The sequence below is a fragment of the Equus asinus genome, chromosome 10 (assembly GCF_041296235.1).
Source record: "Equus asinus isolate D_3611 breed Donkey chromosome 10, EquAss-T2T_v2, whole genome shotgun sequence".
Lineage (NCBI taxonomy): Eukaryota > Metazoa > Chordata > Mammalia > Perissodactyla > Equidae > Equus > Equus asinus.
The window spans coordinates 77,299,732-77,371,820 of NC_091799.1; the positions used below are offsets into that span (position 1 = coordinate 77,299,732).

A 72,089-nucleotide genomic window follows, 5' to 3' on the forward strand; every position below is an offset into this window, starting at 1 on the left:
TGCTATTGCAGTGAGTAATAAGCTGTCCTTTGTCTCTGACCCAGGATTCTCATGCCTTCTGCCAGCATCCTTGAAACATGTTAGTTTGCAAGTAGGATAAAATCTAAGAGCCTTCAATGTTCTTGATTGACACAAGATACAATATGCAAGCATCAGTTGTTTCAGTATATGGCGACAGTTACAAAATAAATAATACATTTAAAATAACATGATACATAACATATATTTAACATAAAACATATGTTTAAAATAACATAATACAGTGATAAATTTAACAAAATGTGTGTAAGACCTGGGAACAGCCTGGTGGTGCAGCAGTTAAGTTCACATGCTCTGCTTCACCAGTTTGGATCCCAGGCACCCTTATCACGCCATGCTGTGGCAGGCATCCCACATATAAAGTAGAGGAAGATGGGCACAGATATTAGCTCTGGGCCAATCTTCCTCAGCAAAAAGAGAAGGATTGGCAGCAGATGTTAGCTCAGGGCTAATCTTCCTCAAAAAAAAAAAAAATGTGTAAGACCTTTACACTGAAAACTATAACAACTATGGAAACTATAAAAACTTTTTTTTATGAAAAAGCATAAAAACTATAGAAGAGAAAATAAAGACCTAAATCAATGGAGGGAGATTCCATCCTTAAAGCTAGGAAAATATTAATTCTCTCCACTCTACCATTCGAACCTTGAGTATAACAGAAGACAGAAGCAGCCTATCACTTCCATGGAAGGCACCATCCCTTCCATCCCAGGGATGGTGCCCTGATCAGACTGTCTACTAGCTCCCATTACAGAGATGCCAAGAGCATCTCTGGTCCCAGGAGCTCCCTCATCCTTTCAGTGAATTCCCTTTCTGTTTCTATTAGCGATAGTTGACTTCTAAAAAACCTTGTCGGGTATCAAAAACCTCGAAGAATCAGAATTTGTCGGTATGCTACTTTTTTTTAATCTTTTTTAAAGGGAAAATTATCATTGAAGAACAAGAATCCCCACACCTAGACCTAAGAGAGGGAGGATGGTCACAAACTCAACTGACTGACCAAACCCACTAGCTGGTGCTGAAAGCCCGTTCATCATCTACAAAATAGTGGTAGTCTCTGCTCTTCCCATTTCACAGCATCAGCGCTCAGACTAAAGCTCAGAAATGCAAGAGCTTTCCAGAAAAACTCAGAGGTGGTGTGATTTGAACAACTAAAAACACCTGAGACGAAAATGGAAGACTTCAGGTTTGTCATTAGAGATTCATTTTAAAAGCCTTTGAAAAGGTGCGCATGGAAAGAACTCATATTTGGAAGCAGCACTATCATAAATTATACCCACCCTGCCACTCAGCCCCTGCTGGGGAAGGTGGGTGTGATCTTGTCAGGATCCTATGAGACATTGCATCCAATGCCTAGAAAGTGCCCATCAGTTAAGAATCACCTGTTTCATGCCTTTCTGGCCTGCCCCAGACAATGCTCTTCACATGCAACCTGCCCTCGAATTTTAAAAAGGGACAAAAAATCACCTAGCTACCAAAAGTGATTACGAAAAATGTGAACTAGAAATAGAACAGGCCTGGAATTTAAGAGAATATGGAATTTACTGGATATCAAATACAAAAATAAACTCAACTAAATAGTGACCCAGAGAGCTCCCTTATTCCTTTAGGCTTCCCCACACCAAGCCCCATAAAAACATTCACACGTACACAATGGCTAGCAAAGACTAAAAAGATGCACAGCTTCCAAAAATGACAGATGCTCAGCTTACGGAGGTGGATGACTGGGTCAGATGAGCCCATTCCTAGAGGAGTCCACTGTTTGTTCAGTCATAGCACCAGTTCACTACCTCAGCCTTCTGGGCCAGAGGCCGATATCAGGCCCTCCCTGAGCAGGTGATGGGCTGGAGTCACTGTTGAGAGGCAGACAGTATACTCCCTCTGCATATCCTCCAGTTTCTTCACCATCAAATCCTGCTTCTCCTCCACTAGCACCTGATAGACCTGGGCATGGTGTGTTTTAGCCGGAGGGGCTTATCTACAAAGATGGGTGGTGGAACCAGCCAGGCTCCTTACATTTATAGGTCTTACCATGAGACAGCACCAGCTTGTTGTCCAGGAATCAGCAATGGGAAAGCAGCTCCTTCTCAAATGTGCATGAGTCCAGGTACTTTTTCAAGTTAATCCAGACACTGAGGCCAGAGACACGATTGAGAAAGGGGATCTCCAAAGCTTCGACTTGTTAATGATGTACCTGTGAGCTGCCTGCAGCTGGGAGCGATTAGTGGTCAGATGCACTTCGTCAATCCATTCTCTGTCCAGGAACAGCAACACAGTTCAAGCTGGGTGATGCCAGACATTCTGCGGAGGTGGCCAAAGGAGCTCACGGCAGAGACCATCGCCTTATTGTGGGTATACAGAGTGCCAAAGCAGAAGCTAGAGATGCAAAATCCTTACTGGTACACCAGATCACGTGGGTCCTGTTGGGGTCAGTAAACTTTCAGCTCAGAACTCTGTGGAATACGACAGATTCATCCAACATAGATAACACATACCTCTCATCTATAATCACATGTAGGTTATACCTCTTGGCAAATTCCAGGTATTCCTTCAATGAGTCTTGGAAGTAGATGTCACCCGGAGGATTCTGAGAGTGAATTAGCCTGAGGTCCCCTACCTTTTTCCCCTTAAGCCCAGCCTTCGGCAGGGCTTGCTTCAACTTGCCCACAGCAAGCTGGAAAGCACAGATGTTCGGATCAGTGATCTCACTGTCCAGGTAGACAAGAATCAGCTCAACTTTCGCATGCAGGAGGGATCTAACGACAAAGCCACCATGAAAGGGGATGGGAATCAGGAAGGCCTCACCTGGATCACACAGAACCATGGCCAGCACAGAGAAGACAGAGCAGCGGCCATTTAGAACAACCGAGTTTTCTGGATCGAGATAAGCAGGAGCCTTGCAGCAAGAGGTCAGGAACTGAGACGCTTCTTCCTGCAGGAACAGTTGCCCTCTCTAATCGGGATCTTACAGTGGGATCTCCTCAATGCGGTTCATGTCACTCTGACTCAACCGGAAGTCACCAGATCAATGCAGAGCGTATTCTCACTGGAACCAAGGTTAATGAAGCCAAGGTGTTCTTGTCCTCGTGGTATTTGCCTCCTTGGTAGGTAATGTAGTCCTGAAAGCTGGAGTGGTGTAAGGGAGAGATATCAATCCCATGATTGGACAGGTCACAGCTGACAAATGCAGCTTCAAAATCACTCAGTTGGTGAACAAGCTGCCTAGGCTGCCTGCATGACTGAGCCCACTGCCCACCACTGACATCACCCTTAGAGTCTAGGGAAGGACAAGATAGTTGGATCCCCAGGCCACCTGTGGTCCCAGACTGTAGCAGATTGACCATCTGGCACATTAGGTGGTCCAAGAGGGCTTCCTGCTCTTGAGTGGCCTGGTTCTGACTCTCCTCTTCCAGCACCAGGTCATGCATCCATAGAGGATGCACTCCTCTATGATCTGCTGCAAGTGCAGCATCATCTCCATCAGCTGGATATGAATGCTCTGGTTTCTGAGGCCCTGGTGCCTCATCCAGACTTAGGGCATGCAGACAGTATCTGATCAGTGAATCATACTCTGGGTATTTGTATTGGCATCAGCAGGCTGGCTGGAAATTTTGACTCTGTTTCCGTTCGTCTCTCTCGGATCTGAAATCCTATGTCCAATGAAATCATACTTGACCATCAGGACTCGGAGACCTTCCACCACCCTGCTCCTCTCACTAAGCTTGCTTACTCATTTTTTTATTATAGTTATCCTAGTGAGTGTGAAGTGGTATCTCATTGTAGTTTGTTTGTTTGTTTTCAGGTTCTTTTGAGGAAGATTATCCCTGAGCTAACATCCGACCCATCTTCCTCTACTTTATATGTGGGACCCCTGCCACAGCATGGCTTGACAAGTGGTGCATAGGTCCTCACCAGGGGTCTGAACTGGCGAACCCTGGGCCACCAAAGAGGAACATGAAAATTTAACTGCTGCACCACTGGGCCAGCCCCTCATTGTAGTTTTGATTGGTATTTCCCTACTGACTAATGACGTTGAGCATCTTTTCATGCATCCAGCAGCCATTTGCATGTCTTCTTAGGATAAAGGTCTATTCAAATTCTTTGCCTACTTTTTAGTTGGGCTTTTTGTCCTTATGTTACTGAATTGTCAGAGTTCTTTATACATTCTAGATACAAATCTCTTATTAGACATATGATTTGCAAATATCTTCTTGCATTCTTCTTTCATTTTCTTGATGATATCACTTGAGGTACAAAAATTTTTAATTTTGATGAAGTCCAATTTATCTATTTTTTTCTTTTATCTCTTGTGCTTTCGGTGTGATATCAAAGAAACTATTGTCTAACTCAAGATCACTAAGGTTTACTCCTATGTTATCTTCTAAGAATGTTCTAGATGTAGCTCTTACATTTAAGTCTGTGATTCATTTTGAGTTCATTTTTGTGTATAGTATGAGGTGGAGGTCCAATTTCATTCTTTTGCATGTGGATATTCCGTTATCCTAGTGCCATTTGTTTAAAAAGACTATCCTTTCTCCCATTGAATTGTCTTAGCAACTTTGTTGAAAATAAATTTGCCATTAATGTAAGAGTTTGTTTCTGGACTTTGAATTCTATTACATTGATCTGTATGTCTGTCCTTATACCAGTACCACACTGTCTTGATTACTGTAGCTTTGTAATAAGTTTTAAAACCAGAAGTATGAGTCCTTCAACTTTGTTCTTGTTTTTCAAGATTGTTTTTGCCGTTCTCAGTCCATATCCATGGAGAACACATCCTCCCAGCTTGCATGGTTCCAGACTGGAATGTCTTTTTTTAGCACTTCCTCAAATACCAGATCATTCATCCCCATTGTTTGGAAACATGTTGCATGCCTACTCAAATTATCACTGACGGTAATCAGCAGCGAGCACACACAGCAGCTGGAAACCGAGGACAGGATGGAAAACAGGGGCTATTAAGAAAAAATGACAGATTTAAGTCACCAGAAAGTCTTTGAATAGGATGTTATGGGAACAAAGTCACAGTGGAAAATTAGATGATAAATCTTATTTCCTAAAACAGTTCCCTTGCGTTTTTCTTTTCCTCGCATGGACTGGGTAGATTGTGTTGACTAAATTAGTTCATTTTCTCAGATTCCTTCAAAATGAAAGAAAGCTGTGCTGTTTCTCATGTTCTTATTGCAGACCCTGTCTTGTGGACTTTTGTGGCTAGTGTTCACGAGATTTTTCATACCCATTAGAGATTAAGAACTTCATGCTTTAATTATGCTCAAAGGAAAAAAAATTTATCATTGGGTGTTGCACCTATATTCAGAGAGTTACAGTAAAGTTACCCATATATGAGGATTTTTGAGATCATATGCCCATGTGTCGACTCTTTATGTAGTGACACCAGACCCTGTCAGCTGGCCAGAGAAAGGTATTGCTCTCATTTTACAGAAGCAGAAACTGAAGTTCCAAGAGACACATTGACTTGCTTAGATAGTTGAGCGTGGCAGAGATAGAGCCAGTATCAAAGTGCAGTTCATCAGCCTCTGTGAGGCTGTTATGGGTCGAATTTTATCCTCCAAAAGGATGTGTTAAAATCCTAACCCCTGGTACCTGTGATTGTGACCTTACTTAGAAATAGGGTCTTTGTAGATGTGATCAACTTAAGTTGAGACTGTTAGAGTGAGCCCGGATCAAATATGACTGAGGTCATTATGCAAAGAGGAATGCCATGTGGCAACAGAGGCAAAGATTGGAGTGAGGCAGCTGCAAGCCAAAGAATGCCAGGAGTTGATGGCAATCTCCAGAACCTCGGAAGAGACAAGGAAAGATTCTCCCCAGTAAGTTTCAGAGGGAGCATGGCCCAGCCAACAGCTTGATTTTAGACATCTAGCCTCTAGAACTGTGAGGCATAAATTTCCGTTGTTTGATACTGGTCAGTTTGTGGTGCTTTGTTACGGCATACCTAGGAAATTAATACAGACACTATGCATCCCTTAGCACAACACTTTATAACAAGAACTTAGCCTTCTCAGAGCACCAAATGGTGCTTCACAATTTAAAAACCATTCCCAGCTATTCGCACTCAGTTCCACTGCATTAGGACAAATTCAGTCTGGGATAGTGACCGACATATAAATATTCTTCCCCTGCTTGAATACTGTCCATGAAGAAAGGCTTCTTACGTCATGATTCAGAGAACTCCCTCTCTGGCACAACTGTGGCTGTTCAAAGGTTCTTCCTCATAAAGCAACTTGCCTTCCTCTCACATCCATCCATTAATACTAGGTTTGTCTTTTTGAGGGCACTCAGGATGAGTCTAATTCCTCTCTCACGTGACAGGCTTTTAAACATTTAAAATCAGACAGATAACCCCCACACCCTCTTTATCCTAAAAATTTCAACTGTTCCTCATAGATTATGCTTCAAAAACCTTTCACCATCTCTACTGGACAGACATCAGTGAATCAGTGTCCCTGCAAGTGTAGCATCAAGAACTGAGGCCAAACTCCCCATGCCAACTCCTCAGAATAGATGAAAGCAGGGCCAGCTCTTCTGCAGTCATGGATACTTCTGCAACAGAAGAATACTACTATTATAGCCCAAATTGCCGTTCAATGAGGTAAATCTTGACAAATGGAAGAACCCTTTATTCTGATTAGAATCTTGATAGATTTGGGGCAGAACAAATTTTGGAGCCCACCAATTTTTCCGCGGGAAGATAGAGAGCTCCCAAAAAGTTTAGAGGTATGTGATGGCAAAACAAGTATGTAAGTATCTACTCCACAGAATAAGAGCCCAAAGTATTGCAGGAAGTTACAAACATGGGCCAAATAAAACAACATTCAATTGAATGCAAATAAATAAGAAACCCAGCACCTCGGATTTTAAAATATATACTTGCTATGGACTGAATTGTGCCCCCTCAAATTTGTATGTTGAAGCCCTATCGCCTCACCGCTCCCCCCCCCCCCACTATGGTTATATTTGGAGACAGGGCTTTTAGAAGATAACTAAGGTTAAATGAAGTCTTAAGGACAGAATCCTAATAGGATAAGATTGATGGCCTTATAAAAAGAGGAAAAGAGTGCCCCCTCTCTCTATTTCTGTCTCTCTAGCTGTCTCTCTCCTCCCATGTGCACACACTTAGGAAAGGCCATGTGATAATACAGCAAGAAGGTGGCCATCTGTAAAGCAGGAAGAGAGATCTCACCAGGAACCAAATCAGCCAGCACCTTGGTCTTGGAATTGCCAGCCTCTAGAACTGTGAGAAGTAAATTTCTGTTGTTTAAGCCACCTAGACTATGATGTTTTGTTATGGCAGCGTGATCTGACTAACACAATACCAATACAGGATGAAGAAACAAGATAAACAGCAAAGGGTGACAAAGACTCAAGAGCTTCTCCTCAAAAACTCTATATGAATGTCAAATTTTTTCAAGCTATTCCAAAAGGTAGTGTGGCCAAAGGCGGCCTTACACAGGTGTAACCCAAATGTCAGCTGGGCCCCATCTCTTCGTTAGATTTAGATGAGCTTGCATTGAACTGCCAATTTTTAAGCTGCTTACATCTAAATGCTTCCCTGGATTTTTCTGCATTCCTAAAACTCATGAGCTCATATTCTCATAACCCCTCAGCCTCCCAGCTCCTACATCCACACTTCGGTCTCTGCTTTGCCTTGAGACAACCAACCATCTCTAGCCTGTTAATGCCACATCTCAAAGGTCATAGGCACAGCAAACTTCATGGATGTGCAACCAGTACAGTCCTACAGGGTCCCGCACTCAGAAGGACCTGAGTTTTGTGCCCTGTAGTAGCCATCTTGAAATTCTTAATTGTTCTATCCTTGAATCTGTATTTCTTAAGTGAAGTCTGATGGGACAATGGAGCATGCACCTTCTAAACAGCTCAGCAGAAGCTCCCAGAGGAATTGAGCTCCTGTAGCTACAATGCTAACCAATTTGACTTCTTTTTTTAAAATAATTTTTATTTAATTAACTTTTGAGGTAACATTGGTTTATAACATTATATGAATTTCAGATGTGCATCATTATATTTCAGCTTCTGTGTAGACTACATCATGTTCACTAACCAAAGTCTAATTGCCATCCATCATTATGCCCATGTGCCCTTTTACCCCTTTCGTCCTCCCCCGACCTTCTCCTCTGGTATTCACCAATCTATTCTCTGTGGTTATGTGTTTGTCTGTTGTTTTGTCTTCCACATATGAGTGAAATCGTATGGTATTTGGTTTTATCTGTCTGACATTTCGCTTAGCATAATGCTCTCAAGGTCCATCCATGTTGTCACAATGACAAGATTTCATGTTTTTTATGGCTGAATAGTATCCCACTTGTATATTTACCACATCCTCTTTATCTGTTCATCCTCTTGATGGGCACGTAGGTTGTTTCCAAGTCTAGGCTGTTGTGAATAATGCTGCAATGAACATAGAGGTGCATAGATCTTTTCAAATTAGTGGTTCATGTCCTTTGGATAAACACCCAGAAGTGGAATAGCTGCATCATATGGTAATTCTATTTTTAAGTTTTTTGAGAAATCTAGAAGAAAACAGAGGCTACACTCATTGACATCAGTCTCAGCAGTATCTTTTTAAACATCATGTCCCCTCAGGCAAGGGAAACAAAAGAAAAAATAAACAAGTGGGACTACATCAAACTAAAAGGCTTCTGCACAGCAAAGGAAACCATCAACAAAGCAAAAAGACAAACCTAACAATTGGGAGAACATATCTGCAAATCATATATCTGATGAGGGATTAATATCCAAAATTTATAAAGAACTCATACAACTCAACAACAAAAAAACACATAACTCAATTATAAAATAGGCAGAGGATCTGAACAGACATTTTTCCAAAGAAGATATACAGATGGTCAGCAGGCACATGATAACCAATTCGGTAAATTACACCTATCTTTCCTTTCCCTCATGTTACAATCCCTCAGTCCCCATTTCTGTTACCTAGTCACTTCCTAAATAAGTTGCCTACACACAAGCTCCTGTTTCAAGCTTTGTTTTCCAAGGAAGGGGAAACCAAGGCTAAGGCAGCTGTGACACTAAACGCTAGGACTTAGTGTCCCTAGAATACGGACCCTCAGGAAGTAATAATAAAGTGAGGCCACTTGTGCGACTTTCCTGAGTTCCTGTCCACCTACCCTTTCAAACAGTTAATATGAATCATATATTTATTGATATATATTCAACAACATTACAGAACGTGTTCTATTTATGCCGTGTTAAAATGTGTAGATGGCAACATAATTGATGATCTTACAAGCTTGTCAAATGTACGTCTAATGCTCGCATAACTATAAACTGTGACCCTAACGTTTAAGACCAATTATCATGATAAGACTAAGAAAAAGGGAAAGAAAGAAAAATAGTATTTTTATGAAAAGTCGGGGGCCAGCCCCATGGCCCAGTGTTTAAGTTCACATGCTCTGCTTCAGTGGTCCTGGGTTTTGCCAGTTCCAATCCTGGGCGCGGACATGGCACCGCTCATCAGGCCATGCTGAGGCGGCATCCCACATGCCACAACTAGAAGGACCCACAACTAAAAATACACAACTATGTACTGGGGGAACTTTGGGGAGAAAAAGGAAAAATAAAATCTTTAAAAAAAGTCAAATTTAAGAAATTTGTGAATAAGACAAAAAGCGGACTAAAAGGAGATGTGCTCTGAGTGAAAAAGCAGGTTTGTTAGAAGGAAAGAATCAGTAAGTTAAATAAAACATTTATTTGATTATAGAATTAATAGAAGTTAGATAACTTATAGCAATGAAACGGTTTGAGGTTCAAATAGATTCCTTTTAAAATGTTAACTAGTACCAAGGTGACTTCCCCTATGCATCCCACTGCAGCAAGTCCAGAGCAAATAAACTAATTTCCTTCTTCCTGGCTCTTTCTGGTCAAAACAGACAAACAGGGCTTTATAGAGAGCAGTACAAACTACAAAACAGAAATGAGTTCCGATTCGCGCAGGCCTTCCTCGAGTTGGACAACTTTGCTTACGTCATTTTTATCAGATTAGATCTGAATTCATCTAACGAATAGGAAACGTTCAGAAATACAGTGCAATGAAAATGATTTTTCAAAATAAGTTTTCTGTGAATGCAAAGCAATATTTGACACTTGTTTTAGTTATTTATTGTTGTTATTCATTATTATGAATCCCCTCAAAGATTAGTGACTTAAAACAACAGAAACAGTTTATTGAGCTTTCATATCTTCAATTTTGACAGGCATCTGTGCAGAAGGTCCACCTCTGCTCCACGTGGCATCAGCTCAACCGGGGACTACAGCATCACTTCCAAGATGACTCACTCACATGACTGCCAATTCAGTGCTGTGTAGACTGGGAGTTCAGCCTTGCATGCTGATGTCTGGAGCAAGAGTCCCAAGACGAAGATGCCAAAAAATCACATTTTCTGATTTAGCATTCGAGGACACAAAGTGTCACTACCACTGACAAGCAGATTCAAGCGGAGGGAACAAGGATCCCATTCCTCGACCGGAGCAGCGTCAAAGCTGAGTCGCAAGAAGAGCATATGGACTAGAATGTATTGTTGCAGTCACCACTATCACAAGAGTGAATAAGGGAGAGACTTTCTGAAGGGCTGGTTTCATGTGAAAATCCTTTTGACAATAATATTTGGCACATTATTCTTCTAAAAAAAGTGCAGGCCTAAATATACCAAGAAAATAAAACAAATTACAGTCTCTGAATTCATGGGATTTGCAAAAATCAGAAGAAATCAACTTGAGCAGAAGCTGAAAGGAGCACTAGCACTTACTAATGTGACCTTGGCCGAGTTTCTGAACGTCTATAAACCCTAACTGCCTCATCTCTAGATTGAAATTAATTCCATTTTGACAGTTGGGAGAATAGAATAAAATATTTTATGTAAAGCACAAAACCAGCAAATGCATTTGAATAACATTATTTACCTTCTTCCTTGAGCATTGCGTTTCATTGGCTATTACCACCAACACTTGAGATCCACAATGTGATAAATTAATTAACAAATATGAAAGGTGATCATTTTTAGAATTACATTTCATTGAGAAAATTCTACATACTGGGCTGTGGACTGATGTACGATAAATTATCTTCATTACCTATTAAGCAAATATTTCACCTTAAAAAAACTCATTGAACAAGTCAAATGCTGTGTGGGTACACTTTAGTCATGGCTTAAATATTCAGAGACAAGATGTTGCCTACCCAAGAAAAACACAATTAAGAAAGCCTTGGGGAAAAGTAAAATTAAAAACAAAAATAGAAAACAGCCTGCTTTGCTTCCAGCAAAAGCAGGAAATGGGTTGTGTAAAGGAAATCACCAAAATGTGACATGGAAGACACTTAAAGTACCTCTGTCAAATTAGAACCCACTAAATTATTGTGATGTGTATCATAATATATTCATTGAACCTTACAAGCAGTAAAAATAGTCAAAATATTTGTGTATTTTTTACTATTTAATCACAATTAAAGAAATATAAATAATGTTAAACAGAAAAAGATTAAGGAAAGAGCAAGAGGAATGATTAAAGTTTTGAAAAATGGTAGCTAAGAAGGAAAGTTTGACATAAAATTTATGCAATTTGGTTAAAAGGAAAAGATAGCCAAGGACTTATTAATAATTGCTTACAAATATACGAAGAATATCTAAAGAAATTCCTGCCTTTCTTTTACTTACCCCCAAAGTGTTAATAAAGGGGCTTAATTAGTGACAAAGGTTTAAGTGCAATGGTTTTTAAGCACCGGAGACAAGCTACAGAATCAGGTTTACAACCAGTTTCGAGGTTTTCTAGCTATGAATCATGAACTTGACTGATAGTGCCTACCAATACACTTTATTCCAGAAACTAGAATCCTATGGGAAAAAATTTATTACTCTAGGAAAAAATTACTAATGACCTGATTGTTTAAGTAACAAAATAGATAAAGGGCCATTCTCTTGGCAGTCCCTGTGAGAATTCTTTTTGTAGAGGGACAGGCATTTGTTAAAAGTCGTTGGTAGTCATGGCTGTGGAGGAGAGAGGGGGATGGTAAGGGACATGGGGGTGTACGAGGTGACAAGGGGCAGGAGGGATTTGTTTGCTGCTTCTGGGAGGAAGGAGAAGATGGGTGGGGTGGGGAGTGTCAGTCATGACACCAACAAGAGACCAAACTATGTGAGCCTGCCCTTAACACACCACATCATCAGTACATTTTTTAAAACTTGATAATGGAATATTATTCAGCCTTCAAAGAGAAGGAAATCTGGGGCCAGCCTGGTCATATAGTGGTTAAGTTCACGTACTCTGCTTTATCGGCATGGGGTTTGCTGGTTCAGATCCTAGGTGTGGACCTGCTCACTGCTCCTCAGGCCATGCTGTGGTGGCATTCCCACTTGCAAAGTAGAGGAGGATTGGCATGGTTGTTAGCTCAGGGCCACTCTTTCTCAAGCAAAAAGAGGAGGTTTGGCTACATATGTTAGCTCAGGGCCAATCTTCCTCACACACACAAAAATATATAAAACAAATGAAAAATAGGGGCCAGTTCAGTGCCATAGTGGTTGAGTTCACTCACTCTGCCTTGGCAGCCTAGAGGTTCATAGGTTCAGATCCTGGGCTCAGACCTACACACCACTTATTGGGCCATGTTGTGGTGGCATCTCACATAGAAGAACTAGAAGGACTTACAACTAGGATATACAACTATGTACTGGGGCTTTGGGGAGAAAAAATAAACAAATGAAAAATAAAAAGAAGGAAATCCTGTCATTTGTGATGATATGGATAAACCTAAAGGGTCTTATGCTAAGTAAAATAAGCCAGACAGGGAAGGCAAATACCCTATGGTATCACCTATGTGTGGAATCTAAGAAGAAAGTCAAGCTCATAGAAACAGGAAGTAGAAAAGTGATTACCAAGGGCTGGGGGTTAGGGAAATAGGGAGAGGCTGGTAACAACGTACAACCTTTCAGCTGCATAAGGTCGGAGTGTCTCATGTAAAACTTGGTGACTAAGGTTGATAACATTGTTACTGTGTGTAATTGAAATCTGCAAAAAGAGAAGAACTTAGATGTTCACCCTCCCCCCAAAACAGGTAAATACGGGAGGTGATGGATGTGTTAATTAACTTGATGGGGAGAATGCTTTCATAATGTATATGTATATTAAATCATCACATTGTACAATTTAAATCTTACAATTTTGTCAATTATACTTCAATAAAGTTGGGGGGAAAAGAAACAACTTTACAAAATGCTTGCTTGGATTGGAGTAAACAGATTTCTTATGAAAACGGTTGATGAAAGCTGAGATTTGCATCCAAGGTGTGGTGGGGGCTGATGTACCCAGTGACTCACTGAGGGCTGCGTGGCCAGTGGAGGGAGTGGCTGCCGGGGGTGCAGTCAATAAGGGGAGGAGGGGTTGTCTGTAGAAGATTTAAAGAAGTTAGTAAAACCAACTGAGTGTCTGCTTTGGCTAGGGATTCTAGACAACATGAGTGATACAATACTCCTGGAAAAAACTTTTTTTGTTGTTGGTCTAAGTTCTAAATCTAAACAACTGCTGTTATTACTGTTGAAATTTAATAACGTATAAGCTACAAATTGGCACGTTTTTATTACTTATCTTTTAATAAGCATTGTGTTCTACATGGAAATGAATTTGGAGAAATCCCAGTTAAACCATCAACCCCAACACACGTAGATTTGGTGTCATGCATTCGTTTCAAGACTAAGAACTCAGTTTCTATTTCTTCAATTTTACAATCACTGTGGTATTTCAAATTTACTTTTCAAAAGAAGGAACAAGTAATATCAGAAGTGATCTCAAACTTTTCCAAACTATATATAGAAATTACGATTTTTTTTGGTGACTATATCATGTGAAAACCACTAGAATTGATTCAAACAAACATGACAGTTTTGCAATTTCCAGAATGTATTGTGAAATAGGAATTTTATCGGATACCTTCCTAACATTCTTATGTTTATAATTTTTCTTAACTAATAGAAAAAGCACATGAGATAAAAAGCTAAGGAAACTTGAATAAAGTATGCGCTTTAGTTAATAATAATGTATGAATATCAGTTTATTAATTGTAGTGAATGTGCCATTCTAATGTAAAGTATTAATAGGGAAAATTAGGTGTGGGTATATGGAAACTTTCTATACTATAGTAATAATTTTTCTGTAAAGCTAAAATTGTTCTAAAAAATAAAATTTAAAAACTCTTTAAAAAAATTCCTAACAATTTATATAACTGTTTCTGCATGTGAAAGAAATTTTTTGAAATTAAAAATAATTTTTATTAATTCATTAATTATTTGAGCAAAAAAATTATGAGCAAAGATCAATGAACAATTTTCTTTCTCCTTGAGGAAGATTCACCCTAAGCTAATATTTGCCAATCCACCTCTTTTTGCTGAAGAAGACTGGCCCTGAGCTGACATCTGTGCCCATCTTCCTCTCCTTTATATGTGGGATGCCTTCCACAGCATGGCTTGCCACGCAGTGCCATATCTGCACCCGGGATCCGAACCAGCGAACCGCGGGCCACCAAAGCAGAACGTGCGCACTTCACCACTGCGCCACCGGGCCGGCCCAATGAACAAATTTGACTATGCTGTCTATGGAACATGAATATACAAAGAAAAATAATTTCTATAAAATCATTTTAGTTTTTTTTCAGAAGTTAGGGATTGAAAACAGACACTGTAATGTCATTACTCCTTATTGTGACACACTAATACGTGGTTATAAGTTTTTATTTCTTTTGCTCAAAAAAGGCATCAATGTAATTAAAAATATTAGCCCATTATTTCCCCTTTTTGTACTGTGATATTTATTTTACTTTTTGTGTTTTTTCCTGGCATAATTATATATTTAACATATATATAATGTGCAATAACCAAAAATTTTCATTATCATTTCTTTCCTGGCCGCTAATATTGTTTGCTTAGTTTCGTGATTAGTATTACCAACATTTTGTTGTGTAGAAGGAGAGTTTTCCTAAACAATTATTCCACATTGTACTAGTGGACAGATCCAAAGAGCATTACGGGAGAATAAACTCAGAATTAGTAAAAATCTTGTCAAGGGTCATATTATGCTCCTGGGGCCAGGAGAATCCAACTGTTACCTGAGTCACATACTCAAACAAAAGAAATAAGGATATAGGTATATGTTTAGAAAGTAGGCATTTAACAGAGACACTAGAATGACCAAAGTTTTATATCCAAAAAGGAAATTTTTCCTACTGGTTTGCTTCCAGTGCTTTTCTCCTCAAGTACATTCTCTCTTCATAAAGGACACTGGTTGACAGGATTTCTTTTATCCTCCCCAAACACACAGGCTTATTATTGCCTTGATTGGGGGTCAGGGGAGACAGAGGACAGGAAATTCAAAACACAACCCTAGGTGTGTATTAGAACTTCTGAAGTGTAGTACGTAGTGTAAAAATGCTCCCCCACATGATTCATGATTCTGATGAACTCTACCCCAGGGGATCATGGCCCCACCCTCCTGCAAACCCAGTTAAGAATCTTTGATATAAAGGATCTTTCATTCACTGGACAAGCATTTAATGGGTATTGACCACATATGTATCAGGGCTGGGCTTCTTAATTGCACTCTTACCACAAGTTCATCACCTTGCTGCTCCCACAGTCCAACTCTGGGGTTGGCTAGTCTTCTGGCCACGCTGGGTGCTCTCGCCATCTCAGTTCAAAAGCTTTACTAACAGCACACACGATTCCTAAGTTCCAGAACATCACTGTTTCATACAACATACTAGAGGGCTTCACTTTTAGGATCCAGTCTCATCTCCTCACCCCTTGATGATTTATAACATTTGAGAAGGAGGAAGAGGAGGACTTTTTTCCCCAAAAGCTTAAAAGAAAACTCTACAGCTATTCATCATTTAAAGCTCCTGTTTTTCATAACCAGGATTTTGTGTCACTCTGAGCTTTACTTCATTGATCTCACATTCTCATTTTCCAAGCTTAGGACCTTAGTGCAAAGGTAGCCCATAAATTTGACACTCGTATAGTTCTCAGATTTCAAGGATAGTAAAAATTATTTTCTGTTTTGCCCTTTAAGAATATTCATATTTAGCTGATTGTGTGTCCTCATTTTTTGTACAAAAAGTAACATTGTTTTATCTATAGATCTATCTGTACAACATCCTTTTGAATTCAATAAGAATATTTTGAAGTTCCTTCATAGCATCACATACTTAATAGAAAAATTATTTACATCTTTCCTCATGAAGCCAGTCTTCCAAAGTTTCTATTATTTTCATAACTCTCCTTGTGAGCGAATATTACTATTGCAACAATAAAACAGCTAACTTAGAGAAAAAAAAATCATCAACAAATTCAGTCAAAGCATGTGGGAGCTCTCTCACACCCAACAAATGGGTCCCATGTTTATTTCAGCATTTGGAGTAGCACAGCCATTCTGGGCTCTGCCAAGTATGGACACAATATGTTCTCTTTCAAAGCCTGTATGTTTCATTCCCACTTAGTCTGTTGCCAACTTCAATGAATTGTGTTCTAGAAGTCCATTCATTGAGACTGTTTGAATTCGTAATATGTTTTCCCAGAGAAATGCGATGGGTGTGTTCCCAGGCCTGCTCACAAACAGTCATAGACTGTTAGAGCTGGGAAGACTTAAAAAAGTCATCTAATCCAACCATTTTAAAACCATGGTGTGGCTGAAATTGTAATAACAGTTGCCCCAGAGAGCCTTTCAAGAACTTCATGAGTCTGTCCAGGCTCCTCTGTGTCCTGACAGGGCCAGTTTGTTGGAGGTTGTAGAATATGATGTCCAGGGAGCTGTACCAGGAACTGGCTTAGCCTGGGAAAGTCTTTGCAACACAAAGAGCATTCTCCAGGTTTGGAGATCCAGCAGGGAAGAGGCACCAGCAGCGAAGCAACAGCGAAATCATTCCCAGGGTAGAAGTGTTTCACTAGGAAGCAGGAGCTCTCACTCTAAAATTTCTCTACATAAACCAGATTTATCTCTTTTAGCAATAGTTTCCCATGACTGACTTGACTTTACACTGTGGTTCTCTTGAACAAGTGATGAGAGGAAACATTGCCTCAGCAGGTACCAAGAAGTCATGCTCAGCTCAGGGAGCTTGGAGTGGCAGGGATGTCACAGCAGAGGGTTTGGACACTCTCACATTTATTTCCCGAATGCCAGGGCTCAGCACTATTTACCCTCTATAGACCCCCTACAACAGCAGGGAGAAGTCCACCTTCACTCCTAAGAAACAGAATCCCAGTGGGGCAAAGCAACACTTGTAAATAGCTTCTTCCTAGCAAGAAAGATTCCAGAACAAGATTGTTCCACCTTTTTTATTTTTTTAAAGCCATGTCCCTTTTGGTTAATCATCTCCAGAAAATTTCGTCTCCTTTACCCCCATTAAAGTCACTTACTTCTCCCTAGGATGACATGGACCATCATAAAGAATGACTGTCCTGGGACCAACTATGATTTCTTCTGTAGAGAAATGTTGAAATAAACATGGGGCCCAAAATAAAGATAAAAACCCATGGTGTCCTATTTGCTGGTCTACGGAGTCTTATGATATTATGATCACATAACTAGAGGCTTCTTAGTACTGAAAAAGGTGCCCTGGCTGAATATTCAGGTATTTAACACACACTCTGGAGGCAGACTCCAACTTTTGTTCCAGTGACTTAATTTCTTGTAAACCTGGGGTGGTTCCCAGGTCTCCAAGCTTTAGTTTTCACTACTGGTGACCTGGTGATAATAACAGCACCTAACTCACAGGGCAGTTTTAAGCATTAAAAGGATAATGTATAAATGGCTAGCACAGTGACTGGCCCTAGAACAAATATTCAGTGAATGTGTAGCTTTTGTTAATATTGTTATTTCTGTCATTAGTTTTATTTTAAATCTGACCTAATTCTTAAGATCATTTGGCTTTCTATCCGATTTGCCATAATCATGTAAATTTCAGTCATATTTACATAAAACAATCTCTCCTAATTTACTCCAAATACCATTTATTTTTAGATAAACTTGCTTCTGTTCAAATGTTATTTCGGCCGTGTTCACTCATGCCCCAATTTATTCAAATAATTCTGAAATTTAATCCTCTCCGAAGGGCAAGCTGCCTCCTCTTCCTTTCCTTATTTGCCACTCAGTGTGATATTGTTGTGAACACAGTGATGATCAACATCACACACACAAATGTTTAACATCAATTCCTGGAATTTTTCAGGACCCAGCAAACTCATGGAGGTCAAGGAACATACTTTTTAAATTGTATTTCTTTTCCTTTCCATTCCCCCATCCACAAAATGCAAGTAAACTTTCCACCTAATAGATGATCATTTAATGCACTGAACAAAGCTATTTAGGATCTTTCACCATTAACTACTGTCAACACAAAATAACCAGTAACCATTCTACAGATAGGAGAGATAAAGTGAGTTTTCCTTGAGCCAGAGTGAAGGTTATAACCCAGGAAGGCAGTTTCCGGAGAAGCGTGGTTTTCAGTACAGTCCTATATTTTTTAAATTTTCTTTTCCTTTTTTTCTTTTATTTGGGAGGATAGGCCCTGAGCTAATATCAGTTGCTAATCTTCCTCTTTTTTTTTTTTTACTCCCCAAAGCCCCCCCCAGTATGTAGTTGTATATTCTAGTTGTAGGTCCTTCTGGTTGGGCTCTGTGGGATGCTGCCACAGCCTGGCCTGCCAAGCACTGCCATGTCTTCACCCAGGATCCAAACTGGTGAACTCCTGGCTGCCCAAGCAGAGCTAACAAACTTAACCACTCAGCCATGGGGCAGCCCCAGTCTTATATCTTTGTAAAGCAAGGAACATGCATCAAACACAGCCAGGATGCATATTCATCAAAGTTTCAAAGAGGTATTCAGCTGCAAATTAGCAGGTCAATGTGACCCTGATGTTGGGAAAGAGGCTAATACAGACATTACCAATAGGGCGTAGGTGGGGAAGTATGCATTCTTATCTTAAGAGAGTGCATTTTTTAATAGTTAAAGCAGATGTACAATGTAGGTTTAATAGGCCATAAGTCAGGCTTCTTTAGTTGAAGCCGAATCAGTTCTGAATCAGAAGTTAGCCCATATACCTCAAAATGTGAAAGTCTTGTGTCAATATCATCAATGTCATCATCAATATAATTGTTCAATTATTATTAGGCTCAATTGCACTCCCCCTCCCCCTAAATGGTGAGCGTGTGAATTTCAATTTGAAGTGAAGATGTATTGATATATCACCTCCGTCACTTCAAATTTGTGACTGCATTCTAGAGTTATTTTCCCTTCAAGTCAAATATCACAGAACATAAGGGAACACACACTAGCCTGGAATTTAATTTTCTGAGACTGTTTGCTGACACTGGGCTGTGAATATCATCCAAATAGTACATTTTGTACTGTCTGCTGGAGCACAGCAAGCCTAAAATTTAAAAGGCTGAACAATTTCACTAAACACACTACTGTCTTAAATGATTGGTGCTATCTTTCCCAGCATAACCTCAAAAAATCACTGGAAAAGATCTGACAAGGCACATCAAATGGCAATCACACAGTGTTTCTTGATTTTGTGAAGTCAACTGAAAACAAAATCTGGTGGAGAGATTTTAACAAAATTTACAGGAAGTAGGGATCTTAGATGCTTTTTAGACTTCTGAATTGCCTGCAATTTTTATGACTTTTTCTATTTTTCACTATCAAATACACATTTTTAATAATAACAAGGCAGTACCACTAATCAGCTTCCGTTTAAAGAACATTAGAACATTACTCATCAGTTAAGAATGAAAACGAATAACATATTTCTGATATTAATGTTTATACACTTTTTAAATTTATGGGTTTAGCTCCCTTGAGGAAATTTTGTGTTGGTGAATTAAGAGAGCAACATTGCGGTAACTTTTTCTATTTATATTTGCTGTGTCAAAAACTCTGTTTTTAGCATTTCTTTTATGAAAATCTGACAGGAAGACCGCTTCCCGGAATCTCTAGTGCTCATTTTTATTAAAAAGTTCTGTGTGTTATCATTGGTTTATCTGTTTGTTTGTTCTCTGCCCTTGTCATGTTTCCTGGCCTCCATTGACTTTGGGCTTCATCATTTGATGTGTTTTGGGATGTGAGCAGATGTTATATTTGCCACTGTTGAAGATAAACAAAGCCAGACACTGGTTAAAGCAGTGAAGGCAGATTTTATTCAGTAATAAACTCCTGCAATTGGGAAAAGGGTCCAGCGTGAACTCAACTCACCTCAACTTCGCTTTGCGCAGACGTGACTGGGGTTTTAAAGGGAGAGAGAGGGCACAGGGAGCGGGGATAGCAGATACTTGAGCAGTCAGGGAAGAGGAAATATGCAAAGTTGGATGCGGGGTCAGTTAAAGTGACTGGGCCATCTGGGTCAGTTAATTGGTGCTCATCTGGAAGAGACAAACTTTCTGTGTCTTTCTGAGAGCAGGTAGTGACGCAAGGTTTGGCTCTTATTCTCTCACAAGGACCAGGAGCTAGTTATCTCCCTGAACATTTGCATTTCAAAGAGATGACTCTTGGGGTCCTAGAGGAGATAGTTCTGGTTGGTGGGAGATTTACATCTCAAAACGGCAGAGAAAGGATTTAGAATTGCAAGATTTCTCACCTAAATGCTCTAATTGGGGGTTCAGGAGCCTAACTGTCTACCACCAGGTTTTGGCTGGAACAAACAGTTCAATGTTCCTGGCAGTGCTGGGCTTTCTCAGGTAGGCATTTTAAGAGGGGCTGAGGTCATCCTGAGAGTGAGGCCTTGAGAAGTTAAGAACTAGCTAAGTATTTGTTCAAGTCTCTTAGTGTGTGTAGATTGGGGAGGTGGAGAAAATCATTTATACAGAGAGGCTGATGGTTTATAGGCCAAAGTTGACGCTTAGTCAAGAAAAGTGCTCATGGGGCTGGCCCAGTGGCCGAACGGTTAAGTTCGCGCACTCCGCTGCAGGAAGCCCAGTGTTTCGTTGGTTTGAATCCTGGGCGTGGACATGGCACTGCTCATCAAACCACGCTGAGGCAGTGTCCCACATGCAACAACTAGAAAGGCCCACAACGAAGAATATACAACTATGTACCGGGGGGCTTTGGGGAGAAAAAGGAAAAAATAAAACAAAATCTTTAAAAAAAAAAAAAAAGAATATTGAATCTTCCAGTTTAAAAAAAAAAAAAGAAAAGCGCTCAGATGAGGCTGACTAGAGTTTGGTCAAGGAGAGTCTTTGTCACCACACTGACCAGAAGAAGATTTAAAGACCACTGTACAACTTGGTTGTTGCGCTCTTGCTCTGGCCTACCATCATAATAACAATATATCCCCAAAAGTAGCTACCAAAAGATACATGGAGCTGAATCTAGCCCAGCAGAACCTAATAGAGCTCAGAGAAGCCTACTAGTATAGCTAAGTAGAGTCCAACAGAGCTTAAAAAGATCTAAAGAAACCCAACAGAGCCCAGTGGAGACCCAGGAGAGCTGCAGATAAGCACAACAAAAAATAAACATTGTTTCCCATAAGCCACTGATATCACAGCCGTTTACTGCTGTAGCAAAGCTGACTGATATACCATGGAATCATGGACCTGGAAGATGCTTATTCGTCTTGTAGGGGAGGAAGACATTTTCTCTATCCAAAGTGGGTTCGTCTGGCTGGAGAATGAATTAAATTCACATGAGACAGAATAGCAAGAGAAAATTAAACAAAGCTTTATGAGGACCATGGCCCGGGGCCTTTCTTCTTGAAGGAGGAAAGGGCACCGAAGAAGTGGGGTGCACAGAGTGGTTATATACCCCCAAACAGGGTGTTTCACATAGGATTGAAATGTCCCTCCCACAATAGTCACAAGATTGCCCTGTCGGCACAGCGCTTGATGGACACAGCAGAAGGCAAGTCTATTGTCTTGAGCTGGGTGGTCACAGGTGAGCGCAGCAATCAGTTCCTAGCCTAAGGAAAGATGCTTAATCCTTAAAGAAATGCCAACGCTGGGAGGGGGAGTAGATCATGGGAGATTACCACACAAGTACAGTAAACAAAATACAGATTTAAGTCCTTGCCTTTGGTATTGATTAAGAGTTTCTAGAGAGAAGGTCATCTCCCCTTCCTGGTACAGAGAGGGAGATATCTTTACAGATGGAGAGTTCCTTTATAATGTAAATGTCTCTTACAAAGGGTAAGCAAGTTCTACTTTTCAGTTGCTTTCCTGTCTGCAAAGGAACCAGCCTCAAATAATCATCATGCCAAAGAGACATATCTTGGGGTGGCCATTTCCAGGTCCCCACAATCTCATTCTCCTCCCTTCTTCATGCAGACATGAGAGATGAACTATATCCACTCATTCCCAAATGGATTCAGTAAAACAAAGAAAATACAACTATAACTAGGTCAGATTTATGTGCCTCCTATCTGCCACTAAGTAATGTGTAAGGTCCAAAAAGAAAGGAGGGTAGGCAGGAGATCTGTCTCATGGGTTTTGTGGAGAAAGATTTCCTTTCTCAAAAAAATAAATAAAAGCTTTTGAATCCCTAGATAGGCTTAGAAAACTATTATCAGCAACAGCTATTAATCAGAATATATCCAAACTTCTTGTACAAAATGTAAGATCCTTCATAAGCTGGCTCAAACCTATATTTTCTCTCCCAGCTCTAGTAGCATAGAACTCCTCACATTCCCTGAATATTTTTTCTTGTCTATGAACTTTGCACATACTGTTCCCTCTGCCAAGCATATCTGTTGTCACATCTCTCTATATAGAGAATTGCCATTCCTCTGAGATCCAGGACAAATGTACCCTCCTCTGTGAACCTTTCTCAAGTTAGTTGTTCCCCAATGTCCTAATCATGCCCCCAGATTTGTCAGATTCTACCTCGACCTCCAGATCTATCATGATTGCAAGTGTCTTCAATGTCCACGTGGTTGATTCATCTGACAGCCTAGTTTCACACTTCTTTAACTTCCTCAACTCCAGTGGTCTTCACATCTATCCCACTTCATGCACTCACATTGGAGGCATCATCAGGAAGTGCTTCATCTCTGAAATCTTAAATTTAATATCCTTTTTCTGACTAAAACTTCCTCCTCTAATTCTTTCTTCCAATGTGAAAATCTTTTGGTCTCACGAAATATTGACCTTCTGTTTTTGGTCATTCCCTCAACGGCATCCTGGCTGTTGTCATGGCCCTATCCAGCCTGAACCTCCTGGTGTAGCTCTGTAGGGAAATACTTGCTAATCCTTCAATTGCTTTTATTGAGACCACTTACCCCATAAAAATTCAACAAGTAGCTCTGTAATTTGCCTCGTTTTATCTTAATCTAATGTTCTGAGGCTTTTAAGACAAAAACCACAAAACCGATTTCACTTACTTAGGATACTCTTAGCTGCAAGTAATGGAAAAACTAAATGAAAATGCTTTAAACAATAAGGATGTTTATTATCTCATATAACAAGAAATCCAAAGGAGTGGTGTTTTTAACGTTGATTCATCAGATTGTTACCTGGGCTTGGTCCTTGAGCTTATGCCTTCAAGATTGCAAGATGGCAGCTACAGTTCCATGCATCGCACATAGACAGAACAATATTCAGACCAAGAAGATAGAAGTTTACTTCTATTCATCTGGTAAAATGAGGTGAACGCTTCTCCCCAAGTCTTCTCAGTGTATTTTCCCGAAGCTTTCACTGGTCAAGTTTGGATCATAAGCCATTGATACAAATTCAAGGGAGGCTGAGAAAGCAAGGATCTGGCATTTTAGTAGGAGTTTGGGTTTGTCACTAAGCATAGAGTGGCTTCTGGATGGGCAATAATCAGGGTTTGCAAAACATTTCCATATCAGCTGGCCCTTCAATGCTGCTTGACAATATGCCTGCTTGTCTCAGTGCTTCTCAAACTTTAATGTAGACATGAATCACCTGGAGATACTTAAAAATGCAGATTTGATTCCATAGCTGGGGGATCTGAGATCTGCATTTCTATCAAGCTACTAGGGGATGCTAAAGCTAGTTGACTGAAGGCCACACTTTGAATTACAAGGCTCTAAAATCATCTCCTATTTCAAATACTCATCATTGCTCTCGACTAGGCTAACGCCATCCCCATCGCTCTCTAGAAATGAACTCATTCCCTATTTCACAGAGAAAACAGACCCCCCCCCCAAAAGATAGGGAACTCTCAACTTAAGCTGAGATAATATTCTATGAGTATCAAGATAATGGCCTTTAGCATTAAACAGCTGAGGTTTCCAACCCCAGGTGTACTATTTACTTCCCTGTGATATTTTGAAATATCTTTAATGTGAGCCCCAGTTTCTTAATATATAAACACAGAAATAATAATGCCCAACTCTTGGTATTTTTGAGGATTAAGTGAGATTATGTGGCTATATCCTGTTTAAGTTTCTTGATTTTAAGAAACAGAAACAATTTAACTTAGAAAAAGAATTAAAAGGACATTAAGTTGTGTATCAGTTGAGATTAGTTTTGGCTGTAAGAGAAAAACCCAAAATAGCAATGGCTTAAACAAGTTAGCAACTTATTATTATCTCACATTCAAAGACCTGGATATATCCTGCCAGGTTGGCATGGCACTCCACAGTGACAGAAACTCAGGCAGGGACACTTCTGGTTGAGAATATGTACTTCAAGCACATACTTGGAAATGGAGATGGAATCAGTATTCTACTGGGCTGAACGTGAGATGGAATCAGATTCAAACTATATTTATCAGCCCACTTCACAAGGCTCCACTCTTCCTGATTGGCTGTGCTGATTGGGGTCTCAGGAGTTAGAGTTGATTCTTTGTCTGTGAAACCGAATTTCAAAGACTGATTCTGGTTATTTTCCTCTTCCTAGTGCATATTTACTCTGATAAATAGATGCAGATATACTAGAGAAGAATAAACATAAAATTTGCAGAAAGTACTTATGAAGTAATTGATCTCTCCTGCCTCAGGGCTACCCAGATTCTTTTTAGTTCAAGGGATGCTAGATCTGGCTTTGGGGTGAGAGATTTTGACTTTACACGATGATGATTCAAATCAGGCCTCTGGTGGCCAGACCTAGAGTCATTTCAGTTACAAAAATCAGGTGTAACACTACTGGATTACACATATATTTTGGCCCTGTCTTCAGATCTTTCTGATTGTTATTAAGCATTTCCTGTCCGCTTTGATGAGCATAACCCATCTGCTGTCCTGGAGTTTAGAACTGCCATTTGTCTTTGCCAATTTGAGATTCCTTCATTTCCACTGAAATATAGGAACTGATTTCAATAACATTCTCTCTACTGGTGCCTACAAACAACAGAAAATGGTCAAAAAGATGCTTTTCAAAGCTGCAAATGTTCCACTAACATATCACAAGCATGCACAAACACATACACACACGTGTGTGTGTATATATAAATATATATAGTTTGTGTAACTATTCAAATAAAGCAGAGGTATACATGAGGCAGATGTATCAATCTACCAAAAATTGAAAAATGAAAGAGTCCTTCACAATAGATAGTTTGAGAAACACTGTTAAGGCATCTATGCATCCCGTAAGGGTCCCTGAAACCGGGTTATATAACTTCGGAAAGAAAATCAAACATTGACAAATGTGCTTAAAATATGTTTATATTTCTTTATTTGAAATGTAGTGTTCTCTCACCATTTGTGTATTTAACGTTCTATATTTCAGCTATTTATGAGCAACCCAGAAAGTTCTTGGCATGTAGTACTTTGCATCTTGCAGAGGCAACCATTTGAATTTTGCTTTGAGGCTGGTGTATCCAAGTGAGTCAGTGGCTGATAAATAAGCCTTGTCTGACCACCCAACATCCATCATAGTGTGATTCTGTTATGTTTGAGTTCTTGTCACCTAGACAATTTATAGTGAAAATTTTATATTGCCATTATATTGAGTATCCGAACTTCTCAGAAAGTTCTTTCAAATTCCTCTAAAAGTCAACATTCATTAAACAATTATTATAGTCAACATTAAGTAAACAATCATTATAATGGGAAGAGAAAGATATTTAAATAATGTCAGAAATATAACATAACAAGGAAAACAAAAATATATATATACACTCAAGAGAACGAGAAGACAAGTCATGTTCTTGGAGGAGGTGTTTGCAAAAGACATATCTGAGAAAGACACATTATCCAAAATATGCAAAGAACTCTTAAAACTCAACAAAAAAGACCCAAATAACTTGATTAAAAAATGGACAAAGATCCGGACATCTCACCAAAGAAGATTTACAGATGACAAATAAGCATATAAAAACATGCTCAACACCATATGTCGTTAGAGAATTGCAAATTAAGACAACAAGGAAACACCAGTACATACCTATTAAAATGGTGAAACTCTCAAGCACTGACAACATCAAATGTTGGCGAGGAGGTGGAACAGGAGGAGCTCTCATTCACTGCTGGTGGGAGTGCAAAATGGCACAGCGACTTTGGAAGACATTTTGCCACTTTCTTATAAAACTAAACATACTTCTACCATACAGGCCAGCAATTGCACTCCTTAGTATTTACCCATATGAGTGGAAACCTTATGTCTACACAAAAATCTGCACACAACATTTATAGCAGCTTTATTCATAATTGCCAAGAGTTGGAAGCAACCAAGATGTCCTTCAATAGGTGAATGGATTAAAAACCTGTGGCACATCTAGACAATGGGATGTTATTCAGCACTAAAAAGAAATGAGTCATCAAGCCATGAAATGACATGGAAGAACTTTAAATGCAAATTACTACGTGAAAAAAGCCAACCTGAGAAAACTACGTATTGTATGATTCCAACTATATGACACTCTGGAAAAGGCAAAACTACGAAGACAATGAAAGATCAGGGGTTACTGGGGGTTAGGGAGTGGTAGAGGAGCAAGGGATGAATGGGGAAAGCACAGAGGATGTTTAGGGCAGTGAAACTACTCCACGTGATATTATAATTGTAGGTATGTGTCATCATACATTTGTCAAAACCCACAGAATGTACGACAGCACGAGTGAGCTCTAATGTGAACTATGAACTTTGGGTGATGATGATGTGACGATACAGGTTCATAAATTGTAAGAAATGTACCACTTTTGTGTGGGATGTTGATAGTGGAGTAGGCTGTACCTGTGTGGGGGCAGGGGGTATACAGGAACTCTTAGTGTTCTCAATTTTGGTGTGAAACTGAAAAATAAAACCTATTAAAAGAAAAAGATATACACATGGAATTTATTCACAATTAATTTATAAGCACATTAAGCAATAATTCCATAGTTTAGTAATTACAAAGAAATCTTAAAACGGCAATTTATTTAGGGTGTGGCCATGGGAATAAACACATCATCCATTATTTTGTAAAAAACATGCTTCATATAACCAATTAATTGGCAACACACTCTCTAAAAATGGTCTTGATTAATTCAACATGGATCATTTATCCAGTAATATGTTCCCTTGGCAAAGTCAGATGTTTATTTACCAAAGATTAAAGACTGTATTACAATGCCAAAAGCTTTGTTTCAATTAAAATGGTTTAATGCTAGTAATTCCATAATGTGCTCAGAAGACAGACAACTGGGAAAAATGATGTTTACTAAGTACAAGTGTTGCCTTTACCGGAAGGAAGGTTAACTTTCAGAGGTAACTCTCAAGTTTTAATGCCCTACATATTTTAGAATTAGCATGAAGATTCTGATGTAAATATCTTTTAGCTCTTCTGGCTTGTCTTCTGATCATGAGTGTTATTTGTTTTAGCTTCTTATCATTTAGTATCTGACAGAGTTGAGTGAATGTTATTTTGTTCTTTCTTTCTTATGTTTTACATATGAATTCAAACAGGCTACTCTCATAGAAAGTAATTATAATATATAAACATTCTGGAAGAGAATAAATTAGTAATAGGAATTTGCTAGCCGTTTTCCTGCAGCAATCAAGTTATATTCTCCAATTTTTTTCACCTCTTTTTCCCACCTTTAAAGAAATGAGGAACTAGCATATCATGTCAATTAAATATAAAAATTATTAATTTTTAAATAACTTATATTTGTATTTCAAAATAATTATTTGGAAAAAATGTCAGATTCTTACTTCATGCTGTTAAAAAAAAAAAAAGATGAAATAAATGTTTGCATGTGTGGTAGGCTGAGCAACAGCCCCAAAGATATCTGGGTCCTAATCTTTGGAACCTCTGGGTAATACCTTATATTGCAAAAGGAATTTTGCAAATATGATTAAGTTAAGGATCTTGAGATGGAAAGATTATCCTGGAATATCTGGGTACACCCTAAATGGAATCACAGGTGTCCTTACAAGAAATGAGAAGGCACAGAGGGATTTGACCGCAGAAAAGAACCGACAATAGAGAAAGAGGTTTGAGTAATGTGAGAAAGAGGCACCAAGCCAAAGAACATAGGCAGTCCAGAAGCCAGAACAGGCTTGGAAATGGAGTCTGCCCTGCCGTCTCTGGGAGGTACCAGCCTCGCCGCTACCTTTGGCCCAGTGAAATGGATTTCACACTTTTGGCCTCCAGACCTGTAAGAGAATAAACCTGTTGTTTTAAGCCACCCAGTTTGTGGTAATTTGTTTCAACAGCCACAGGAAACAAAAACCATATGTAAAAGTAAAAGGACAAGATATCTATCAAATACATATGGTATGCATACTGAAGTATTTGGGAGGAGTAATTTATGTCTGCAGATTACTTTGAAATTCATAAAAATAGATTCATGTGATGGATAGAGTGTTGAAAAGATGGATAGGTATATAAAAAAGTAAGTAGAGAATATGTTAATGGTAGAATCTGGATGGTAGGAATGTAAAGTTTTCACTGCAAAATTTTTTTCAGGTTTTCTAAGTTTGAAATATTTCATAATAAAATATTAGGGAAGAATCATAGATGAAAAGATAGGTTATCATGAAATAGGAAACAATCTTTTTTCCATGACACTAAGCATAAAAGCTGGAAATGAAAGGATTATTGGATTTGCATGAGTTAAAATGAAAAGCTTTGAGGAAGCAAATGAAAAAATGAGCAAAGTTAGAAGAAAAACAATGAACTGGGAAATATTTGTTTTGTAACGTGTGTCAAAAGATATGGATCCATAATATGATACAGGAGTGTTGTCACTAGAGGTGTTTAATAGTCTCCTAATAATGCTGAAAACATAAAACCATTGTGTTTAGGATTCAAGTTAATACTCTGTACCTGTAGTTAAACTCTTTTTCTTTCTCAAGTATACTGCTATTTTTGTTATTATTTGGAGAGAATTATATGCAAAGGGTACGGAAGAAGAATGGTGGTCTAGTGATTAAGATTCTGTACTCTTACTGCCATGGCCCAGGTTTGTCTCCTGGTCAGGGAACCACATCACTCATCCGTCAGCTGTCACACTGTGGTGGCTGCATGTTGCTGTGATCCTGAAAGCTATGCCAGCAGTATTTCAAATTCCAGCAGTGTCACCCATGGTGGACAGTTTTCAGCAGAGTTTCCATACTAGACAGACTAGGAAGAAGGAGCTAGCCACCCACAGCTGAAAAAAATGGCCATGAAAACCCTATGAACAGCAGTGGAGTATTTTCTGATATGGGGCCAGAGTGAGAGGATGGCACAAAAAGACTGTGCAGGGCTCCGCTTTGCTGTCACAGGGTCACTAGGAGTCTGAATCGACTTGCCAGCACTAACAACAACAAATGGAAGAAGAAATGCAATTAGAGATTATGAAAATAAGATATAAGATTTATAAGATGATACTAATTAGTAATACAGATGATGTTCTGGACCTTTCACCAGCAGAGTATGCACACTGAATGTCAACTCAGTGGTAGAGATGCATCTAAAATGACCCGCCCACAGTCTTTCCTTGATCCCTCTTCCAAGGCACAAAGCTGTTCCTTAAGAAAATAGCGCATCTCTAATTACCTGAAGCATTCTAAACCAAAGATAAAATAAAAAATATTCCTTAATTATTACTTGTATAATAAAGATCATCATAAGAAATGAGATTCTATTTCAAGAGTATGAATTGGAAAAAGAATGGATAAGTATATTATGGTGAATCCAATCAATGGAAGAATATGTCGCCAGTGCAAGTTGTTTTCAAAGAATTTTTAGCAAACAGAGGAAATGTTCATAAACCACGTGATAGGAAATAGAAGCATGTAAAGTTGTTTAAATATATATGATCTCAATTTTTTAACAAAATCTTCTAAGTAGAAATACAGGCAAGAAGGAAGAACATCAAATTGTCAGCAGTCATTTTCTAGATTGTGGGAAATGGCCTTTGTTTCCATCTTTCAACTTTCTCCTATACTTTTCTCCCTTTGCACAATAAACATAAATCACTTTTATAATGGAATAACATTATGTGTATACATATATACAAAAACACAAAAGGTACATTTATTGTGTGAGGAGAGAGAGAGAGAGAGAGAGAGAGATGGATATATATGAATAATGTGACCACATGAAATGACGTCATCAGTGGCTCCAGTCATAGCAAACCGAAGGGGGTTGGTCACTATTAAATGCCACCATGTCTGCTTCTCAACTGTGCAACCTCGGGTCTACTTTGTAATCACCTAGGGCATTTTTTGACATAAAATACCTGGGCCCAACTCTTAGAAATTCTGAGATTTTTTTGAGCAGGAACAAGGCATTTGTATTTCATTAAATTTCCCCAAGAGACTCTAATGTGCAGGCACATTTGAGAATTACACAGCTGAGCAATGGTCTCAGACTTAACTATGCACAAAAATCTCCTGGTGTTTGGTAAAAAAACCTAAATCTTGGACTCTCACCTTTCAATCTGAGGTAAAGTACAAACAGAAATCTGCATTTTTAACAAGAACCTAGCTGTTCTGATACAGACATTCAATAGGAAACACTTTAAAACTTGAGCAGTTATGCTTTGAAATATATATGGAAGTTCAGAGAAAGTACCGTATGAGAGAACCTTACCCTACATTCACACTGCCATGAACATATACGTGTGCATGTGCATATTTTTTTGAGGTACTTCACCTCTTCCAAATTAAATATCAGTTTCTGTTTCTAGTTTGCCTTATAAATACAAAAGTGTCCTCTAAGGGTCAAAATAGGTAACTGCAAGTTTATTCGAATTAATTAAATGATTTATTTGTATTTATGCCATTTCTAAGAACTTTTTGCCCAAACCTTAGAGAAGCAAGACAGTTTTGTGATTTAAAGAGTTTTGAAGTCCTGTGGGTCCTTGACTCTTTGCTTTGCCACTTACTAGCTGTAGGATCCTCTGAGCCTCAATTCCCTCATCTGATAAATGGGTCTACCAGTAGTGCTTACTCCATAGGGTAAAGTACCAATGCATGAAAGTACTTAGCACAGCACCTAGTATATACTACAAGCTCAGTGAAAGGTTATGTTTTCTGGTACCAAGGTCCACTCACTAACTTTGATTCATAATTAAGTTGAGTAATATGACTCCAGCAGCATATACTATTCATGATGTTTGTAAGAGTGCTGCTAAGGTCTGAAATCTGGAATAAAAGTTTTATCCACAGTCACACTGATGTACTACTTAACTTGTTATGATTACTAATCCTAATAATAGTCTCTTCAAAACTAAGAATCAGTTGTGAATTCTAATTAGTTCAATTCGCTAAGGATTTATTGAGATCTTTCTAAGATCCAACCCTATACAACACACTCCAAGGCACACCAAGTATGAGACAGTCCCTGTTCTCCATGGATGGGCAATTGTCTCTCCTGGTTCCTATAATTTTTGCTGGAGAATACAGACAGCCTATGGCACATGGGCCAAGAGTAGCCTGTGGGTGATTGTTATCTACCTGTGATCTACTTGTCACTTAAGAAAAGACCTATTTCTCCATCACTTTCCAGAGCCACTGTTGCCAGCTGTCTATGATTCTGTGGCGGGAAGCTGCTCCCCAACACTACTCTGTATACCAGGGTCAACAAACTGGCCTCTTCCTATACGTGAAAGGGTGCCTGCCTACCACGTTTCAAAGACGGCTGGTCCCAGGTTCATTGTTCATTAGCTTGGTTGCTTAGAACACAGTGTTCTTCCATGGTGTTCATGGAAGTAATGTCAAGGATATGATAGTATTTGCCTGAATGGGATCCGTAGATTACCTGGCTGCAAACAAGCATCTCTCTTTTCTCTCTCTCTTACTCTTTCTCTTCCTTCCATCTTTCCTCCCTCCCCTCTCTTTATATGGATATTAAATATTATGCTGTAATAAATGAGAATGTATGTAAAGCTTTTAGCAAAGTGGCTGGTACACACAAAATACTTACTATGCGCCAGCCAGTATGCTGAGAGCTCTACATACATCCTCATTTAATCCTCACAGTAATCTTAAGAAGTGGATTATATCGTTATCCTCATTTTACAAATATTATTGAAGGATTAGAAAAGTTAAGTAATTTATCCAAACGCACACAGCTAGGAAGCGATAGAGTCAGAATTCAATATTAAATCTCAGGATTTCTAACTTCAAATAATACATACATATGATATCAAATATATTCACATATATATAATTTGAAGTTACATATATGTTACATATAACATATGTATGTTTATATATATAGTTTTTCAATGGACAAATATATATACATATATATTTAAGCTAATATATATATAAAATTTAAGCTACTGATCAACCAACAGTAGAATATATGTTTTGAGTTATCTTCCCAGTTTGCAAATGAATTAGGTCACACCTCTGCTGCATTTTTTTTTGTTTATTGAAGATCTATATATATAAATCACACATATATTTGCATGTATATACCGCATATATATATATGTAACATGTTATTAGTGCTATGGAGTCGATTCTGACTCCTCATGACCTACATACATCAGGGCAGAACCCTTCCCAGTCTTTTTGCACCATCCTCTCACCTTCCGATGTTGTAGCAGACAATACTCTGTGACTATTCATAGGGTTTTCATGCCCAATTTTTTCAGAAGTGGGTGGCCAGTTCATTCTTCCTAGTTTGTCTCAGTCTGGAAGCTCCATTGAAACCTGTCCAATATGGGTGATGTTGCTGGTATTTGACATACCAGTGACATAGCTTTCAGCATCACAGCAGCACACAGTCAGTACAGTATGACAACCGACAGAAGGGTGGTAAGGTTCCCTGACTGGGAAAAGAACCCAGGCCCTGGTGGTGAGAATGCTGAATATTAACCACTAGATCACCATGGCTGGCTTATGTAATAAATAAATTTTAACACATATCTAGAAAACATACTCATAACATATACATAAAAAGCACATTTATAAATATGTATATATTATTCAATGAACAAAAAAGAACCCAGTAGAGGTGTGACCTAAATTCATTCCCTAACTCAGAAAATAACTCAAAACGTATGTTCCACTAATGGTAGATCAGTAGCTTAAATTTTACAGAGGATACGCCAATTGCATGAGTTTTACACAGTCTCTTGGTTGTAAAGTACACATTTTTTATTCGTTTTTTGGTCCTCAAAGAATGGGAGGAAAGATGCAACAGCTTTAAGAGATCGTTTGGGTTCATAGCAGATGCATGCATGGTTGGTGTTAATCCTTGTTTAGAACTGGGCGCAGTCCAGAGGCATCAGCGTTCTCTCCAAACATTCCTTCAGTGTTCTCTCTGGAAAATCAAGTTACGTTATATTAACACACAAATAAAATTTTCGATGAGTTGGCCAAATGAATGGATTTGTTAGACTTTATTTAACCTGTTTCTTCTTTCTATTCATTTCAGAATATTTCCTTCTTTAATAGTCTTTTATGTGGCTGCTCATTATCTATCTTGATTATTAGCCAGATTACTTTTTAAAGCCAACTAGAATCTGTTTTCAATTTTTGTTTTAGAATGGTCAACCACAGCATTCCCAGAATTTGGCCTGAAGTTTTCAATTAGGTTGCAATGACTTTTTCAATTGAAAATATTGTTGTTCTTTCTGGCTGTATATTTAACAAGAAAGGAAAAACAACTTTCTCCTTGCTTTGATAGTCTTCCACCAAATAATAAAAACCTGACCCAAAACACGAAAGTAAATAAGTTCATTGAAATGGTGGGAAGTAAGACACACAATGAAAATGAAGTGGCACTGAAAATTTTGACAATAAATTAATTTAGCACTTTTTTTTTTAAGAAATCTAACATGATCAAAGCAAACAAAGTCTGGCTTGTGGTATTTAAAAATAACATTTGTTCTAACTTTAGAGTTTGATTATTATAAAAAAATTATTGACTTTGACTTTTGTAATGTTTTCATTCAAAAGAACACCAATTTTACATCAGTCTCATTTCCAATTTCTATTGAAAAATAATTTAACAAAAGCATGAGGAGAAAATCATTTTTATGGGGTAAATCAATAGAAAAAGACATAGGTTCATGGGCTCACTGGACTACTTTATTTCTAATGCTGAAGCTATGGAGATGTATTCTCTTTGATTTTCCACATCCTATCATCTGAATAACTGGGTGGTATAGGAATAGATGTACCGAGTAGGAGTTGAGCAAACAATACTCAAGCATTAATCAATGTGACTAAATGTTCTTCAAGGAAGCCCTGACATACTTAGTGAATGCTTAGGGTTTTATTTACTCTGATTGAAAACTAAAGCTTCATTGGGGGAACACATTTGCCACAAACTTAGAATACCACCAGTATTCAGCGAAAAAAAATAAAGGCATCAGATGAAAATAACAAAAGCAGAAACAACAGCAGCATGAAAATTACTAATGCATATGTTGTAGGTATTCAACTGCCAGGAGCTATAAAGAGATACCACATTCCAATCATTTCTCTGTTATTGGCAATTTTTTTCCCTCATGATTTTCTAATGAAGATGCTGCTAATCCATCTAATCATTGATTTGGAGAGTGCAGAGAAAAAATACCAATTATTTTGCTCCATCATATGTATTATTGTATATCATAAATACGTATTTTAGTACATCTTTAATAAATTCAACAGCAATCACTTATTATTAACTATGTGCCAAGCACTCTGCTTTATGTGAATTTTTTTCCATTTAATCTTCATAACAATCTTAAGAGATAAGCATTGTGTTTATCTCCATCAATAGATGACGAACCTGAGTTTCAGTGAGCTCAACTGACTTGTCTAAGGTCCCACTGTCAATAAGCATCTATTGATGGTGTTGTGTTAGTCACGCTATCACCTCTCATTCAATTCTCCTGAGCAGCCACATCTCTCACCCTAGCAGCGAAAATAGAGATGACTTCCTTTCAGCCTTATTTCTGGATATCAAATAATGGCCAGACTTGCAACCACTTGTTCTATGGAAGAAAAGCTGAATAATGAGCAATAGAAGTCAAACCAATAGAGTCACAGACCAATTACAAATATAAATTGTACCCAAGTGATTACAAATATAATTATGAATTTGGACAAACGCTTACCTTTTACAGTCCAGACAGAATCAATTTTACCATCCAAAATATACCAAATGTGATAGTAGAATCACTGGCTAACAAAGATACAGAAAAACTGGAAACTAACATGCTTTGTTGTTAAGCAGACAAAAGGATTCATTTTCTGAGAGCAAATGAATGCAAATATTATCTTTGCCAGACAGATATGTTATCCACAACTGCCTTGTCCCTTCCCTATACAAAAACATTGTGATCAACACTTCATCTAAGAGCATTAAAAGTCTTACTGGAGAATGTTGCCTCCTTCTCTGAGTAAATTTCCTGGCCCAACTTCAGCACTAAATTCTGTAAAAAGTGGAGTTGAAGTCAATGGCCCTGGGGTGTCATACGCTAAAGATGCTTCACAGCAGTAAAAATCGTTCCTCCTCAAATACAGGGAAGATTGTTCATGGCCACATATTTACAAGTATACTTTTTTCTTCCCCTCTTTCCCATCTTCCACTAACTACAATCCTTCTACAGCCCTTTTTGGTGAAAGTAGCAGAGTAAACGTAATAGTATGTTAATTTCTCCAAAGCTCATAGGCTCACCTCTAAAAGGCATCCCTTTGGGCTCACAACTCTGTCTTTATGAAAGGAATAAAATAGAAATATATGTATCAAAATGAAAAGTGAGACTAACTATAGCAACATGATTTAGTTGTTCAATAAAACTTCGCTCAGGAAAGAAAAGACTGTAGGCCAACAAATATTATTTTCTTCAAGATATTCATCCAAGACAATAGTTTGATTACTTGGGCAAAGGGTTGTCTTGTCAAATAATAGTTTATCCATCAAATCTTCCCTTAAGACACTCACCTTACTCTGTTCACCAATCCTAAACTATTATGTCAGAAGTTTGCCCAGTCTCCATCATCTCTCCATCTTGAAACATTTGCCCAGAACTCAACACCCTAGAAACATCCATTCAGACTTCCCTCTCGTGAGAAACTGCTGAGATCTGTCAAGGTGGCATTCTATCTCACAGCAGTGACTTCTAATCTATTCAGCTTTGCTTTATTAAATGGTTGTTTCGTAATATTTTGGGGAATTCAATAAAGGAAGGCCAATATGGTACAGAGATCTGGAATCTTCCAAGTATAATGATCAAGAGCTCAAGCTGTTTTTAATTTAATCCATTTTACAAGCATCTTTGCTTTTCAAGACTTCACGGAACAGAATTAGATGGTTCTGTCACAATCAAAGGATATGGAAATTTCACAGAGAGAATATCAAGGTTACTTAACATAGACTTATAGATTGTGAGTGTAGATCAAAAACACTTTTCAGTGGTTGGTTTTAAAGAGTCAGCAGTTTTTTCAGTGCAAAAGGAGTGCAGAAAACAGAATTTCATACTTTTCAATTTGTGTGTGCATTTCTCACAAATTAAATCCAGACTTGTTTCCTAAAGCAACATTTGGAAGATATTTTTTAAATAGGCCAGTGACTAATTATTTGTCCACTTAAACAAATAAGTAGTTTAGAGAAGGTAATCCCTTTTATCTTGTTATTGTAAAAATCAATTCCAAAACTAAAAAAGGAAAAGTTGACTTAAATTCATAAAAGTAAAAAAGCTTAAGAGAATTAAGCTCCAGGGCTCTAAATAAACATTTGTTAAAAACTTCAATTTCAATGATCTCTATTTTCATGAGGTATTGTCACTTTACCATTTAAAAAGAAAACTTTAAACCAGCTGTAAAATAAAACAGATGTGATAATAATTGTCTGTTTGAATACATAGTATAAATATCTTTTCACTGTAAATGAATTAATCTCTCTGATAACGATACATATCATCTATGTTAATTGATGCTGTACTGACATATTATTTGATTGAACACTTTTCAATATTGGTCCCTTTTTCACTCTTAGTAGGAAGTGATAATGTTGGGAGTCTTACCTGGCTTCATGGACAAATAAGTTAGCCTTTTACAAAAGGTAGGAAGAACTATTGACATGAAGATATTTCCACTTTTTCTTGGAAAAATCCTCAGGATAGGAATTACAAAGACCTACCTCATTGGACCAGATGGGAGGGGGAAAAAAACTGAAGAAAATAAAATGCACAGATTAAGTTGTCAATGATTTAGCCTGTCACAGAGCCATTCTGTGGAATATTGGAGGTAACAGAGCACTTCTCCTCAGCTGTTCTCTTTTTAGATAAGAGAAGAGACTAAAGGGTCATTGAAAATGAAAAGCTTAACAGGGCCAGCCCAGTGGTGCAGGAGTTAAGTTCTCACGTTCTGCTTCAGCAGCCCGGGGCTCTTGGGTTTGGATCCCAGGTGCGGACATGGCACCGCTTATCCAGCCATGCTGTGGCAGGGGTCCCACATATAAAATAGAGGGAGATGGGCACGGGTGTAGCTCAGGGTCAGTCTTCCTCAGCAAAGAGGAGGACTGGCAGCAGATGTTAGCTCAGGCCTAATCTTCCTCAAAACAAATAAATAAATAAAAAGCTTAATAAATGCAAGGAAATCTTAGTCTTAAAATAAATGGGTTTTGTGCTAACAAAACATGAGCTTTATCATCAGAAGCTATGAAACCATTCCACGAAGAATATTGATACAACAAATAGAAAGAAAAACCACGCAAGTTTTCAGCAGAGGTATGACGTAATTAGCAACTCTGCTGTGGAGGTTACTGAAAATAGCGATCTCAATTTTCCTAGTTGTTTTCCATTATTTAGACATATGGAGAAGAATAACAACAGAGATCATTCAAAGTTACAATCAACTTAATTTAGTTTAATGAAATCTTTTAGAAGTTACATTTTGATAGGGAACTCCTGGTATAATGGCTATGGGTGCCACGTGGTACCTCTTCATGAAGCAGTACTGAGACCTGGGAGAGTAGAGAGCCTCTCAGCCTCTGGGGGCAAGGTTGTATGTCTTAGTTACCTTTGCGGCCTTGGTGCTCAGCTCAGCATCTGACACTTAGGAGCCAATCATCTTTTGATCTGTGAAGGGAGTGTTCTTGAGGAGGTTGAAGGACCTGGGTTTCTCCGATTACAGATGTCAATACTATACAATTGTTTTACTTAATAACTTATCTTAGAGAAGGAACTAGGAGCACGTGCCAACATTTCTTCAGCAGCAGGGTTGGAATGGTTACGGAATCAGGGGGCTCGAGTTCAGACTCCGTCTCCAGTGCTCACTCGCTGTGTGACTCTGGGCAGGTTACAACCTTCTTTAGAGCGGCTCTCCTTGCTGGGACATGGAGATAAGAGGAGCAGCTGCCTCAGAGGACTGCTGTGAGAACTAAAGAGGTAATCCACGCAGAGAGGTTAGTGTGGTTGCCTGGCCCATAAAGGGCATTCAACAAATATTACTTATCACTATTACTCATACCCTAAAAAAAAAGATCATAAAACCTTTTGATAGCTCACTGTGTTAATGTTTCTAGTTGCTGTAACAAATTACTACAAACTTGGCAGCTTAAAACAACAGAAACACAATCTCTCACAGTGTCGAAGGCCAGAAGTCCAAAATCTGTATCACTGGGCTGGAATCAAGGTGTTGGTAGGGCTGCGGTCCCTCAGAGGCTCTGGTGGGGAATCCTGTCCATTCCTTGCCCCTTCCAGCTTCTGGAGGATGCCAGTATTGCTTGGCTTGCGGCTGCATTGGTCCAAACTCTGCCTCTGTGGTCACTTTGTCTCCTGCTCTTCTGTGTGTTTGTGTCAATGTCCCTTTGCCTCCCTTTTATCAGGATACTCCTGATTGCATTTAAGGCCCACTCTGATAATCTCATTTTCAAGAATCTTAAATTTAATCACATTTGCAAAAAAATTTTTTGCTATATAAGGTAATCTTCACAAGTTCCAGAGATTAAGACCTGGCTATCTTTCGAGGAATGATTATGCAGCCTACCACATTGAAAAAACGAGACGATTTTCTTCTCCAGCTGCATATTATGGGCTTAGTTTCTCTCTCTCTCTCTCTCTCTCACACACACATACACACACTTTCTCTCTCTTCCTTTCTCCTCTTCCTCCAACCCCTCTCCCATTTACTTAACTATATATAGGTCAAGTGGCTTGATCAAATACAGGGTTTTTCTCTTACTTACCTGGAAGACTGAGGTAGGCAGCTGCCAGTTCCTGTTGAGGGGCTCACTCAGGTCAGGATCTGCATCTCTGTGAGGCTCTATGATTCTTTTGGATTTTCTAGTGTGACTGTTGCCTCATGGTCATAAAATGGCTGTTGCACAACCAGGCATTCAGGATAGGAAGAAGAGAGCCAGCCCTGATGGTCTAGTGGTTAAAATTCAGCACTCCCACTTCAGTGGCCCAAGTTTATTTCCTGGTTGCAGAACCACACCACTTGTCTGTCAGTTGCCTTGCTGTGGTGGCAGCTCACGCAGAAGAACTAGAAAGACGTAAAACTAGGATATACCACTTTGGACTGGGGCTTTGGGGAGGAAAAACACAAAGAGGAAGATTGGCAACAGATGTTAGCTCAGGGTGAATCTTTACCTGCAGAAACAGAAGATAATAAGAAAGAATGTTTCCAACTGCTTCTGTGTGTTTATCGGTAAACCAAAACTTTCCCTGAAAACTCTCAGGAGGCATGTTTTTATGTTCTATTGGCCAGAAGTGTGTCTTCCATCACTAGATGCAAGGGAGGCTGGGAAAAGCAAAATGTAGCTTTTCTAGCATGGGTAGTAGAAGACATCCAGATAGCAGATGAGAGATGACGGCTGCGTAAGCCAACCAACAGGGCCTATGAGAGAGGGAGGGTGGATCGGGCAGAGGAGGAAAGAGAAGCAGAGGCAGAACACCCACTGAGTATCTTCTAGGAGTAGCTCCACACGGTTCCTGCTTTCATCTTCACAACAGTCCTTTGAGATTGGTATTAGTATTTCCATCTCGTAGAGAAGAAAACTGAGGTTCAGAAAATTTTAAAAACACACTCTGGAACACAGAGTTAATAAATGATAAAGACAGGAATAAAACTCAACTGTGTCTAAATCCAGACGCCACACTCTTTCATTCTGGAATTACCAGACCAATTCGATCATCTGCAGTTGACTTATTCCCTAGCAGCCACTCTTCTTTAAAAGCTATTTTATTTTAACAGTGTTGACCCAAACTCAGAGCACTTCACCAAAATCATAAATCACTCCTGGCTGTGGTTCTGGCCACAGCTGAAATGCTCCAGTTCCATCACAAATGTGTCATGAGATGTGGGGCCTGGTCAACACATTGCAAGAGGCACTTGAAATGGGAACGTGGCCCAATAAGCCTGAGACCGTGTCCTCACCACAGAGGCTGGGCTTCCTGGGCTTCCTGTGGCACATATAGTGCTCTTCACCAGGACCCACTGGTTCAATTGTATTTGTTAGTGACAAGCGCTAACAGGAATGCAGCTCAAGGTTTGCAGCTGACATTTGGAGTTAAATCAGCTTTGTGTCTCCAAAGCTGCCCTTACAGACATGAGTTTCCAAATATATTGCTGAGAGAGTTTCACAGAGAAGAAATTCCACTGGGGGAGGTTGAGTTCTTGAAGAAAGGCAAATCCTTTGTGAGCAGTGTCTACAAATGTAGGGAAATTTAGATAAGAAAAAATATGATTCAAAAATCTGCCCCCAAACTAAAACAACTATTTTTGATGCTGTGAATTGCATCTCCTTCTACCTTATCTCCTTCCACTTGAACTAATCTAGAGCTTCCTGTCCCTCTTGGGTTTGCATCATTTAAATTCATCAGTTTATGTGTGTTTTATGAAAGCAGTAGAGAAAATCAAAATTTCAGTCCACACAACAAAACACACTGTACAAGACAAAACAAGGTTTATATTGACATTTCGTTCTGATAAAGTGTCATGATTGTAGTAACACAAATTAACTGATATCAAGATTCTAAAAATGAATTCATTCTCTTGCAGTTAAAGAATGTTCTATACAGTGAAGATAAAAAATAAGATTTCATAATTTGCATATTCTTGGGGTAGATAGGGATTACTGACTTTATTCATCCATGAAAATAAACACTGGCTCATCTACCTAAGGCACTGGAGGAACAGGTAAGCATTGGTGAGGCAGGAATGGGGATACCAACCCCTGGAAGACTGGGCCTGGTGCCGCAGCATAGTGGTTAAATCCAGTGTGTTCTGCTTCGGAGGCCCAGGTTCATGGGATTGGATCCCAGGCTCAGACCTACACCACTCATCAAGCCATGCTGTGGCGGTGACCCACCTACAAAATAGAGGAAGACTGGTACAGATGTTAGTTCAGGGCTACTCTTTGTCAAGCAAAGATTAAAGAGGAAGATCAGCAACAGATGTTAGCTCAGAGTGAATCTTCCTCACCAAAACAAAAAAGAGGAAAATTGAAGAAAAAAGAACAGTCTACTTTTCAGCTTGTTTGGAACACAGTTGGATTTGGAACCAGTTTCTGCATCACTCAAAGCCAATGACCTTGGCTCACCAGACCCCATGCTCACACTTGACTACTTGCTTTGATTCCTGGCCAGCAAGAGTGGTCCCTAAGGCACTAAATGCCAGCACAGCCACCACCATAGACCCCATGTGTAACACCAATGGTCAGGAAGAGAAAGTTAAACCTAAACTGGCCTTATTAGATTTGTGGAGCTTCTGGAGAGGCTGGGTAATGCAATCTGGAAATGCAAGGAAGTTATTCCCATGGTGGGGGAACTTGGACCAATGCAAAACAGATGACAAAAAAGCCAGCAGGTAAATTGCTCACCCTTCTTCTTCGCCTATTGACAGTTCTGATGCACAATACGTCTATGCAACTTTTCTAAAGTTGTTCTGCAAGATGAACAACCAGTTGTGTGTATTACAAAGCTAGGACCAGCCTGGTAAAGCACCCACTGTCCTTCACTCTGGGTTTCCTGGGACTGCAATCCCAGTAAAGTATTATCTGTAAGTTTTTGCCTCAGGCTTCAATTTCTGAAGAACTCACGTTAGGATAGAGAGAGTGACAATAATCATAACTGCTCCCGGAAATAGTCTGTAAGGCAGTGGTGGCAGAGCTTGGGTGCTAGGCATTGATGAAGCTTAAAGATCAAGGAAATGGGCCTGGTAGGATCCAAGAATGGTCACTAGGTCTAAGTCAGAGCCAGTATGAAGTAGAGAAGCTAAACTCCTACGGAAATGGAAGTGGAAATGGGAATCACACTTTCCCATGCCCAACTATAATAGAAGGTCAAAGAGAGAAGGGCAGTTTTCCTGTGAGGCTGTACTTCATCTAACCTCTCAGATCACAGTGAGGTTCTCTGAACAGGGACACGTCATTAGAGGTAAGAGCCAACTCAGTTTTCAGTACAAATCGGTGGAAGGTAGAAAGAAGATAGGACAAATGTGAAAAAGAATTTCCTCCCAAATCTTTATGCCTGGGCATCCTAACAACAGGCTCCCCAAAGGAGTTAGGAAGAGTCCAAGCTTTAGTAAACATGTGAGTTCAAGAGAAACTGCCTGAGGAATAGTGGAAATTGCCCCAAGATGGCAGCATTACTCATTTCAGCAAACCTTTATCGGTTCTTACCCTGCACAAGTTCAACAATAAGGTGTGTTACAAAGCGAGAGTATCTTTTAAGTACACTGTATGACAGACTTTAGGGGTTTTACAAAAAAAGAATAGGAACAAGTTCCTATCCTTAAGGATCTTAAAATCCAACCTATAAGAGGCTGGCCCGTGGCTGAGTGGTTAAGTTTGTGCGCTCCGCTTCTGCAGCCCAGGGTTTCACTGGTTCGGATCCTGGGGCTGACCCAGCACCGCTCATCAGGCCATGCTGAGGCTGCGTCCCACGCAGCACAACTAGAATATACAACTATGTACTGGGGGCCTTTGGAGAGAAGAAGAAGAAGAAGAAGAAAAAGAAAAGATTGGCAGCAGATGTTAGCTCAGGTGCCAATCTTTAAAAAAAAAAATCCAACCTATGGGTACTATGAAACAAACGTTTTTTTGAAAGAAGGAGAATTTATTCTGAGCATCTGTTTTCCCTGTGAATTTGGATTCCCGCTCTTTCCAAAGCAATGGTCAGGGTAAAAAATGTGTAACGTGTTTACCACCTAATCAATCGATTCTGCAAAAACATAAAAAGGAGCAAATGAATGGCATGCCTTCCTCATTAAAAATCAATTCCAGCTTATGAAACTCGGAGTTAATACTGCATTCCTGATTGTTACAGATCCAAGAAAAGGTCGATTTCTTCACTTTCTCTTTGTCTAGGTTCTACCGTACAGGAAAATCTGTGTTATTCATCTCTCCCTGGGGGGCCCTTCATCTACCAGACCACAGCATTTACAGCCCTCCGAACGCGTCAACATGTTGGATGGGATACCTACCAGTAGGCGGTAATTTTATTTTACACTTGATGGGCCTGTTGACAGAAATGGTACAGGACTTCAAAGAATTAAAAGCACAGACAGACGGTTAGGAATTTATAAACAAACTGTTGGTGGTATAAAAAGAAAACAGGTAAGAGTTCTTGGAGGATTCCTCTCCCTCTTTTTCTTCCTGTCTTTATTCCACTTTCCATTGCCGCTGTGTTTAAAATGCTATCTTGCTATTAGTTTTTAATGAAACCAGTCTGTTTATCATATTTGATGGCAGACTCGGTTGTTTGCAACTCAAAGTTATGTTATTTTTTCCTCAAACGGATTCAACTGGCGGGCTCTGCAGATTCCTTCGCACAAAAATGACACCATGACACCAAAGTTCTAGCGGCAAGAAGTAAATCCTACACCTCAGCAATTCTGCCAGCAAGATAAAGCATTGCCAACTGATTTTTCTTTTCCTTAAGGAAAAAAGCAGAAAGGATAGGATAAAAAGCCTCGACGAGAAAACATGCTCACATATCATAACAGAGCTATGGGCTTTAGAAGTTTCTATGATTCTAAATGCTTGGTTGAAGCTAAGCAGCCTCCTCAGAGCTATCACTTGCCACAATTTCAGAAGATCTTGGACACTGGGAGAAGACTTGATTAGCATGACTAACTCTCATAGCCCCCAAGCTTCAGACATGAGCAACAGAGAGGAGCCAAGCAGACACTGGATAAATAATAAATAATGAGAAACATGTTGCAACATTCACTTTTAAATCATATTTCCAATTTTTTCTTACATCCACAAATTTCTAGTAAAATGAAGTTATGCAGTTTCATTAAATTATCTAGATGTCTTTAAGAAAAAAGGAAAACAATGTTAGTATAATTTCAAATGTCTCCTTCACAGCAGACACAAACATGCTGAAGTCTGTCTGTTGTATAAAGATGGCCCCTTGTTCCCGCTGTCCAGTCGACCTATGGAACCATTTCTTCTCTTCCCTTTACCACCAAACTTCTCAAAAGAGTTTACCCTTTTTCGTATTTTCCCTACTCCTTTCTCGTAATAATTTTTCTGCCTCCATGAATTTATTTAACCGTTTATCGAAGTCCAACGGCCTCTTTCCAAATGATCTCCTCAAACGTTTTGAAAGATCTGTTACTCCTGTTCCAATCATCCTTGTTTGTAGGCTCCTAAGACATCACACTCACCTGAAATCCTATTAAGCTTGATCATCTCGTCGGTTTCTTGTAAATGGAAGCATCTCCAGAAGGTTCCTAGGACTTCAGCCTTTTTCTCTCTCAGAGTGTCTCATCTACTCCCATGGCTGCAAATACAGACCACTTTTACATCCATCTGTTAGATTTTACTTATTGAAAAAGCAGACCTACTTGTCATTTTGCTAAGTTAAATCACCGTGTAGATGTATGATGGCACTTCAAAAAACTCCCCTTTGTCCAAACCTGTTCCTTCTCTTAGTTATCTTCCCCCCAAAATCAGGATTACAATACAAGAGTTGTCATTGGCTTTTCCTTCTTTTGAACTTCTAACATCCAATCAATTGCTCAGTTCTCTCACTTCTATGTGTGCAATTACACCCTTATCTAAGCCACAGCTTTTACTGCCATGCTGAAGATCAAGTTCCCATTACCTCTGTTCTAGACCATTCTAGCAGACATTTATCCTGTCCTTCCCCATCCTTCCATTCATCCTTTCCCTGTCAGTCATTTTCCTAGCATATAATTCCAATCCTGTCACTACGAACTCAAAAGATCTACTCTTTGTCCGTTTCCTACAGAATAAAGATCAGTGTCTAGTTTAGCATTAAGGTCCTTCATAATTAGGGTGTTACAAGGCTTTATAACCCTAAAAAATCCTCTGTAGAATGCGTTGTTTCAGCAGCCTAAAAGGACTCATCACAGAAAAGGACCCCCCCCGCCAAAAAACCCAAAAAACCCAAAAACAAAACAGAAAGAATAAGTTGTTTTTGTCTTTTTAAGTAGGAGGGTGAAACAATTTTTTAACAATGATTGTATTGCCATCTACTGGAATGATTAGGGCACAACAGTTGAAGCAAATTTTTCTTTCAAAAGTGTGAAAGGTTTGGCTTCAATTTTCAAAAATTCTATCTAAATACAACTTTTAATGTCTAATCTAATAGAAAATGTTAGAGTTGTGTGAAAGAATTATCTTTAATTTAAAAGCACACAAAATGACAGTTAACAAATTGGCATGACTTTTGCTTATAAGAAGCTGGAAGCATTCCCGCTTTCTTACTGAGACCATCCCTGTGATCTCAAGAAGGAAATGACTGGCTTTCTGGAAAAGTAAAGTGTCTTGCAAGGTGACTCTCAGAAAATAACATCTTCTGATGCCACCCAACAATTCACATCTTCCTCAACCTTTGAGACTCAAAAGTAGAATTACCTTCTCCGAGGAAGGCTTCCCAAACCAAGTCTCACCCTTCCTGAATTTGCAGGACTTGCTATTTGCATATACCCTTCCCTTGGGAGATACAGCACGGTCCTTTGTTGGCCTCTCAGTCGTGGTTAAAAATCTGGTGTCTAACGTCCAGCTGCCTATTTCAAAATGTGAATTTGCCACTTACTAGCTGTTATTTAGTGTTTTTGTGATCAGCTTCCTTCTCTGTCAAATGGACATAACAATATTTCCTTCGCAGGGTTGTTAGGAAGATGAAGTTAGCAAAAACTGTAAATCACTCAAAACAGCACCTGCCATGTAGTAAGCACTTAACAATTGTTAGCTAGTATCAAGCAGGTTGTCACAGACATGATTATTGTGTAACAATAATCTCAAAAGGGAGCAGTGAGACCCACAGATAATAAGCTTACAACAAATGTTATTAAATGACATATTTTTATTAGCTATTTTTAAGTAGATTTTTTGAAGGATAATTTACATACTATAAAAGTCATCAGTTTTAATGGTTCAGTTTGATGAGTTTTGACAGCAATTGAATAACCACAACCACAATTAAGATAAAGAAAATTTCCATCACTCTAACATGTCCTATGTACTTTTTCACATGTCCCTTATTCCCACCTCCAACATACTCACTACTGTGTATGTTAGCTATAGGATTTTTGTACATAAACTTTCAACAATTTGATTACATTCCGTTCTATTCCTAGTTTGTTGAGCTCTCTTTACATAAGGTATGCTGAATTTTGCCTAATGCCTTTTTCTACATCTATTGATCTTATACTTTTCGAATTTTTAGTAACTCAGTATAGGAATTACACTGATTCATTTTCAAATGTTAAACCACATTGTGTTGTTGTCATGAGCTTCATCTGGTCATAACGAATTTTTTTCCTCCCACTGAATTCAATTTATTAAAATTTTGTTAAGTGCTTTTGACTCTCTTTTTATGAGGGATATTATTCTGGAGTTTCCTTTTTTAGAAATACGTCAACTCATAAAATGAGTTGGGAAATTGTCCTATTCTTAAATTTTCTGGAAGAGCTTATATATAATTTTATAATGTTCTTCCATAAATGTTTGATTGAATTCACAAGTGAAGCCATCTGCATCTGGAGTTTCCTGTGTAGGAAGATCTTAAATGATAAATTCAGTTTCTCTAAATAAGTGTTTTTCTTAAATGTGCTTTGGTAGTTGGTGTTTTTTAGGAATTGGTCCATTTCACTTAAGTTACTGAATTTATTGGCATAAAGCTTTTTAAAACATTCCCTTATCCTTGGGGCTAGCCCCATGGCGGAGTGGTTGGGTTCTTGTGCTCCGCTTTGGTGGCCCAGGGTTTCACCAGTTCAGATCCTCAGTGCAGACATGGCATGGCTCATCAAACCATGCTGAGGTGGCGTCCCACATGCCACCACTAGAAGGACCCACAACTAAAAATATACAACTACATACCTGGGGGCTTTGGGGAGAAAAAGCAAAAATTTTTTAAAAACTTAAAAAAAAATTTAAAAAAACCCAAAACATTCCCTTATCCTTTTAATGCCCATAGGATCTGTAGTGATGTGTCTTTTATTATTACTGATATTGGTAATTTACATCTCTCTCTTCCTCTTTTTTTAATTGATCAATCTGGCTAAGTTTCTAATTTTTATCCTGTTCAAAGAATCATCTTTGTGTTGATTAATTTTCTCTCTTGCTTATTAATTTTCTATTTCATTGACTTTTCCCTTCATCCCTCAAGGATATTTTCATTGAACGTAGAATTCTGGATTGGCAGCTATTCTCTTTGAGCACTCTTTAAATGTTGTGCGACTAAATTTTGGCTTCCATAGTTCCTGATGAGAAATCCACAGTAATTTGAATCATTGTTCTCCTACAAGTAATGTACCATTGTTTTTCTGGCTGCTTACAAATGTTTTCTTCGCCTTTAATGTTCAGGAGTTTGATTATTATGTGTTTGGAGTTTGATTTCTTTGGGTTTATTCTGTTTGGGCTTTACTCAGCTTCTTAAATTTGTAAGTTTATATCTTTGATCATACTGGGGAAGTTTTCAGTCACTATTTCTTTACATATTTTTTTTTCAGCACCATACTCTGTCTCTTTGTCTCCTGAGACCCCAATAACATGAATATTAGACCTTTTGTGTAGTGCAAATGGTCTCCAAGGTGCTGTTTTTAGTTCAAACTTTTTTCTTTATTGTTCAGATTGGATAATTTCTATTTATCTATATTCATGTTTATTGACTCTTTCTTCTATCATCTCCAGTCTACTAATGAGTGTATTCAGTGAGATTTTTTGTATAATTTTGGATACTATATTTTACAGTTCTAAAATTTTCACTTGATTCTTCTTTGTGCTTTCTCTTTCTCTCCTGATACTTTCTATTTTAATATTTGTTTCAGGGGCCAGCCCAGCGGTGCAGCGGTTAAGTGCGCAGGTTCTGCTTCGGCGGCCCAGGGTTCACTGGTTTGGATTCCGGTGCCAACATAGCAACACTCAGCAAGCCATGCTGTGGTAGGCATCCCACATATAAAGTAGAGGAAGATGGGCACAAGTGTTAGCTCAGGGCCAGTCTTCCTCAGCAAAAAGAGGAGGATTGGCAGCAGATGTTAGCTCAGGGCTAATCTTCCTCAAAAAAAAAAAAAATTGTTTCAGGAGTGTTCATAAGTGTTCATTTAAGCATTTTTATAATAGACACTTTAAAGACTTTGTCAGATAATTCCGTGCAGGAGAAAAAAGTTTTAACTTACAATAGAATTCAGAAGTTTGACTCTTACATGGGATTGACATTTTAGTCATTCAATGAAACTATTCTGGTAAAAAATAAAAGAGACTAGAGAATATTGTTATTATCTGAGAATGACCAATATGAGACCTGTCCTAGATTTCATTTAGAGGTGGGAATGTTTTTTTACATGTCCTATAAACTTCTGGTAATTTTACATATCAATCACATATACATGATCCATCATTCATCTCTTTCCCTATTATATTTTATCCCTCCCTAACTGCTCTGATCCAATTTTTGTTGAAATTTTTATAGTAACATTTCCAAAAGAGGTACCTGGATAGTTTACTTGTTAAGTCCCTGTATGTCTAAAAATGCCTCGCACACACACACAATTCATAGATAATTTCTTGAGAACAGGATTCTATGATCACATCACTTTTCACTCAAAAGTACACAGCGTTGTCTCACTGTCTTCTATCTTGCTGTGTTATAGATAAGACTAATACTGTTATCAGTCTTTTCTTTGTAACCCAGTTTCTCTGTCTGGAAACTTAATAAGGATGACTTTTAATCCTACAGGCCCATTAACTACCCTAGGATGTGGCCAGGATTGTTTTTTTCCCATTAAATTCTTCCAGCACTCAGATGGTCTTTATCATCTAAGAAGTGTTCATTCAATTCATGGGGATTTCTTTTATTAGTTCTTTGATTTTTGTTATTTCTGTTTTTTCTTTCTCTCCTTCTGAAAGCTTAATTATTTAGAATCATTGATTTCACACAAGTTTACCTTGCATGTCTCTTTTTACTTCTAATTTCCATTTCTTTTCTTTTTCTTTTCTATTCTGGTATGATTCCTTAAGCTGGCATTTTGGGTCATTGCTGCCTCAATATTTAGCAGTGTCTATGCTATTTTTTTAGTGATACTTTTTTTGCCTTAAATTTATTTTTATTTTTTTTTTTTAGTTTTCTCCATTTCTGCCAGAATCCAAAATTCAGCTTGATGAGAGCCATCCATCCTAGTTGTTTAGATGGATGGCTCTCTTTCAGTGCACCAACGCTTATTAAACATACAGCATTCCATCAACATTCGTGAAAGATGAAATAAGCTATGTGAACTTTTAGCATTGGAAGAAAATGAGTATTTTACTGAAATGCAGTTGAAAGAACAAAACAGTTAAGGATAAGAAAAAGAATGAGAGAGAAAATCAGATTATTAAAAGAGAAGAAAGAAAAATAGAGACAAAATTTTGTGACTGGAAAGCTAGACAACAATTCAGGGAGTGCTGTGAGGAGCTCCGCGTTGAGTTGCTTGCATTCATCAGAAAGTGTGTGAGGAACAGAAAGCACAGACAGAACTTAGAGAGGAACTGAAGAGGCAGAAACTGGTGAAAGAAGAGACACTCTAGAACTTCCAGAGGAAGACCGATGAGCCAAGGAAAAGCGAGAAGCCCAAGAGGCGAGGAGTCAGAAAGAGCCAGTGCAGAACACACACCTGGGATAGGATGCCTAGGTCACCAACATCAAAGCACAAAGGCCGGTGGTCCAGTGGCTGAGGGAAGAGGCGGCTCAGCTTGTGGCAGATGACAACACAAGGCTAAACTTGAGAAGGAAAAGGATAAGCTGAAGAAACAGAAGACAAAGCAAGAAATTAGAACCCTTTTGCAAAAAACCCTCCAACAGAAGGTAAAGCATATTCAGCAGGAATACAAAACAGAGCAAGACTTGAACTTGAAGCTCGTGCAAAGGGTCCTTCGAGACTTACAGGAAGAGGCTGATAAAAAAGAAGCAAAAAGGAAGACATGGGAAGAAAACAGAAGATATCTCATGAGTATGTGACACAGCAATGTAAGGAAGAGAAAGCTCAGGAGAAAGAAGTGGGCAAAATAATAGAAGAGGAGAAGGAAAAGAAGTTGGCTGAGAAAGACAGGGAGCTGAAATTTGAAAAGAAGGCATGGAAACAGTGCTTGTGAATGAGGTCACGTGTAAAGAAAAATTCAAGAAATGTTGCAAGAAAAGCAAAAGAACAGGAAGAATGTGCTATGAAACAGGATCACACAAATGAAGGTCCTAAAGAACTTGGCAGTGAAGAAGAGAACTTCGTAAGACGCTGCGTTTAGCCCAGAAGTACAGGAGACAATTGCAATGCAAATATCCCACCAGCAGAAGGCCCATGAAGAGAAAGGAGAGCACTGAGAGTCTGAAGCAGAGATAGCAGCAAACAAGATTGGCCAGAACAAGGGCCAGGAGATCTGGACCACTCATCAGGTGTCATCCAGAAACATGCATCCCACACGGACAGCATGCCTTAATAAACTTCCAGTAGTTTCATAAACCGCAAAACTTTTTTCTCAGTTGTTTAATATATTTGACGCCAATATAAAAGTATGTTCCTCAAAAAAAAAAAAATCCAGTGTTATACATAGCCTCTTCAATTGTATCACCCCCTCTTGCAGACCCACAAGCAAGCCAGCATATTATTATTATCAGGAGGGAGATCTCTTAGAACAGACAGATCCATCTCCTGGGCAATTATAAGTTGGCAGACAGAAAAAAATATATACTTCACCACCCTAGGAGTCTGGTGACAATAGGCTAACCTGCTGTGATCCTAGAATTCACGGGTAGGGAGAGAAGCCACCAGATCCTGGGGCTTCTTCCAGATCTCAAGGCAAAGAAAGTTAGCACCTGAAGGGTACAGTTTGGCTCAGCAAGTCAGGAGGTGTCAACTGTGGATCAGGGCAGCCCCTATCAGAGGCACTGAGGAGACAGGTCTGGGCAGCTGGCTGACCTCCTCAAGCATCTGCAGAATCATTAGATTTTGCCTCTGGCTTCTCCAGACATCCTAGTCTTTTCTCAGGTCAGGGTCGTTTCAGCTCCTCTGTCCCAGGGCCTTACAAGGAAATTCACTTGGCTGCTCCCATGCTGTCCCCAGGAGCACTTGGTCTTTGCTTTGCAGGTGGGACCTCCTCCTCATCCTGAAGTTGGCTAAGATTTTCCTCCCTCCTCCTGCCCTAGACTTATACAAGCCAACTTTTCAAGGGCCCAAAGGGGACTTTGAGAGGAGAAAGGGGTCAAGCATCTGTGCTGAGCCTACCATCTTCTCAGAATCCTTGGAAAACTGTTAGATTTTTGTTATAATTGTTAAGCAGTTTTACGTCTTTCCTGTACATTATAAGTTCTTTGAGAATAGAAACTTTTAAAATTCTCTTATCCCTACTCTCCTTATCACACCGTTTGGTTTATATTTGAAAGTCGGTAACTATCTTCTGCTCCCAGAATTCACATTAGATCATCTTTACAGACAATTCCAAGTCACACCTCTAGATGGGGCACGTGATGTATTTCTCCTTCCTGAGGAAAGCAAGCGAGGATTCCAGTAGCTGGTTTGGAGACTTTCGTACCTGATTTTTTATTGCTTTTCCTTTGGGAAGAATCTACCTCATTTGAAAGAGGTGGGTAAAAAAATCTCACTTTAAGCCTTAAGAAATTGCTTCTGGGGGTGAGAAAGAGAATGAGTAACTTCCTATCCTTGTATCTCACAGTATTAGCAAAGTGAAATGTTTATTTCAGAAAGTGAAAAGAACAGATGTCAGGGAAAAAAAAAATGTGCCAAAAAAAGATAAGTTCTTCTGCCAGGAGTTTATCGTCTGGGGTTTTGATTTAAAATTGCACTCAGACACTATTTGTTAAACGCCATTTAAAAAAAAGTCAGCCCCCATCCCACCTCCTCCAAGGGCTGGAAAACTTACTTGTGATGCTTCATTGACCTTGGCTGTCCATCTTGGCCCACTGAAATGAGCACGTTATTTTCCCTGAAAGTAAATGCCTGAAACTCTTTTTATAGATGCTAATACATCAGATGAAACTGCTCTCTGTGACCACTATTTAAGTGTTAAGGGTCAAAGTTCATATTCACTTTGTTAAAAAGTGTAATCTGGTATCTTGCTCAATCTGGCATGATGTTGGTTCATCTTCAATGCTACTTTTGGAAGAAGGTAGAAGGATGAACCCAAGGGGAATTCTTCTTAATCAGTTTTAAAATTTGCCTTCATCTGACCTTGAAGAGAAAGCCAGAGAACTTAAATGCATCTTTCATTTTGGAGGAAAAAGATATAATGACTCAGGTTAATAACTGTATGCTTTGGGTCATTGAACCAAATAAATGACATTTCATTTTTAAAAGAAGTAACTCGTGAGACACACACTGACCTATAGGCAGGAGTGATTTCCACCTGGTATATTTCTGGTCAACCAGGCTTTACCACCACAAAGGTTGGCCATGGACTTTTCCACAGTGGTCTACAGCCTGGACTTATCCAGAACGTGGAATCACATTCACTGGTAATGACACTAGTTAGGAAGTCACAATAATATGGCCAGTTTAAGTAAGCATTTTTGGTTGACTAGGCAAGGAGGAGACACTGTTGCCTCCAGAACTCCCACTGTGTGGTGGCCCAGGGATGTGCCTTTTCTTGGGAAACGGAGGAGGACTGGTGGCCATGTTTGAGATCCTTAGCTTATGGAAAGAGCCCTGGAAACTGCCAGAATTGTGTTTCATTCATTCATCTCAAAGAAGATTCTTGGACAGGGTCAGAAGCAGCTAGACCTACTCAACAAAGACTTAAAAATACAAAACTTTTAAGGCTCAGGCAGCAAAGTATGGCATGGAATATGGGGCTGTCTATGTGTCCAGATCATCAGGGCCATACACTGACAATCTGATAGGAACATCTGGAGGAGTCTGGACACAGGGGTCATCCTAGGTCACTGGCAAGGAAGCTGGCTCTTTTCCCTAATTAGCTTTTTGCGAAGCAGCTGCTATGCACAAGCAAGAGAGGAAAATAGAGCAGATGCATGCAGTGTCCTGATAATGGCCTAATTATGTTCTGCGTATAATCTTTGCCAATTCCTGACAAGAAGCATCCTTCTTCCCTAAGTTAATAGACAAAATAATACACTATTTGTTGAGAACATAACTGCAATAATCTTTTGGCATGTATTATCTCAATTAATCTTAACAGTAATCCCAGGGAGTGTTAATATGACTATCCCCATTCTATAGACGAGGAAACTGAGGCCCAGGGAAGATAAATATCTAAGGTCTCACAGGTAATAAGAGGTAGAATTAGGATTTGAACTCAAGCAGTTTGATCCCAAAGCCTATGGCTGCATGCACTATAATTGACTGTTTCTGACAGCAAAATCCCCCATTTATGTAAATGGCTGCTGGATGGACGTGTTGCGCTTATTATCTCAGACAGAAAAAAGAAATGTACATATTACGGAAGCAAAGGTGCAAGTAGCACAGGGAACGAGGTGATTAATTCTGGGGTTAGGCCCCTCCTCTAGGACATACCGGCAGGAGATTAAGAAATGAGTGAGATGTTTGTTAGAGAAATAGAACTGGGAAAAGGAGTCCAGGCAGAAGGGACACACATGCAAAGGTCGGACAGCACTGCGTAGCATGACGGGTTGGTGGAAGTGGAAGCAGATTAGGTTAGCTGGAGTGTCAGCCACAGTGAGGAAATGAAGCTGGCCAGGTGGACAAGAGTCAGATCTGACCAGCTGGGGCCCTTGGTAGAATGTGTCTTCCGGGGTTTGGAGGTTTGGAAGTTTCATCCTGTGGATGATGTCAAGTCACCAAAAGATTCTAGGCATGCGATGTGTGTGTGAGGATGGTGGGAACCTAAATAGGTTGGCGTAGCAAGTGTAAGAAACAGAAAATACATACCTCCTGTATTATTTTGCACAGTAGGGTCACTCCAGTTCATTTTGACATTAAATGGTTAAGGCCATCTCAGAGGAACTCAACAGCCAGGGGGCATTAAATGGAATGCAGAAGTTCCATTTAAAAGCCTCACGTTTCCCTCCAAGGTAGTAAACATAGAAATGGATGCTTTGTTCTTACTGTCCTGCTACTACATTCTTTCCTCTACCTGATTTCCAGTAATTTAGAACATCTCGGTTGTCCTTTTTTTCAAACTGCTTCTCAGTGATGCAATCAAAGTACATTTCTCAGTATTTACATGTGCAATTCACGGTTTCAATAGAGTTGACTTTCCTGGTGCAAGTGAGTTGATGACCTTGGAAACCCTCACACTGATTCTAAACAGGGAGCTGAAGTCTCTTCACCACTAACAGGTCAATTTTGTTTGTTTCACACTAACAAATATATATGTACATATACATACATATACACAGACATATATATACAATTCATTTCTTTTTTTTTTTTTTGGTGAGGAAGATTGGTTCTAAACTAACATCTGTGCCAATCTTCCTCTATTTTGCATGTGGGACACTGCTAGAGCATGGCTTAATGAGCAGTGTGTAGATCCACACCCAGGATCTGAACCCATGAACCCTGGGCCACTGAAGCCAAGCACGCAAGCTTAATCACTATGCCACAAGGCCAGCCGCTCATTTCATTTTTAAACTTTATTCTTGCACGTTAAAGGAATATATTATCCTAGCGTTTTGATACTGTGTTTATGAGTTAGCAATCTCTAATAGAATGGTTATAAGGTTTAAATGACATAGCATATAAGATATCTAACACTACCTGCCCCAAAGCAGGCCCTTGCTCATCACTCCCCCTTCCTCACCTCAGCAGATTAGAAAGGGGCATAAGGAATTCCGTACTGCAGTTGTCTGAACAATGTCAGGCAAAGGATGGAAGTCCACCTCCATCTGTCTCAGATAAAAAGGGACTGTTGGCTTTTGTAATAGGGAAGTCAGAAGTGGCTGGATCCAAGACCTCAGTTGGATGAGATATATTCGATTTCTCCTTCTCGTTCCCCACCCCCTCCGTTTTTCTTTCTTCCTTCCTTCTTCTACGTTGGCTCAATGCTCAGGAGACTTCTCCCCAGAAATGACAAAGACAGCTGCCAGCAGCTCTAGACTTAAACTTTACCAGCTAAGCCATCTCGAAAGGGGAGAAGCTACGTCTTTCCAGTAGCTTCAACAAGAATGTCCCAAAAGGCTGGCATGACCTAAAAGCCATGAAACTCCTGAGAATCATTAGAAAATTATTTTCACAATCTCTCTGTGTTTGACACGGGTGCATTGTGCCTAGAATACTGCATGGAATTCTGGTAAATTAAATAAGGAAAAAGAAATAAACAGGCAAATGTTCAAAAAAAAGCAGTTACTCTGACCAAAGGTGTGAAAAGGACTCCATATTGGGTCATAAAATAAAGATTAGATTCCAGCCTAGAAAAATGGGGCTTCAAGCTTGCACATAGTAAGCCTTTCTGTAGGAGAATAAATTAGAAAATCTAGTGACCAGTGTCCTTATGAAGAGAGAGAGACAGAGACACACAGAGGGAAAGAAACTCATGTGAAGACAGAGGCAGAATCTGGAGTGATGCCACTACAAGCCGAGAAACTCCAAGAATTGCTGGCAATCACCAGAAGCCAGGAAAGAGGCACAGAACAGGTTCTCCCTCATAGCCTCCGGAAGTAAGAGAGAAAAATTTTCTGTTGTTAAAGCAACCCATTGTGTGGAAATTTGTTATAGCAGCCTCGGGAAACCAGTGCAGATGGCAATATAATGCAATGGAATGAAATTTAATTCTAGGCAAAAGACCTTAGTTTAGTTCCATCTACCCTCTTACAACCCATGCAGAAGGCCAGTTGTCATGCCGAGAGCTTTACTCTTCTTATCTGTAAAATGGGGATAATATTTCTCCTCCAATTGAGAGGATTATATACAAATTAAATCAAATGTCCTTGAACTATACTAGGTATTCCAAAGTGTGTTCAGCGAAACTTGAGGGTCTTTAAAGATGGTGTCTATAGTGAAGTAAGTTTGGAAAATCCTACATGTATGACTTTTCTCCAGGAGACTCACAACACAGGTTATTACATAAAAGGCAAAAAAAGACTTGTATTTTGGAGCCTACTTAGTCTTATTTAACTGTCTTCTCCAAATTCATTTGACTGTGAAATATTTCCATCAAGGACCTCCAATCAATATCTTGTAGATGCTACATTCCTTTGGAGCACAGTCTGGGAAACACTGCATCACGCCGTTGTAACATACTCTGTCTCTGGGAGGCATACACTTAGGAATTATTTATGTAGGATAAAATGGAGACCACTCCGGAAATCGGCAGAAATCAGCCCTACGTCCTTGTGGCAGCATTCCTGCTTTTACATTTTGCCCACGTGGCTTCTGTTGACTGGAACTGGAAGAGCTGTGTAAATGGAGTAACAGGTTTTATAAAATGCAAACTCCACCCCCAAGTCCAGAAGCAACAGAAGTTCCTCTGCCTCCAGGAGGATGGCAGGAAGGAAACGCACAGCTGCCATGACTCCTCCGTGTTCTGGGCCTCATGACAGTTTCACAAATATTATCTCATTTCATTGAAATCATCGTGGTCTTAATTTTTGTATCCTAAAACTTACGTGTGAAAAGATGTTTAGGTATGAACATGTGTTTCCTTTAATACCAAGAACAGCTTAAAATTACATGATTTTTTTTAGCACTTTTATTGGCAAGAGAATCTAAAATAAGTAAATATTTAACAGTCCAGTCCAGAATCCCAGATCAAGTACATTTTATATTAGAAAGACCCTTGCAAGACTTTCATCTCACTGGACCACCAACTGGTAACTGTCCTAGCATCTGTAAGGGATGAGCTAAATCATTCATTGTCTGAACTGTGGGAATATAGCAGTGAGTGTGACAGACGTAGTCCTTGTCCTCCTGGTGCTGGCATTCTAGAAGAAGGAGACTAAGCACAAGCAAAGAAAAGAGTATAAATATATGTAAGGTGGTGATAATACCACGGAGAAAAATTATACAGGGAAGTAGAATCAAGAGTGAGGTAAATGTGTTATTTCATACACACAGTCAAGTAAGGCCTCATTGAGCAAGGGACATTGAGCAGAAACTGATGGAAATGTTGCATTAGCTGGGGTACAGGGGAAGAGAAGAGAGTACCAGGTGGAGGAGACAGCATATGCAAACAACCTGCCTGCCATGGGAGAATACTTAGCGTATTCATGGAACAGCAAGGAAGCCCAAAGTGCCTGGAACAGAATAATTAATGGGTGGAGAAATAAGAGATGAAGTCAGACAGTTGAGAGTGGGAATGAGGACACAGATCATGTAGGCACTTCACAGGACATTGTAAGACTTTTACTTTTACTTGGAGTGAATTGAGAAGCAATTTAGGGTTTTGAGCAGAGAAGATGTGTGATGTGACTTATATTTACAAATATCATCTATGTGGAGAATACAACTACGGTGTGAGAGAGGAGAAGACAGTAGATGTAGGAAGACCACTTAGAGACCGTTAACCCAAATTATTCTGAGAGATGACGGTAGCTCAGATCATGGCGGTAGATGTAAGGGTGGTGAGAAGTGTGAAAGCGTTTTGAAGCCAGAACTGGAGAGATTGGCTGATGGATGACATACAAGGTATGAGAGAAAGAGAGGAGTCAAGGAAGAATGTAAGGTTTAAACCCAAGGATCCAGAAAGATGGAGGTCCACTAGATGAGATGGAATGACAGGGTAGGGAACACGGAAATTTATTTAATTTTTTTTTTTTTTTAATGAAAGAGATAGCCAGGTGGAGAAGGGAGAGTCAAGAGTGTAGTTTGAGACAAATTAAGTTTAAGATGCCTTTTAACATATAAATGGAGATAATAAGTGGTGTGGTGTTCAGAGTAGAGTCTGGGCTTGGTGTCATCTGCTTATAAACAATACTTAAACCCATGAGACTAGATAAGATCACTCAAGAATTGATATTGGACAGAGAAGAATAAAGGGGGAGAGACTGAGTCTTGGGGTACATCAACGTTTAGACCATTTTCTTACATGAAGTTCAAAGATGTATAGACCTTGGCGCAGGTAGCCTAACTGGAAAGTGAGCAAGCCAGGGTACGTTATCACAGCCAGGGAAGTTCTGCATCATGTAGCATATTTATACTCCTGTCATGAGAGAAACAGTTCAGCAGGGGATATGGAAATGCTCCTTCTGCCTTCTGAGAATAGGGTACAATTGAGAGGACTCTGATGAACCTTGGTGAATTAACAAGAACCAGTATTTTAATCACAATGATCCTACTAGGCCTGTAACACCAGATACTCTTGATTTCTTGGAATTCAGAAGAAAAAAGCTATAGTTTCAAGATTGTAAGCACTATATAGCATATTCTGTTTAATATGTGCAATCATTTATTGAGTACTATTATACCAGGCACATTGCTAATTGTTTCTATGCCAGATACTTTCCATGCTTCTCCATATCCACTCTCCATTCTGCCCCCCACCCCTGCTGTGTCCCCGGAGATACTGATCAGTATGGACCACATCAAGTGGCTCCCTTATCCTCTCTTCCACACAGTTGTCCTTCCAGATTCCAGTCCTCACCCTCTCCACTCATCCCTTCCAGGCTTGGAGAGGTGGGGTGGGGAGTGGGGTGTGGCCTTCCATTGCTAGCCTAAGGGTACAGTACTAGCACAGTACTGTATGCCCTACAGCCTACTCACAACTTTGTCAATTGGCCCTTTCTTAAACTCTCTTCAAATTTCCCCATTTGGGTGTGCCATCTTTTTCCTTTGGGAACCCTGAGTAATACAGCTTTGGAATGTCATCTCATTTGCCCTCCCCACTTCACCATGTCACAATGACATAGGTATAGTCCCCATTTTACAAATGAGAGAAGAGTGGTCATTTGCCTGAATTCACACAAAAAGGGGCAAAGTCAGCATTTAAACCTGGGTCTGTCTGACTCCAAGGCCTGTACTCTCAACCATTTCACCATACTGCAATGCAAAAACAATTCTAATCAACAGTAGTTGCAAACTCATAAGCAGTTACGAAATTATAAAGAAATCAATTCTCAATGTGTTGAAACTAATTGTAAAATAATTGCTTGTTATATGCCAGCACATCATAAGCATTAGCTCATTTGATGCTTACTCTAACCCCATTATTATCACCATTTTAGAGATAAATAAAGATTTATTCTCTGATAATGTTCCCAAAGTCAAGAACTTTCACAAAAAAGCCTCAGTGAGCAATCTGGCTTTTATTAAAGACATGAAGGTGACACACAGGGAGAGAGATGCTGACATACCCCGTGGCAAACAAAGTGATAACTGCCTAGTAATTTTTTTTCAAAGTTCTTTCTAGTCTCCTCCACCTGTGAGGGTTCTCGGCTCTTCCTCCTCCACCTGTGCTGTACCCTACTCTCATCATTCCTCCACCTGTGCTGTACCCTACTCTCATCATTCCTCCACCTGTGCTGTACTCTACTCTCTCCCAGGTGCCCTCTTTCCCAGAACATTTTCTATACTTCTCCCATTATTTTTTTTTTAAAGATTGGCACCTGTGCTAACATCTGTTGTCAATCTTTTTTCTCTTCTTCTTCTCCCCAAAGCCCCCCAGTACATAGTCGTATATTCTAGTTGTGAGTGCCTCTGGTTGTGCTATATGGGACACTGTCTCAACATGACCTGATGAACAGTGCCAAGTCCGTGCCCAGGATCCGAACTGGTGAAACCCTGGGCCACCGAAGCAGGGTGCATGAACTTAACCAATAGGCCATGGGGCCAGCCCCTCCCATTTTTATAAATATCAGTGTTCTAATCAAAGTGTATACCCCAAACTGCACACCTAAACCCATCCAGGTTTGGAAAGTGGATGAGTCTTCTCTGTAGCATAATCTCACCTCCTAAGAAAGTAGTTAGAATTATCTAGCTATCATCTACTACCATTCTTTATCTAGATAAGTATGTGTGTATATCTTTGGATGTGTTTTAAAGTACACGATGGTTAGTCTCTGGAAGAGGGAAGAGTGTGAGATTTAACTTCCAAGCTAACAAGTCATCCTATAACAATTTTATGGATGCTACCCAAAGACACGAGGAAAAAAAGAGAGACTTGAGTTTAAATAATTCCTCAATGTCACAATCAACAAACAGCAGAGCTGCTCCAAAGTCTGTGTTAGCATTTATGTTACATTGCAGTGAGAATACTGTAGGAACAGAAGTGTTTTTTCTCATTGACAAGGAAGGAAAAATTAGTCATATTTAATATACGAGTTAGGTTTAAGCATTTTGAACAGGTTATATTTCTTTGCTAGGAATGTAATAAAACTGACAGCTTCCCCGAGGTCCATGCACACTGCATGCTAGTTTGCTTCTGTAGTCAATAAGCAGACCAAGGCTTAGCCATCTGGCTCTTCAATGTATTTGACAATCACTGTGACTTGCCAATCAGTAATCAACAAACCAAGATTTTCTGAGGACCTGTCCTGAGCCCAGGAAACCTTGTGTGGGACATTAAAAATGTAACACATGTTCTCATTCTCTGCCTGAAAGAAATGCGTAGTTGGAGTGTCAAGGTGGAAGGTATAAGATCGTCATTCACTATGTAAGCTCGTTCAGACTTGAGTGACAAATTGCATGAGTGAACTACAAGTATCTAAAGAGAGAAAAGGGCCAGAGCGGTCCGAGCATGTTTGTGGAGGAGTAGGCTGACATCCTTGTTCATATAGCTTTGACTCCTCCCTTTCTGGCTTCAAGATGTTAATTACTAGATGTTAATCGTTAGACATCAATCCTTCAGTCCAATACTCTTTGTAAAGAAGTTTGAAGTAAAAATGGTTACTTTCTAAAGGTTGTAACTGTTTGAAACAACTTTTTCCAACTAGTATGGAGAGTTCTTGCCACTTCAGATGTCCAAAGGAGGTTAATCAGAGCAGGTTCTTCCTGTGAGCTTCTTGCACAGCAGCGTTGATCATTGGTCGTTCCCACAGCAGAGGCTCTTAGAATCTCAGCTCTCTTTAGACTGTTCAACAATCAAGGATCCCCAGGCTGTAAGGGAAGCACACCAGATTCCCCCACAAGCCTCCTCCTTGCCCCTCACTCAGCTATGGGTTTTGTTCCTCCCTGGAATAAAGAGCAGGCAATGCAAAATAATCAGTCGCAAATTTGTGTGGGTCCTGGACATTCAGACTCTAGTCGTGCCTAGTGTGTGACCTGCAAGATGGTGCTGGCATGTTTTACTCACTACAGCAGAGTGCTTAGAATCCTCCACAGCAAAGAAAAGCCCTTACAGGGTCACCAGTAGGGAAATTATTGTGGGGCAGAAAAGAGACTATTTTATTTTTCTAGCATGATTTCTGAATCCTTTTCCCTCTAGTTTCATGAATCCTTCTGCTCACCCAGAAAGAAGTAGAGTCATCCTTCCAATTCCTCCCTAAGTAGCTACCACTTGATTTACTCCACATCTGCCCAGGAAATCTGAATGTGTATGAGAATGTTTAAACACCCACTTGGCTGGGGGTTGGGGGTGGGTAGGACACTTAAAGTGTAGGGTCCATTCCTCCAGATTCGCCAGATGATGTCAATATCACAAAATGTAATATGTTTACAGGAAAAAAAAATTGATGTGGAATGCGTAAAGGGAAATTTTGGCTTTCCTTTTGAAAACTCAAAGCAGTAACATAGTGGCTGACAGTGAAGTTTCAAAAGGCCAGAAGCATAATTAGTCTGTTAAGGTCTCAGCGGTTCACACGGTTTGGGGACTGAAGGAATGGCATTAAAATGCCATAAACAGCATAAGCCACAAAAAAATAAAGTTTTTAGAGCTGTCTGCTGTTGTTTTTGTTTTCTGGTTTTTAAAGAAAGGAGGCTCTTGCCTTTATGAGTTTCTTCACAGGGATTCCCTATCAGAAGCATGGGTTTTAAACCAAATTCCAAAGCACACTGCGGTCTCACCAAGAGGTGGCATTTAGAAGTTGATTGTGCCAGAGGGAAGCAGGGAATCCGGGCTGGGCCATTAGGATCACTAGTTCTCATATAGAGGAGGCAGCAGCCCATATGGTGTGACTTCTGAAGGGCTGTGGAGCAGACAGCCTTTCCTCAAATCAACCCTCCTGGTTTTGCTCCCATTTCAAAAGTCGCTTTTTGTTTTAAGATAGAGATTTTCACAGTGTGTTTCTCACAGCCCCAGGATTCTCCATCAGAGCCTATGAGGCTGCGGAGGAAGCCAGATGAGTGGCCTCCGGAACCCCATTCCAGCTTTATCCCCGTTTATTCATTTTCTATTTGTTTGAAACGGTTACTAACAAATTGAAATATATTTCGTTTGTAAGAGGGGTTTTGCTAAAAGTAAAAACAAGAGGAAGTGCAACAATAAATCATCCACAAATTTAGAAAACTTCTGAGTCCAGGTGTCACTTTCAGTCGACGGCGTATTAAAACGCCCCAGTCCAACGCGGAACAGGAACACAACAGCAACGCATTCGCAGGAGTCGCTACAGCTTCCTTAGCGCAGAGCCCGGCTCCAGGGGAAGCCCCAAATCTAGAATATGATGCAGGAGACGGGGAGGGGAAGGGGGAGGGGGCTGGGACACGTTAGATATAAGAAGGAATGAGGAGGATGAAGGAAGGCTAAGTCCCATAGGGGTGACACATTTTAGGTACCTAGTAGAATGTGCAGTGTAAGAAAATGGAAATTTCCATAGGAGATGCTGAAAGGGGCAAAAAACATTGAAAGGAGGTGAAACATAATATTAAATGGAAGATTCAGCTGAAATGCCATACAGACAATGCCAGATATCAAGTGAGAGGAGACGCCTACGATCAAGATGCAAATTTCAAAGGAAACTGCTTGGAACCAGCTACGTACATGATTTTGGGCTTCTCACCCATCTCAAGGACATATAGCTTTCCCAAATGAGAAGTTAAAAGGAAGATTGAAGAGAAAGATTTAGATAGAGAAATTTATACTGTGAGTTCTACCCTCCACCCCAAGGGGAGGGGTGAGGGCGAGACCTGGAACCTTGCTTTCAGTCTAAGGAGAAGGATTTCATAGGAGACCACTCAGAACCTGCTTTTGTCACCTGAATTTGGGAAGTTCCTCTGACACATGCCGAAGTCCCTCTGGTGTTCTAGGGGAGCAGAGGGAGCTGCAGCTAGGAAATAACTCTATTCCCCTTCAACTGCAAGTCAAGACGTGTGATGCCAAGGGCCAAGTGGAGACTCCATGGAAGGCACGCCTGCCCAGGGCCCTTTGTACGGGCTCCTAAAGATGTGCCTAAAAGCACTTCTGCCAGCGGTCAAGGGCTTCCGGATGGAGAGGATCTGTAAAATGAAGCGCCAGAAATTTGGAGGCTCGGAGTGATCAGAACAGTAGGCCAAAGGTGAGGAGAATTGTCTGATACAGTTCGAGGGGCCACGCAGTTTGGGAGTCTGGGAGGACTATCTCTGAGGCTTTGAGAGCAAGAAGCCAGCTTACAGGCATACAATGAAGTAGGCTTTTTCTTCCCCCTTTATCTGCCTTCCCTCTCCCTTCTTCAGCCCTACAGTCAGAAAGAACAGTTAGGGAATGGCAGGAAAGGTTGGCAAGGAAACAAGAAGCGCGTCACACCCCTTTGACCAAAGACAGACTGCCCAGCGCCAGCTCTGGCAAATGCAGGACAGGTTTTACTTTGGAACACAATCTGTAGTGTGATTATTGTATTACGACTAAAGCTCCTAATTTCTGAAATAAGACAGCACTTTGTAACTTAAGTGATTCGAGGTCTCTTTTTATAAAATAAGAATGACCAGAAATGTCATGGTGCCTGATGGCTCTCTTCCATAGGCAGACAAAAACATCTTCCCCAATGAATTAATCATAAAGTGGCAGTGGGAGGAAAAAATGCCTTTTAATTATAGGTCCGTTAACCAGGCTTGTTTATTGCACCAGTTAAGAGTGTTTATGGGCTGGCTGGTCCCACCCTCACTGTGATGTCCAGGGCAGACCTTTACCCTGAGCTAAAGGTAAAACCCCACACACTGCGGTCAGGGGAACAGCAACAAGGAGGAGGACCCAGGGAGGATTTGGGAGGCTGACTGTGCGGTTGATGGTTTGGTGTCTTTAGTCCTTCCTTGCGGAAGATTCTCTCAGGTAGCATTCAGCCCAGAAAGTGTTTTGATCTCATCACATGTCAGCATTCTATCTAACTCCAGCCGCTGCAGTAGAAAGCAGTCTATCTTGTGTATTCATACAATATCTATCTGTATTATACCATCTATCTATCTATCTATCTATCTATATAGATACCTTCTTTTTTTTTTTTAAGATTTTATTTTTCCTTTTTCTCCCAAAGCCCCCTGGTACATAGTTGTGTATTTTTAGTTGTGGGTCCTTCTAGATGTGGCATGTGGGATGCCACCTCAGCATGGCCTGATGAGCGGTGCCGTGTCTGCGCCCAGGATTCGAACCGGCGAAACCCTGGGCCGCCGCAGCAGAGTGCGTGAACTTAACCAATCGGCCACGGGGCTGGCCCCATCTATATAGCTAGATATACAGATATATATATATCTATGCATATATATGTGTGCCTTTTTTGTTTCTGTTTTTTTAAAGTGGACCCAAAGAGAAAGGCACTTGGTTTAGAGGGAAATAGGAAGCAATGGTTTACTTAGCCTAACCCCAAAAGTTCTTCTGTTTTCTTTCTTTGTTTTTGCGATGGGGTGGGGCATAGTTTGTCTCCTTTCAAAATATCAACTCTCTGTCTGAGGCTGTCCTAATTTGCTTCTCTCAGCAAGACCATTCACAGCTTAATGGGAAACATAGTCACAGAACAAAAAAGAAAAACATTAATTTCTTAGGATGAAAATAGGTATACATTCATTAGACCAAATAAGCACAATGTAAGAACACCTTGTCTATTAGACTCACCTGGAGATAGAACCGGAACGATGGCTCGAGAATTACAGGAGAAAGCATGTAAGAGCCTGTTTCCTCAGGGTTTTAGGGAGCGCTTCTAATGAGCTCTTTTATTCATAAAATATTTCAGAATATTTTATCAGAACAGTAAACGGTAGTCTTCTGGAAAAAACGTCCAGTTCTATTCCTTCACCCACCGATGGGGGAAGAGCTTGTGTGTCAGGAAAACTGGAGCGAGGATTGCACATTTCTGGGAATAATGAAAACAGGATGGCATTGATTATGGTCATCTCAGATTTTCACAGCCTCACAGGCAACACCACGGTGGATTTACTCATTCACACACTTAATAAATGCCAGGAGTTAAAGTCAAGTGATAGTTTAGAGGACAAAATTGGCTCCAGCCCATTAGCAGCTGAGTGATGGTTACAAAGTCATTTAGTCTCTCCAGGCCTCAGTTTCCTTCCTTTGAAACAGGAACGATAATAGTCCTGACTTCACAGGATTTTTGTGAAGATTCCAAGAGCTGATGTTGGTGTGATGGCCATGATAAAGAACTGCTCCTATTTCATGCTGTGGGGCGTAGTTGATTAACAGCCTCAAGTACTGTCTTTTTGCATCCACTACCATATACTCCCACAAGTCTGCTCCCAGCCAATGACCACGCACAATGCAGGTACCAATGCAGGCCATTCCTCTGAGATATGGACCCCTCAAAAGATGACTGGCTTGAAGACTCCCTTTGGCTTGGCAAAACATTTCTTGGAATTGCGCTGCAGCTCAAGACTCTTCCTTCTCTATCTTCCTTCTTCCTTCTCTCTTTCTACAGGACCATCAGACCATCATTGTGATATAAAGCCTCCTGCCACTTTCTGCTACTTCTTCCCTTTTATCACCTTTATCCTTCACAGGCCTTTCATTCACAATAAGCCTTTTTCATTTGATCCCATCTTAATGCATACAAATTGACCCAGTTGGCAAAAACCAGCATCTGGTATATAGTATGTGCTCAATAAACAGTACTTTTTATTATTAACAACAGGTAGCATAAACATGGAATGCTTGTGGGAATTCAGAGGAAGGAAAAATCATCTCAAACCAAAACATTCAGAAAGATTTTATGTATGAGATAGGTTTTGAGCTGGTTGGAAGAACCTTTAAAGTGAGGTTTGTTGAAGATTGGGGACAGGCAATTTGAGATAGGAGAATAATAAAAGCAGAAACACAGAGGCTGGGGAGTAGAGATGCTTCTAGATTGGCTAGAATGTAGGGTGCATGTGTAATTGTAATGCCATCTAAGTCTAAAAAAGTAGATTAAGCCTAAACTGTGGAAGGGGATTTGTATTAATCAGTTTTGCTGTTGTACCAAGAAACCCTAAATCTCAGTGGCTTACAAAAACAGACATTTTTCTCTCGTTTGTGTTATGTGTTGGTGGCTGTGGATCAGCTATTATGTCTCTATTTCATGTACCTTCTCATCTTATCCTCGGACTTGGGCTGAGGGAGCAGCCCCTGTTGGGGAAACATGGTTTCCCAAGGAAAAGGACTAGCAGAAACATACAATGGCTTTTGAAGCTTCTGCTAGAGACAAGATGCATGTCGTGTCTGTTCATATTCCATTGGCCCAAAAAAATCATATGACCAAGCCTGACATCAATAAGGCAAAGAATACCCCTCCAACACAGAAGGGACTAAAAGTTACATTGCAGTTGATGCAGATGTATAATCCTCTCACAGTAAGGAGGGCTAAATGGTTGGTAGCAGTAATCTGCAACAGGTAAGAAGTTATCCAGTTGACCAAATAAAAACATTTATTATTTTTTAGTGGGCCAGTGACCCCATCCATATTGTCTTTGGGTGTGGAGATGAATTTGGAAGTGGGGGAGTGGAGAGAATAATACTGCCTAGATCCAGGCAGGAGATGATGACAGGCAGGCTAAGGTGGTGACAGCTGGAATTAGCTGTGCCCTCTACTCCAGGACCCAACTCTCTAGTCTTTTCTCTGAGACCTACAAAAGCAAATAGAGAAGAAAATCACTTGTTAGAATGAGAAACGATTAAATCACTTCATAAGTATCTGGATATTGGGGAAGGCAGGGGCATTTCTCAGGTTAGGCCTCATTTGTCCCCAGGTTGCCCAGGTCTCTCCACCCACGACCTTGCACAGGCCCTCCCAGACCATCCCAGGCAATACCCCCACCTCTGGCTCAACCCTTCTGTTTCAACCCATCTTCCTCAAAGAGCCATACTTCCAATCACTAATGTGATCCCCATCCTCATGACCTGGCTAGGGAAATGGTTAGCTGTTCCCTCGAAAAATGCATTCAGGGGCCGGCCCAGTGGCATAGCGGTTAAGTGCACATGTTCCGCTTCAGCAGCCCAGGATTCGCCAGTTCGGATCCCGGGTGCAGACATGGCACCGCTTGGCAAGCCATGCTGTGGCAGGCAACCCACGTATAAAGTGGAGGAAGATGAGCACAGATGTTAGCTCAGGGCCGGTCTTCCTCAGCAAAAAGAGCAAGATTGGCGGCAGATGTTAGCTCAGGGCTAATCTTCCTCAAAAAAATAAATAAATAAAAAATAAATAAATAAAAGTACATTCACTGTAAAATGTTGCTTTACTCTCCTGTCCTGAAATATTTAGATATTAAATGAATGTCTTAGACAGAGAATGCTTTAACCTCCAAAAAGGAGTCTCATATAAGCCAATTGAGGGAGATATTTTTAGGTAAGGAAACCAATTAGGAGCAAATCTCAAACCAGATCACACAGGCAAGAGCTCGGCGTTTTAGCATCCCAGCTCGGCCGCTCCCTAGTGGGGTATGTGGAGTGTGTCACATGCTGTTTCCTGGTCTGCACAGGTGCAGATTGACTATGTGATTGACTATGTAAAACCAAACCCTATAACCCCTTTAAATGCATTTTAATGTACTAGTAGATTTTGAGCCAGAGACCAATGCCTGAACATCCAAGGGCATATAATGATCACTCTTTGCCTTACAAAATTTCTCAGGGTATTAGTTCAGTTGCTTTAGTCCTCTCACATCCACAGACAAACTGTTTCTAAGTCATTGTTTTTGATGGGGACAGAAAGGAAGGTCACGCCAGAGAAAGGGGTGACCCCAAAACAGCACTGATTCAGCAAGTACATCTGGCCTCATCTTGAGATGCAAGATATCTCTCACCCATCAGAGCACCATTGTCCTGGTGGAGACAATTCTATCTTTTTTTTAAAACTCAGTGGTTCTAACACCATCACCACTTGGGTGAATAATGACCTGCTACCTTCTTACCAGTGATACCAGGTCACATAATAGTCATCGCACAGTCTAGCCCCGGCACGGAGAGGCAAGGGCCTCCTCCAACCACAGCTACCTGGTTTCCTGCTCTAAATAAGTAGTGGATCCAGTTGGACCTGAAAATACATTGCCTGGAGTCAGTTGTTCCTGAGCCACTTCTGATAGCAACAGCTGTCGAGTGGGGCTGAAAGACGAAGGCCTGGTTCCTCTGTGACTTGGAAGTTCTACCACCACATCAGTGTCACAGTACCTAGGACTCTGTGGGACTTTGGGCACCAGATCCCTTTCTCCGGGGGACAGAGAGAGGCGTCCACTGCTCCTACTGCAGGTAAGTTAAAAGGCATCTGTTTTGCAAAGTTTAAGTGGAGTAAGACGACAGAACAGGGCAAGACAGAGAAACCTGAGCTGCGAGAAGCTGGGAGACTGGGCCTGACTTGGCAGATGACAGATTTTGTTACAGATTTTTAAAATAATGTTGCTTTAAGAACAGAAAGAAAGCCAAGCCAAGAAACATCAACAGTAAGTTTTCCTCCTTTTTCTCCCTAAGATATGCTGAAGCCAGGTTTAATTTTATGTCAGGAAAGAATTCCCTCTGGAGACTTTCCTGGCCACGGTTCAGTTAAGGATAATGTTTTCCAGCCATGTTTCCAGAGTCCCTCAAAAGTTGAAAGGAAAAGGGCAAACTATCGTGGAGTCTTCGCTTTGAAGCAGCAGGGGGAGCTGTGATGATAAAGAAACTGGGTGGTTTCCTCTCATACTAGGGTGATTTCTGAAATTCAGTCACCATTCTCTACATGCCATTTTCAACATCAGGGAGGACCTAAAGAAAGAAATATTTACAGATGCCAGCGGCTTTATGCCTCTGATTTTGATGCAAAGCCTTCATGTTATACTCTAAATCAAAAGGCAAAAAAATTTTTTTAGATATCTGTGCAAGTTGCCAGCAGCCTGCAAAGCATAACAGTATTCCACGACTACTTCCATCACCATGTAACGAAGTGTATCTCATGCTGTATGTTGCAATCCCAAAGTCTCCAGTGGAAGTGGATGTTTAAAAATGAGACTTCCAGGGCATAACAAAGAGTCAATATAAAACCTCACCCAAATTTACCAGCCCTTCCCATGGAGGGTATATTGATGCTGCCCAGATTATTTATTTGTTCGGTAATTCTGGTTTTCAAGTTACTTGGGCCTATTTAAAAATTGAGGGGGAAGAAGCTAGGGAGGCCAAATTCGCTACTTATCATTAGAAACAGTCTCTGCTCCCTTTCTGTTGAGTTGTTTTGAAGTCCTACGTTAAAACACACAATGTTAAGTTAAGGATTAACTGACTATTAACATTTTAGGTAATTCTCATGCTCGCCTACGTCTGGTTACTTGGTTCCTTCTAGCATCAGCAGAACCCTCGTGTGCAGTTCTGTCAGGAGCTAAAATTTGACAACTATTGGTGTCTCTCATATACATTTCTGTGACTATTGCTTATACATTATTGTCAAGGATGCCGCCAGGAGTAGTAAGTGCAGGCTTCCTGAGAAAGTCAGCTAAAACACAATGCTGATGTTCAGGGAAACTGAGTCCAGAAGAAGAGGGAGGTAATGGGGAATTGGCTGGAACATAGGGGATTCAAGAGGAGAAGAGGAATTTTTCAAGCAGGAAGTTGAAAATCGATCTCTCTGATCAAACGTATGGGCAATATGATGACATAATGTCTAAACTTACGTGGTCCAAGGAATTCCCTTATAGTGGAATTCTCAGATTTTCTGTCAGATTACGAGAAAATGATCTGGAAAGCAAGCAATTGTCCAGAAAATAGACTGAAATTAATAGAGGGCTGGCAGAAACAAACAAGCAATTGACAAACAACCAATATAATATGGAATATATATGGATGCAGCGGAGGTGGAAGAATTGAGAGAACAAAGAGAATTAGGCAAAGTAGTTCAGGAATGGCCTAGTCTTCTCTCAGACTAATTTTGGGAGAAATTCCTGTTAATATCCTATAATATCACATAATACGTTGCATTTTTGCAAAGAAGAAGAGCAAACACATCAGCTATTTCCAAACATGGCTAGCTTACAGTAATATACCTCCTGCTATATTGATCAGCAGGGTTCTCAATGGTTCCAGAAAGTTCCAGATCATCCAGCAACGGATTAGGTACTCATTCTAAACTGTGATCTGAGTAGGAGCTGCCATATGTCTTTGCTTCATCCTTATACTGTAAGTCAGAAGTATACTTTGGGTCAGAACAAGACTGTGCCTTCCTGAGCGTGCTCCATGGGGATCTCCAACAGCGCTCTGATCTCCACAGGGTTCACTAGAGATAGAGCCATGGTGTTACCTATTGGATTCAGGGATAAATCAGTAATGGAAGGTTTGCTTTGATAGTGGTTTGGGATTGAAATTTGTTCTTTCCTTGCAGAGTTTCTGTGAATTTAAATGGGTTTACATATGCACCTAATTTATTAAGCAGTGTTAACTCAATAAGGAATACAAAGCTTGTATATTTCTAAATCATTCTTCCCAAGTGTACTATACCAAGTATTAATTCTCTACTGAGTAGCAGATTTCTTCAGAGCGTGGAGGCAGCTCCATAATTTTCCAACTGTTTCCAGATATTATGCCTCAGTCCAGTCAGTCATCAAACATTAGTTTCTTGTCACCTTCTACCCTTCTCCGCTTTCCCAGCACAAGCATGAACTGGCAGCCTGCCGACTGGAGGTCTGTCTCAGGGACACCACCACCTTGTACTCCCTTCAAGGATTATTATTCCAGGGTTTTGAACTGAGAAGTGGGACAGGGAAAAGGAAGAGTGTCATACTAACAGGCCATTGTCATCACCTCTCTCTCGGTGAGCATTGCTTCTCTGGCCACAGCCTGCCTGTTGATGCCCTCTGTGAGGCAGGCCACCAAACTCTGGCTCTCTCTGGGGACTAGAAGTCTGCATTTTTTACGCTACAATGATTTGGGAAATCCAGCTCAACTTCTTCAAGCCCTCAGCTCTTGTTGCTCTCTGTGTACTCCACAAACTCTTGCAGCTGGAGTGCACAGGGAAAGTGACTTGGATTGGGGACTGAACAAGCTCAACTCCATTCTAAGTAGCATCCACTTCACTCACAGGAACCTCCTATCCTGACCAT

The 72,089-nt window shown here is 39.9% G+C and overlaps 1 long non-coding RNA gene and 2 pseudogenes across 2 annotated transcripts; 1 reads left to right on the forward strand and 2 right to left on the reverse strand.

Moving 5' to 3' along the window:
• Positions 1–1,830: 1,830 nt before the first annotated feature.
• On the reverse strand, positions 1,831–3,467 carry LOC106824679 (probable inactive 1-aminocyclopropane-1-carboxylate synthase-like protein 2 pseudogene; annotated as a pseudogene).
• A 30,061-nt stretch (positions 3,468–33,528) lies between these two features.
• Positions 33,529–45,308, reverse strand: LOC106824692 (uncharacterized). Of its 2 annotated transcripts, XR_001396460.3 has the most exons (4): positions 45,009–45,252; positions 39,577–39,875; positions 38,409–38,768; positions 33,529–33,714 (listed from the first exon to the last, which is right to left on the reverse strand). It is a non-coding gene; the product is annotated as an uncharacterized lncRNA (long non-coding RNA). The 2 variants fall into 2 exon arrangements; XR_011506494.1 differs by lacking the exon at positions 33,529–33,714 and having other exon boundaries at positions 38,236–38,768; positions 45,009–45,308.
• A 4,690-nt stretch (positions 45,309–49,998) lies between these two features.
• LOC106824680 (cilia- and flagella-associated protein 53 pseudogene) lies at positions 49,999–51,301 on the forward strand (annotated as a pseudogene).
• Positions 51,302–72,089: the final 20,788 nt, after the last annotated feature.